Raw genomic sequence first — 72,089 nt, 5'->3', positions numbered from 1 at the left:
ATCTCAGAGCATCTCCCAAGAGGAAATTTATTATTTACAAGAGCAAATATAGCAACTTTACCGCGAAGAGACCCAGCAGGCCTTGTCTGAGCCTGGCAATCACGTCTTCCTTTCTGTGCCACAAGGCGAGCCCCAATGAGCTCACGTTCATTGTTTCAGTTTATTTCATGCCTATTGCTTCAGCATCTTAGAACAGCGTTAGGCATGTAGTAGGTGCTCAGCAAATGCTTTTTGGACTGAATGTGCATACTCATAATATCAAGTTCATTTACTATGTTATTTAGATCCTCTGTACACTTGATATGTCAAGGGCTAAGACCAGGAGAAATTCATTTGTTCTTTTTGGCTATACATGACAGTAGACTGTATTTCGACATATTATACGTACATGGAGTATAACTGCCCCGTTCTTGTGGTTGTACGTGATGTGGCGTTACACTGATGATGTGTTCATATACGAACATAGGAAAGTGATGTCCCGTTCATTCGACTGTCTTTGCTATTCCCATCCCTCTCCCTTCCCCTCATTCCATTTCTGTCTAATCCAATGAACGTCTATTCCGCCCCCACCACCGCCATGGTGTGTCAGCCTCTGAATATCAGAACATTCGGCCTTTGGTGGTTTGGGCTTGGCTTATTTCACTCAGCATGATGGCATCCAGCTCCATCCATTTGCAGCTGATGGGCTGAGAAATGAGATGAACGATGACTGCCGCTGTGTTTTTTGTCTAGTTCTCCGTGTGGTTTCTATTTTCTCTTCTCTCTCTTCCCTTCCCTCCCCCAGCCCCTTCTCCCTTCCCTCCCCCCTCTTTGTTCTCCCCGTGGCATTCTGAGGACCCGGCTTGGGTCTGGGCACACTTGTGGTGTGTCGACCCTCACGCAGGCTGGACCTGTCATCACAATCAGAACCCTCTCCTCTTTGCTTAGTTTTTCACCTTCTCTTAGCTTAACCTGACCACACAGCAATCATGCGGTGCATGCTCTGTCTTTTGATTTGTGGATATTTCTGCAAGGCGTCTCCTTGACTAAAGCTTCTGGTGTGGTGGGTTGCAGCGCCTCCTGTCCCCCATCTTCTCTGACAATTCTCCTCTTGTCCCATCTCCTGGCTTTTACACCCAGTCCTGTTATCATCACCTCCTTTAGAGTGGGGTGGGGATTACCATGACTTTTCTTGAGTGAGGGTCACATCCATCCCTCTGGTGACTTGTCAGTGTCTATACTGTTTACAAGAGAAGTCACATGCCCTGGTTCAAGGAGGTAGTGATCTCAACAAACAAACAAACAAAAAACCAAACCCAAACCAACTAGGTTAAGGGATTTGTCTCAAACCACCTCCACGTCTGTGGGACGGCACCGTTTGAACCCAGGGTCTTCAAGTTCAAGTTCTGTTTCTCTTCTTCTCCGTGGGACTACATTTTTCAGGCGACGAAACCCCCATGTTCTCTTGTCGCCTCCTTATGTTTTTACCCCTCCACCTGCCTTCTGTTTTGGATCCCGCTGGGCTGAGGGTGAGGAGGGACTCCTGGTCAACCTGAGCCGAACTTCCTCCAGGTTTTCTGGGTCCGTTCAGATTCGTCTCCATCGATTCCACCTGGGCTCTTCTCCCCTGTGTTGGGGATCCCTGTCCCTCCCGTCGTCCACCAAGAGGGCTGTGTTTATGGTTCCAAGCTGACTTCATGCCATCCCAGGCTGCTGCAGGGTCCCCTTGGATCCACGAGCCTTTCCTGGGCTCACCTGGGTTCCTTCTTGGACAAAGGGGAAGAGAAGGAGAATGTCACATGGTCCCCTGAACACACTGGGGGTCGAGAGGCCCTGGCCTTCTTGGTGTCGGTGACCACCGGCCATTTCTATTCCACTGTTGCCGTCTGAGGTTATCGGTGGTGGGTGGTGACAGGCCTGGGAGCGGGGTCACTGTGAGGCTCAGCTTCCAAAACTTCACCCACAAAGCTCAGACGCAGGTCCCACCTACCTTTGGTTTCCCAAGTTGAGCCGGTAGCTCTGTCTTCCGTCTCCCTTTCCCTTAAGACAGCCTGGGGCTGGTGGAACAGGAAGGGCAGGTGACAGGTGACGGACAAGAATAGCCACTAACCCTGGATTTCTCTTGGAATCTCTGCCCTCCTCATGATGCCTCACCCTCTAACCCTGGGGTCCGTGGCCTACACCAGAGGCCCTGGGTTTCCAGGATCTGGGCTGTTAGTATCCAGCTCGGAGGCGTTTGGAGATTCCAGACACCTTTTCTCTCACGTGATTCCCTCTGCAAGTTTCAAAAGCAGGGAAGCTCTTCCTCCTCCTCGTATTTCTGCTTTCACAGAGGGTGGTGGGGGCTAGGGAGTGCTTGCTACTTCCCAAATGGGGAAGTGGAGGGAGAGCAGGGGACACCTGCCAGGGGGTGACGAATAACTTGTGTACGTTGATGCAGCAGGAATGGAAGCCGTTTATTGTAGGACAACAGAGCTATTTATACATTTTGCACAGCTTATCTTAATTAGCATAAACTAGATACATCAGTCAACCAATAAGGAATCTCCACACTTAATGGCTGGCTTTTGTTACTTCTCAAACCACTCCCTCTGGCATTTTGCCAGGCACCATCCAGACTTGTTTACAAGTCTAACATTTCTCTGGCAAAACACCAGGTGTTATTTTGACTTGTCCACAGACCTTAACAATTCCCCCTTTTGTTTAATTTAAATAACGACCATAGTGGTTTTTACAGAAACACCATAAATAACCTGCTACAAACAGAAAGTGAGGATACAAAATGTAACAATACCAAGCCAATTAATGGCTCCATGCAAGAAGCCCTTGGAAAAATTATACCAGCAATGACACTGTTAGCAAAGATATCAAGTTACAATTTGTTGTACATTACAGTTTGTTGTCTCAGTCCAAGTAAAGCAGTGTCTCAATAGATTAACTCACAGTCCAGGTAAATCATAGTCCAGGTCTGCAGGCAGCTAGCTTAAATCACAGTCCAGGTAAGTTCTGCAGGCAGCTAGCTTAAATCACAGTCCAGGTAAGTTCTGCAGGCAGCTAGCTTGATCCGAAGTCTCGTCCGGTTTTCAGCCGAAGTCTCCTCCGGTTTTCAGGTTTTCAGCAACACTGGAAATTCTTCCTCTTTCGTTTTCACCGGCACTGGGATGAAGGCAGGAACTCTGCAACGCTGGCTAAAGAAAATCCTGTAGCATTCCACTAAGAAGACAACCTTCTGAACAATTTAGTACATTATCTCAAGGTTTTTTACATTTGAAATAAGCCTTAATAGTGCTCATTACTCATTAGCTTCCAGGAATGGGAGAACCACTGTAGTTTAGTTATTGGCATTGAAAATGATGAAACATCAGGGACACTGGTAGCGTCTTCTGCCGGCTATAGCATCCTGGGAGCCCCAGATGGCCCCGGGGAGAGTCCGGGGAGTGTCCGGACTCAAACTGCTACTGGGCACAGGGAACAAGAGCCTGCGAGACTGTACCTCCAGGTCAGGTCTAGATTTGGGCTCTTGCAATGGCGTCCCGCTCCCCCGGGAAGAGCCGGCTGCCGCTGCTTGGAAACTCCTTACTACACCATGATTCGCTCCTGCACATGGCAGCCGCTGCACCGATTCACGCACCCTCCGGTAACGAAAAGTATTTAGTAATAGCCTTTTGCTGCAACTTTTTTTCTGATAATCTTTCTTCTTCTGAACTTTCTTTTTCTTTCTGACTAGAGTTTCTGGGCTCTTATCAACACATGCCCTAATTATTCTTTGTTCCATTGGGGTGCCTCTTTCCCTTATCAATTTACTTCTCACCCCTTCCATATTTTCATCATAAAGACAATACAATACACTGAGACAAAACAAGACACAAACATACTGCATCAATCTTCTCCATTTTCTCGAAATGGCCATTTTTCCTCTCGCCCTATCTGTCTAGGGACGAGCAGATTGCTCCCGTCCTATCTATGGACGGGCAGCTTTTTTTTTTCGTCACTTACCCCCGAGTGTCCCGGGGCTCCCCGTAACGGGCCACCATCTGCGGGGGGGGGGGGTGGTGGTGGTGACGAATGACTTGTGTACGTTGATGCAGCAGGAATAGGAGCCGTTTATTGTAGGACAACAGAGCTATTTATACATTTTGCACAGCTTATCTTAATTAGCATAAACTAGATACATCAGTCAACCAATAAGGAATCTCCACACTTAATGGCTTGCTTTCGTTACTTCTCAAACCACTCCCTCTGGCATTTTGCCAGGCACCATCCAGATTTGTTTACGAACTCTAACATTTCTCTGGCAAAACACCACGTGTTATTTTGACTTGTCCACAGACCTTAACAGACACTGAGGAGAGAAAGATGAATTAAAATGAAAAAAATATATATATTACCCGACCCGTGGAGTGCCACATGCACCTGCTGTCTGGGGTCCTCCTGGCCTCTCCCCGTCTCTCCACTTCTCCACCAAAGGCCACACTGTGTCCCTTCAGATCTCAGACCCGAGGGTCACATATGGGCTGTGATGGGGAGTGATGATAAATGGGGACATAATAAACAGATGAAGAAAAGAGAGCGAGGGTCTTTTAGAAACCTATAACTTAGGGTACTTTCCAATGCTCTCGACTGATCAGATGATGGAGACCACGGCAGCCTAAGGATCCTGAGAACTTTTAGGCCACCATCGACCTTCTGTGGTCCCTGGACTGCTGTCATGGCCAATGCCTGCCTCACCAAATCTTTAAAAGAAGAGCCCGAGAACTTCAAAATGTCGCTCACTCTCGAGATGTCTTCACTTCCTAAAGAAATCTCTGGGCCTCTAACTGACACACTCTCAAATTCATTTCTGAGACATTTGTCAAGAACCCAATAATAGTCCTGGGTTGAGGGTCCTCCTCTCTGGGAACTCCTTGGACTCCTCTGGTGACAGGACTCTGAGGAAGAATCTTGATAAGGCAGATGACAATTCCTGGATTTTTTTTTTTTTTTAAATTCCTGGATTTTCCACTTAAAAATCAGTGCGACTTTGAATGAGTCATCCCTCTTCTTTGCACTTTAGTCATCCGTGAGTCGAGTCTGGAAGATCCTTACTCCTCTCCAAGTTTTACCGTGGGGCTTGACAAGGAGACCAAGGCGAGTTTTACAAAGTCTCAATTCTCATATCAGCAAAATGGGCTAACAATGCCCCTACGCCCCGCGGAGAGCCAAATGAGCAAGGGGATGGATATTTGAGACTTTTCAACAGTGCAATATGGTTGTGCCTTTTCCTGAATGTCACCGAGTTTTGGAATCATACAAAGATTCCTTTTCAGATTTCCGGGTCAAACAATGGACAGTTAAAAAAAAAAAAAAACAAAGAGTGTTTGCCAGGGATTGGGGGTGTGGGTAGGTAGATGTCAGGACAGACAGGTGGAACATAGAGGGTTTTTATGCCAGTGGAACTACCCTGTGATACTCGGAGGGTGGATATATGACGTTGTATATTTGTCCAAACCCATAGACTGTGCAACACTGCTATGGTTTAGATATGCGGTGTTCCCAGAGGCTCATGGATGAGACAATGCAAAACTATCCAGACAGAATGATTAGATTGTGAGAGTTGTACCACAATCGATGGATTAATTCCCTGGTATGGATTAACGGGGCCATAACCATGGGCACGTCGGGTGTGGTTGGAGGAAGTAGGCCACGGGGGTGTGTGCCTTTGGGGTCTGTATTTTGTCCCTGGTGCACAGAGCTCTGTCTGCTTCCTGGTCGCTATCACTGGCTTGGGATGCGGGTCGCGGGGAAGTTGTGCATGCTCTCCATTTACCGTGAACCTAAAACTGCTCTAAAACATAAAGTCTTTTACAAAATGTCAAAGGGTAATAGGCAAAGGTAAATGGGGGTGTGAAGGTTGGGGACGTGTTTTCTCCTTTTATCTTGGGCCTCCAGGGCTTCCTGAGAGAGTGAGGCTTACGGGCAAGGAAGATGTTCTCTTAATTGACCGTCTGATGGGGACCAGCTTCTTCAGTGGAGTCCGGTGGGTGCTCATCCAAAAATGGACAGCAGAGGGCAGCCTGTGCCCAGAAATGGCAGCACCCTCCTGCCGTCTCCAGCAAGCTTCTGGGGACAGCTGCCAGCGATCACCAAAAAAATGCATGTGCTGCTCATTAACATGGGGCTCCAGGCGTGCAGCTCAGGAGCGCTGTTTGTTTTTAATCTATATATTTTACTTTAAATGGTTGTTTTGAGAGAACACGCGTGTGTGCATGTGCATGTGGTTAAAAAATTAGAACTGGGGGCTGGGGCTATGGCTCAGTTGGTAGAGTGCTTACCTCGAAGGCACCAGGCCCTGGGTTCAATTCCCAGCACCACCAAAAAAAAAAAAAAAAAAAAAAAAAGAACTGTAAAAGAATCTATAAGAGACCCCTTGTAGTGGCCAGAAAACCCAGCAGAGCCCTGCCCGGATGGTCAGCTCCCAAGACCATAGGCAATAGCAGGTGCTCACCCACTGCATCCTAAGGTCAGTGCCTTTCATAAGTGGTGCTGTGACTTCATTCAACAATCATTAAGCCCCGGCGGTCACCTGGTGGGACCAGGGTGGCATCTTCACCGTGGTCAGCTGCTAGGTTGACTGAGGCTCCTTAGTTCCCCTCCACGGGCCTCTCATCCTCTAGGAGTCTGGCTTAGACTCCTTCACACAGTGGTCTCCGGCTTCCACGCACAGCAAGAGTCCCAGTGCATCGAAGCTGCCTGGGTCCCACTGGAGTAGGGAGCGGAAGAAGGAGAGGGAGAGCAGAAGTACTAGGGATGGAAATGGAGCAAATTCCATTCCATGCACGTATGAATATATCAAAATGAACCCCCCTATTATGTGTAGCTATCATGCACTCATCGAAACATTAAAAGAGAAGATAATAAAACTCCACCGAGAGCATATCAAGGTGCTGAATTTTTGTTGTGTTCCTATAACACAATGTCTGGGAGAACTAACTTATGAAGAAAAAAGGTTTATGGAGCTCGCAGGCTTGTCGGTTCAAAGCTCAAGATCGGGCCGCTGTGACCTATGACAAGAAGTGTGGGGCTGTGACAGGCTTGCTCCTTTTAAGACAACCCTCTCCTGAGAACTCAGGGGTTGCAGGAGACATACCTCAATCCCTCTGGAGGGCGAGTCCTCCAAGGACCTCCCACTCTGCCTTACCTCTTAAAGACTCCATAGCAACTCCCAACCTCCCTCCTGAGTCCAAGCCACCAACACGTGGACCCTCAGGGGACACCCAGATCATATCCAAGTCCTAGCAGGTACCTAGGCCTTCACCCTGCTACAAGCTGTTTTACTACACTAAAAACAAGAAGGCTTCACTCTCAGAGCGCTAGGTGAGAAGTGGAGAGTTTAAAAGATGTCCCTTCCCCAAAGTTGGGTACCTGCTAAAAGGCAGATCCTGACCTCAGAATGCAGGCTCTCACTTGGCTCCCTATATCTTCTCACTGTGGGCAGGGGGTTGACCCCCGTCCTGGATCTGGGGCTTTAACTAGTGGTGCATAGCAGGAGAGGTGCCGCGGGAGGCTTCAAACAGACTTGCCGTCTGGTGCCGGCTCTCTTGGGTACTTCTGCTGTCAGCGCGAGAACACGTCCTGCTTCGTGTGCTTGGAGCACAGTCTCCACACCCCAGTCACCCAGCAGAGGCCAGTCCACAGGAGTGGAGAGGCCAGCTGATGCCCAGAAAAAAATTTTTTAAAAAAGGGCAGATGGCCCAGAATCAGCAGAGCTGCCTGGCTGACCCTCGCCAACCCCAGGTGTGAGGAGTGTGCCCATCTCACTGGTCTCCCCAGTGGATCCATGGGGTCCCACAACCCTGGATGGCAGAGGAGCTTAATTCGATCCCAGGGTCCCCTGCAGCTGTGCCTAGACCCGCGTGTGGCCCTCTTCGCGGGAGACCTCTGCAGGACGTGATCCCGTGTATTCTCCCCAGCTGGAGAACTTGGCTGGATAGGAAAATCTTCATAATCGCCAACAAGCTGGCCCCGGCCAGACCCTGACAGGTGATGGAGAGGGTCAGGAATGACAGAGGAGGCGGTGGCTGCCCGGAGCCTGCCTCACATGATGGATGGGAGGCCTGGCGGCTGGGCAGGATGAAGATGTTTGTTTCCTGAAGCAGGGCATTTCCTCCCAGGGCACGGAGGTGGGAAGGCAGAAGGGCTGTGATCGCAGCGTGTCCCCAGGAGCTCATGTGATAGACCCCTGGTGGTCACTTGGGTGGTATTGTGAGGTCACGGAACCCTTAGGAGGAAGCTCTAGTGGATGGTGGCTAGGTCATCGGGGGCATCACTCTTGGAAGGGATTAATGCCACTCTCGAGGAACTAGTTGGTTTTGGTACCAGCGAATTGTCACACAGCAAGCCTGGCCTCTGAATCCCAGCCTGGTCTCCCATGTGATCTCTCCCTCTTGCGCGTGCTCCCGACATTGTGATACCATCTGCCACAAGGTGACCCCACCTGCTCTTGGGCTCTCCATCTCCAAAAGCAGAATAAACCTCTTTTCTTTATTAGGACTCAGCTTCAGGTATTTTGTTCTAGTACCAGAAAACGGACTCGCAGCGTAGGAAGAGGGGAAGACAGTGGTCAGGAGCGAGTCACAAAGTTTAGAAACAGGCATGTTGTGGAGTTTGAACCAAGATTCCTCTGATCCCAAACATGTCCCCTCTTTGCCCAAGTTCCAGAACCTAACCCTATCCTGAAACTCACCTCTCTCCAACAATGGTACCCTACTTTGTGCATCACTCTTCAAACTTGCCTTCTCCTATCAAGTCCCTCTCTTTGAGGCCTCTTCATGACGCTAAATAGTCATCGAATTACTCGCTTTAACTTCTGGACAGTCTTTTCAAAAAAAAAATCTTTATTTTGTTTATTCATTTTTATATGGTGCTGAGGATCGAACCCAGTGCCTCACATGTGCGAGGCAAGTGCTCTGCCACTGAGCCACAACCCCAGCCCCTGGGTAGTCGTGAGTAGGATGAATTTACCACATTTTGTGCATCCAATCCATGATAATGGACATTTCAGTGATTTCCTTTTTTCCCCTGGTTAGGGATGGAAAATATTCTCATGTGTGTTTCTTCATATGCAAGTGAGAGAAGTTTCTCTGTGGACTGAACTTCAAAGAGAAATTGCTAGGCTGTTGGGCGGAAGTATGTTTACTCCCCCACATATCAATTTGTTTCTTTTCTTTTTATTTCAAAAAAAATATTTAGTCCTTGGTGCCTGTTGATTGTACAGATCAGTGGGTTTCCTGGTGACGTTGGCAAGGAGGTGTGCACCTGCTCACTGCTCTTACTTTCTCCTCCCACCTCTAGTTACCATCCCTAAAATTCCCCTTTTACTTTATGTTGCCCCCTGTTTTTCTCAGTTCAGCTTATTTTGCTCAGCGTGATGAACTCGAGCTCCATCGAGGGCAGGAGGATTTTAAGCATCCTAGATGCCATCAGCTGCGCTGTGGGGCCACTGCAGCCACCCCCAGCTCCCATCCCCACAGGCTTTCTGGTGCTGATTATTTTCTGACTTTGACATTTAAAAAAAAATCTTATTTTTTTTTTTTGTTTTCTTCCTTTTTTTATTTGGTTCTGGGGACTGAACCCAGGGCCTTATGCCTGCTCGGCAAGGGCTTCACTACTGAGCTGCATCCCCAGGCCCTGACTTTTACATTAAAAAAAAAAAAATCCAGTGGATGTAAAAAATCATGTCTGTGTATTTTTAAAAGTGTGTTTTATTTTCACTTTCTTTTCGCATTGGTGGGCCTCTTCTGCCCATCCCCTATTCATATTCTTTGGCCATTTCCCCAGCCCCTAGGGTAGGGAGGGCGAAGTCTTCCTAGATCTTGTTTTTGGATGCTTTTAATTTAACCATAGCCCTACGTTTTAAAAAAAAATTAAAAAAAATTTTATAAAAAAGGCAACAAGTGTTTTAGAAGAAAGAATCTGAACCTGGAGTTAGGGACTTCAAGTTCAAGTCCCGTCCCTGGTGGTGACTGTCTGGGTGGATTTGGGCAAGTGGTTTGACCTCCCTCAGCCTCAGCTTCCCCACCCGGGGAATGGGAGAACACTCTCTGTTTCCAAAGGTCAGGGAGAGGCTTCAATGTTCAGGCGGCTGCGAGCGCTCAGTACATAAGAGTCTGTGGAACTGAAGGACCCAGGGAGGCTCCCTCTGCCCAGACGCCTTCTGAACAGCTCAGAAGCAGCCTGTGGTCGGGCTGGGGAGGTGGCTCAAGCGGTAGCGCCCTCGCCTGGCATGCGTGCGGCCCGGGTTCGATCCTCAGCACCACATACCAACAAAGATGTTGTGTCCGCCGAAAACTAAAAAAATAAATATTAAAAATTCTCTCTCTCACTCTCTCTCCTCTCTCACTCTCTCTTAAAAAAAAAAAAAAAAAAGAAGCAGCCTGTGGGTCCCAGTCTGTGTCTAGGACAGTCCTGTGTCTGCCCAGTGGCCTCGGTGCTGGCACGTGGGTCTGGAGGCCCCTGAGTGCTTGGGGGCTCCCCTTACACCCCTCCTTTGCTTCTTCCGGAGAAGATCTATGGGACCTTGTGAATCTCCTGTCAGAACGGTGGCTCTGGAGTGACCAAAAAAACGGCCCCTACACCTTCCCCAGATGCCCACGAGGGAAGCCAAACCATTTGGAATTAATGACAAAATAAACCACCGTAGTTGACCTGTCTGGAAGGCCGTTTTAGTCCCCTTGGGCATCGCTGTGACCAAAGGACCCAACAAGAACAAGAGAAGAAGAGAAGTTGGTTTTGGCTCATGGTGACAGAGGTCTCACTCCCTAGAGGGCCAACTCCATGGCTCTGGGCCCACGGTGACACAGAACATCATGGTGGAATGAGATGGTAGAGGAAAGCAGCTCAGGACTTGTGGTCAGAAAGGCGTGTGAGTGTGTGTGTGTGTGTGTGTGTGTGTGTGTGTGTGTGTGTGTGTGTGAGAGAGAGAGAGAGAGAGAGAGAGAGAGAGAGAGAGAGTTCTGTCTGCTCATCAGGGACAAAATATGAACCCCAAAGCCACACCCCCAGTGACCCATCTCCTCCAGCCACACCCTACCTGCCTGTAGTGACCACCTAATCAGTCTCTCAGTGGATTAATCCAATGATCAGGTTACAAATCTCACAACCAAGTCAGCTCTGGAGATCCTTGCATGGTCTCACACATGAGCTTTGGGGGACTCTTCATCCCTAGACCCTAACAAATGTGAATGGATACATAGACGTAAAGCCCTGAGAACTCTGGCGGGCTCCCAGGAGGCTCGAGGGGTGGTGTTCGCACCCGTGATGGTGGCGAAGGCGAGGAGGGGGAAACGGTAGGCCCTGGGCTAAGCAGAGTGGCCATGCATGGGTTTGACCCTTGAAACCAAGGATTTTTGCTTGACTCTCCCAAATGCAGGAGGTTCTGGGGCGAGACTTCCCTCCAACATCTCTCGAAGCTCCTTCCCCGTGGGCACAGCTTACCAGGGCTGTACGAGGAGGGGAGCGACTTTTCCCTTTGGAGGATGGTAGGAGTCCATCGGGTCTTTGTTCACCAACGGCCTAGAAAGTGTCTGCACCTGTGTTCGTTCTCTGGGTTCTCACGCCATCTGCACAGTAGTATCTTTTCTCCTCTTCAAGGCAACACCTTTCAGCTGTTAGGAGCCACGTCTCCTGGCCTGCTTCCTGCCTCCCTGGCCACTTGGATCATCTTTTGATGGATCCTCCTCCTTCCCCCAGTCTCCAAGTGTAAGTTCCTTAGAAGGTCTGATGCCTAGGTGGCTCCCTGAGAGAGTCTGATTCAGTGGGTTTGGAGGTCGGACCTCGGCAGCACCTCTTTTAAAAAGCTCTTTAGGTAATTCACTGAGCAGCCAGAGTCAAGAACCAGTTATCTATGTGCTAGTAATGCCCCATGTTTTTTAAAATGGTGAAACACATTTAAAAAAATTTTTTTTTCTAATTAGTTTTACATGACAGCAGAATGCGTTTTGATTCGTTGTACACAAATGGAGCACAACTTCTCATTTCTCTGGTTGTATACAATGTAGCTTCGTACCATACGTGCAGTCATACATGTACCTAGGGTAAGGACGTCCATCTCATTCCACCATCTTTCCTGTCCCCATGCCCACTCTCCTCCCTCCCCTCCCCTTTGCCCAATCAAAGTTCCTCCATTCTTCCCATGTAACACATCCTCCCTGACCCCACCATGGATCAGCATCCACTTATCAGAGAGAACATTTGGCCTTTGATTTTTTGGGGGGGGATTGTCTGACTCAGCATGATATTCTCCAACTCCATCTATTTACCTGCAAACGCCATAATTTTATTCTCTTTTAATGCTGAATAATATCCCATTGTGGATATATACCACAGTTTCTTTATCCATTCATCTGTTGAAGGGCACCTAGGTTGGTTCCATAGTTTAGCTTTTCTGAATTGAGCTGCTATGAATATTGATGTGGCTGTGTCCCTGTAGTATGCTGATTTTAAGTTCTTTGAGTATAAACTGAGGAGAGGGATAACTGGGTTAAATGGTGGTTCCATTCCAAGTTTTCTGAGAAATCTTCATACTGCTTCTCAGATTGGGTTGCAGTCCCACCAGTAAAGTATGAGTACGCCTCCCCCGCCCCCCGCCCCCCATCCTCGCCAACACCTACTGTTGTTTGTATTCTTGATAGCTGCCATTCTGACTGGAGTGAGATGAAATCTTAGGGTAGTTTTGATTTGCATTTCTCTAATTGCTAGAGAGGATGAATATTTTTTTCATATGTTTATTGATCGATTGCATTTTTTCTATTGAGAAGTGTCTTCTCAGTTCCTTAGCCCATTGATTGATTAGGTTATTTTTGTTTTTGGTGCTAAGTTTTTTTGTAACTCCCCAATTTTGACCTCTGTCCAAGTCCCCTCTGTTGAGCTTCAGAGAGACTACTTGATATTTTGTTTGGCTGTCTCTTGGGAATTTCCATCTCAGTATGTCCAACATGGAGAGCTTGACATCCCAACTCTTGTCCTCTGCTGACCCATGGTTATGGTTTGGACATGCGGTGTCATCATCCCAAAGTCCATGAGTGAGACGATGCAAGAATGTTCAGAGGTGAGATGATCAGACTCTGAGAGCTGCATTCCATCCATGGGTTAATTCACTGATGTGGACCAGCTGAGTGGTAACTGTCGGCAGGTAGGGTGTGGCTGGAGGAATCAGTGGGAGAGTGTCTTGGGGTGTAGATTTTGTTCCTGGTGAGCACAGCTCTCTCTCTCTCTCTGCTTCCTGGTTGCCGTGTCTTGAGCTGCTTTACTCTGTCACACCCTTCCACCATGATATTCTGCCTCCCCTTGGGCTAAGGACAATGGACCGAACCTCTGAAGCCACCAGAATAAACTTTCCCTCCTCTATGTCGTCTGGTTGGTTTCCTTGGTCACCACCACAAACAAGCTGCCGACAACACCCATCTCTTCCATCATCCTCATCATCTTAGCCGACAGCACGGTGATTCTTCCAGCCGCTCAAGTCCAAGACCTAGGAGTTGCCTTTGACCCTTCCCTTATCCTTGTCCCCTTCTTTTGGTCCATTTGCAGGTCCAGCTGACCCTCCTTCCAAAATTCCCCTGTGCCTTTCCATCTTCTTGCCGCTGCTTCAGCCAAAATCACCGCCTGGATCATTGATTATAACCGTGTCCCACCCAGACTGTCTCACCCGGTTTCCTTGCCTTTATCCTCCCTGCTCTCCAAGGTGTTCTCTATGCATGGCCTGAGCTTCATAAATGGCAACAGAGATAATCTCATACACCTGGGCTGTTTCTCAAGCATGAATTACCTTCTTGTGCCTTGGCGGTGGCTTGTGGGATTTGGTCCCTCTGGTCTCTTCTGTCTTGCTCAATGGCTCCAACTCCCCTGGCTTCCTCCTCCCCCACCCCTCCTCCCTCATCCTCCTCCCCCCTCCTCCCCCACCCCTCCTCCCCTCCCTCCTCCCCCACCCCTCCTCCCCTCCCTCCTCCTCCACCCCTCCTCCCCCTCTTCCCCTCCCTCATCCCCCACCCCTCATCCCCCTCCCTCCTTCTCCCCCTCCTCCCCTTCCTCCTCTCCTCCTCTTCTCCCTCCTCCCTCGTCCCCCTCCCCCTCCTCTCCTCCCTCCTCCCCCACCCCTCCTCCCCTCCCTTCTCCCCTCCCTCCTCCCCCACCCCTCCTCCCCTCCCTTCTCCCCTCCCTCCTCCCCCACCCCTCCTCCCCTCCCTTCTCCCCTCCCTCCTCCCCCTCCTCCCCCTCCTCCCCCTCCTCCCCCTCCTCCCCCTCCTCCCCCTCCTCTCCATCCTTCTTCTCCTCCCCCTTCTCCTCCTCCTCCTCCTCCTCCTTCCCCTCCTCCTCGTCTTCCTCCCTTTCCTACATAAGTTCCCTTTCATTTGATCGTTCTTACTCCAGTCTCCATAGACTGTTGACCCTTTAGGTCTCAGCAAGTCAAATGTCATCTTACTAGAGATGCATTCCCTGACTTTCCTTGGCTAACACCATCCTCCATCATCTTTAATACAGAATTTGGTACGTCCTTTATTTGTTAATTTAGTTGTTGCTTGAAAACGTTTTCCCTGTCCAATTGAGTAGATTATGAACTCCACCAGGGCAGGAACTCTGGCTGTGCTACCAGATTTAACGAAATAAACAACATAAACCCAAAGATCACCAGAAACTAAATAAACAAAACTCCAGGGCATCCAGTTAAATTTGAATTTCAGATAAACAACAAAAGAATGTTGAGTGTAAGTATGTCCCAAATATTGCATGGGATGTACTTACACATAATTTATTTATACTACCCCTGAACTACAAATTTAACTGATCATCCTTTAAAGTGCCTGGTCAGGCAGATAGTAGATGATTAAGAAATATTCATGTGCTGAATAAATGAATTCAGAGTAAGCCTCAGAGCTAGAAACAGAGCCTTTGACATCTTTTCCTGACCATCTTTACAGTCACTCACCCCTCTTCTCTCCACTATCCCTAATCGCGAGCAATCACTAATCTACTTCATTTATGATTTTTTTTATTTTTGAGAATCATAAAGTATATGATCTTATACTTGAAAATAGCTTCTCCCCCATTCAACATAATGCCCCTGAGTTCTATTAAAGTTGTGTGTATCAATAGTTCATTGATTTTTACTGTGGAGCATCCCATGGTCTGAGTGTACCACTGTTTAGCCACGTCCCTTATTGAGGAACCTTTGCATCGTTTCTGGTTTTGGGTTGTTATACATAAAGTTGCCAGGAATCGTCATATACAGTTTTTATGTGCACACGAGTTTACATTTCTTTGGGAATAAATGCCCAGGAGTACAATTGCTGGGTCACAGATTATATATTTCATTTTTAAAGAAAGTGTCAATCTACTTTTACATTCAAAAAGCATAAAAGAATCTAGTTTATCCATCATCCTCACCAGCATTTGTTATTATCACTATTTTCTATTTTAGTTGGTTTAATAGTGATATCTCATTGTGGTCTTGATTTACATCTTTCTAGTGGTTAGACCTCACTAACATACATACATAAATATATATATTTTTTCATTGACTTGTTAGTTGTTTTCCATGGTTGGGTATTAAGACTTCTTTATTCTGGCTATGATGCCTTTGTTGGCTCTATGGTTTGTGGTGACTCTCTTCTAGCTCATCTTTTCATCCTCTTAATGAGGTATTTTTTTTAGAATAAAAGTTTTCCATTCCCAAGTCCAATTTATTGATCTATTCTTTTATGAATTGTGGCTTTGGTGTCATGTTTAAGAGTTCTTCACCAAACTGTACATCCCAAAGATTTTCTTCTAAACTATTTATAGTTTTATATTTTACATTGAAATCTCTGATCCGTTTTGAGTTAGTTTTAATATTGGGTATGAGATTTTGGTCAAGATACTTTGATTTTTTTTTTGTGTGTGTGTGCTTCTGTAGCATTTGATGAGATTACATTTCCTCCATTAAATTGCTTTTGGATCTTTGTCAAAAATTAGTTGGTTGTTTTGTGAGCCACCACTTCTGGGTTTTATATTGTATTCTGTCAATCTCTTGTCTCTCCTTTAGTCATTACCACGTAGATTTGGTATTTTACACACACACACACACACACACACACACACACACACACACACGTTCCTCTTGGTTTACCAGTGTCTTCTCAATGTTTTCAGTGACCCTGGCTCCTTTGCCTTTCCATATGCATTTTAGAATAATGTTGTTTTTATCTACAAAAAGACCTGCTGGGATTCGGATAGAAATCATGTTAAAAGTCTATATATAAATTTGGGGGAGACTCAAGATCTTTACTATGCTAAGTGTTCTACTCACAAACACCATCGGTCTGGTTATTTAACTCTTTCACTTCATTGTCTTCAACATATAATTGCTGTACATATTGAGTCATATTTACACTTCAATGTTTCATTTTACTGAGAAATTATAAGGTTTTATATATTATAATATATATATATATATATATAATTTGGAAGACATTTCTCTATTAACTGCTTCTAACATAGCTTTTTTAAAAAATATTTATTTTTTTAGTTGAACACTATATCTTTATTCATTTATTTTTATGTGGTGCTGAGGATTGAACCCAGGGCCTTGCATGTGCTGGGCAAGCACTCTACCACTGAGCCACAACCCCAGCCCCTCTAATATAGCTTTTGCAACTAGTTTATCTTATATTTTATTGGTTCTTCTTAGTTATACATGACAGTAGAATTCATTTTGACAAAATTATACAAGCATGGGATATATCTTATTCTGATTAGGATCCAAATTTTTTCTTTTTAGGATCCTATTTTTGTGGGTGGGCACAATAGTGGGATGCACTTAGGTATTTTCGTATGTGTATACAGGAAAATTTTGGTAGATTTATTCTACTGTTTTTTTTATCCTCTCCCCTTTCCTTTTGTCCACCTTTGTCCAATCTACTAAGCTTCTCTTCTTCCCCTTCCTCTATTTGTTGTGGGTCAGCTTCCACACATCAGTGGAAACATTTGAACTTTTGATTTTTTTTGGATTAGTTTATTTCACTTAGTGTGATATTCTCAAACATCCATTTACTAGCAAATGTCACCAAGTCATTCTTTTTTATGGTTGAGTAATATTCCATGGTGTACATATGCTACAGTTTCTTTATTCATTCATCTCTTGAGGGGCACCTAAGTTGTTTCACAGCTTAGCTATTGTGAATTGTACTACTACAAACATTGCTGTGGCTGTGTCACTGTAGTATGCTGATTTTAAATCCTTTGGATATATGCTGAGGAGTGGGGTAACTGGGTCTAATGGTGGTTCCATTCCTAGCTTTTAAATTGCAGTTTCCATGTGCTCATGGAAGAATTATGTGTTATAATTATGTATAGGTGCTTAAAGAAACATAATAATGCAACTGATTTTTTGTATGTTTATTTTGATCTTGCTGAGCTCATTTATTAGTTCTAGTTTATTTTTTATTTTTGTAGATACCTTAGGATTTTCACGTCATCAAATCACATGTAAGTACGGACTGTTCTGTTTCTTCCTTTCTGGTTGGTGCACCTTTTATTTCCTTTTCTTACCTTATTGCACTGGCTAGAATGTTCAACATTAAGTTGAGTAGCCGATGTGTGGATGGGGACATTCTCCTCTTGATTCTCGTCAGCTCATGTTTTTAAACACAAATTTACATGATGCAGTAGGAAAATTGACAATGTGTGTCAAAATAAATCTAACCCTGGGTCAAACCAGATCCCATAACATACTGTCTTTGTGATCTTGGAAAAGATCTCCCAACATATTTGCTCAAGGTTCAAGGTTTAGATAATTGTATTTATACCTTGGCTTAAGTTATTGAGCAGAGCAGAGGTTAGGAGCACAGACTTGGGTGTCAGTTTACCTGGGTCAAGGTTCCCGTACCACCACTCTTGAGTGCACAATCTTGAGCAAGTTATTTACTCTTTGTACCTTGATTTCCTCATCTGCTAAGTGGGCAGAATAAGACCAACTACTTCATGAACTTGTGGCAGAGATTGAATGAGTTAATAAACGTCAAGTGCTTACAGTAGTAACGGGCACAGAGTGAGAACCAGAGAAGTGATTTTGTTGTCATTGCAACATCTGAACAAAACAGGATGTAGAAAAGACATAGCAGGGCTGGGGTTGTGGCTCAGTGGTAGAGTGCTCGCCTAGCATGCATGAGACCCTGGATTCGAACCTCAGCACCACATAAATGTAAAATAAAGATAATGTGTCCACCTAAAGCTAAAAAAGAAATATTAAAAAAGAAAAGAAAATACATAGCATGGTGCAGATGCTCAGTAAGACGTTGTCCAACCCTAAGTCCCATGCTAATTAAAAAAAAAAAAATTAAACAAGAGCAAAGAGCTTGTAATGAAAAGCTCCAATCATTTCTGCTCTCTGGAGACCATCATTTTTAACTCTTTGAGCATTTTTCTTTAAACATATAAAAAAACTCCTTTACCTATTCATCGATAGATCAACTTTAGATATGATCTATTTGCATCCTGTTGAGGAGTTAACTTTCTTTTGCTTCCCGTCTCCCATCCTTCCAAATAATGAAGTTTTTTTGACGATCTACCTCACTAGCAAATACTGTGATAGAAATAGACCCAAAAGGTGTATTGTGATTTTTGCTTGTTTTCTTGAAAAATTGCCTGTGCTCCACTCTGTAGGATTCCTAATGGGCTTACTATTGTCTTCTTTCTTCCTTTTTATTTGTACTACTTTTCCCCCCTCCTATAGACACCTTTTTTTTTTCCCCCGAAGGGCTTCATCATATCAGTTATTCCAATCAGATCCACTGTTTCCCCCTGGGGACGTCCAGTCGTATATTGTTTTCTGTTACACAGTTGTCAGGACAGTAGCGAAAAAATACAATAAAATAAATAAATGTGTCCTATTCTCTTTCTCATCTGGTGCCACTCCCACTGGTGATGGTCACTTGTCTGTGTTTCTTTCTCCCCCCCCCCCCCCCCCCCCGTCTCTCTCTCTCTCTCTCCTTCTGTCCTTTTGGTCACTTTGATGTTCCTTTATTGGTCCATGCACTTGGCCTCCTCCATGCTCCTCTCCCAGGATTGTTATCACTCTGTCACTCAACATCTGGCTCATTCCAGGTCAGCATTTCGAAGTGTTCTCATTTACATAGGGCACCCCAAAGATGCCTTGATCCACAGCTGGAAGGGCAATTGTTCTAATGCGGATTCGATTGAGGCAAATCTCTGGCGGAGAACAGCAAGCTAAGGGCAGCCAATAATGACAAAAAACCCCCAAATTAGGCATAAATGCTTCAGGTATGACAAGGACACAGATGGGAAGCATAGAGGGTCTATTTCAGCAGAAAAAAAAAATCTCCATCAAAAAGAGAAACCTTACCTGAAGCAGCACCCCATCAAGGTGGGGGGGGGGGCTTAGAAAACCCGGTTTCATATTTTAGGAGATAGTAGCTCACTTTTGTTGACAGGTCATAAGTCAAGAAGCAAATTGAATCAAGAGTTCATTGAAGCCCGGCGCGATGGTGCACGCCTGTCATCCCAGCAGCTTGGGAGGCTGAGGCAGGAGGATCGTGAGTTCAAAGCCAGCCTCAGCAATGGCGAGGCATTAAGCAACTCAGTGAGACCCTGTCTCTAAATAAAATACAAAACAGGGCTGTGATGTGGCTCAGTGGTTGAGTGCCCCTGAGTTCAATCCCTGGTATCCCTCTCTCCCCCAGAAAAAGAGTTCACTGAGAAACACCATTTTGGCTATAAAGTTGGCCCCAGAGCAGTAGGACTTAGGAAGCGTTTTGAACTTATTATTGGTTGATACTGGAAGTGGAACTTGGAAGGCTACATTTTTCAGATTTATGAAGCAATGCCCAAGCACGGTGCCCTGGCCTCTGAAGTCCCCTGTGTTAGCTAAGGGCATCATCTGGACCAGTTGTTCACCTACTCGGCTTCCATTGTTCATTCTCTCCTTATTAATTCCTCTTGTGTTTGAGCTTGAGTTGGCTCTGCAGTCTGAGTTTTACCCCTTCCTCCCCAAGGTCTAGCACTACGATGTATTAAAACAACCAGATTTGGACCCAGGATCCCATGTTGCTTCATGCAGGGAATTTAGCACTACTGTTTTTTTTTTTTTTTTTGACCCTTCTCTTGGTATCTAGTAAAGATTTTGGTTTAGTTAGGACATTACCAGTCATCCTAGATTCTTCCTGGGACCTGTGTGGCTTGAGCGGTATTAACTGCTCTTCTAGTTCTTGCTGTATTCAATGAGCTGCCAACACTGGTTGGGTCTGGAGTTGGGTCTAATCCTAGTTCTGTGTTGCCCCAACTCATCCCCTCCTTCCCTGCTTCAGGAGGGGACCTACCAGGTCTCCCGTGTGCAGTCTCATGATTTCTTTTTCTATTACAATACGACTTAAGGGTTTACCACTCCCATCATGAAACTATACCTTGCTTTACTTCATGCTGCTATAACAAAATGCCTTAGACGGAGTAATTTATAAAGAAAAGACATTCATTTTCTCATAGTTCTGAGGCTGGGAAGTCCAAGGTCAAGACATGAGCAGTTTCGGTGTCTGGTGAGGGCCCAGTCTCCACTTCCAAGATGGCGCCTTGAGCACAGCTTCCTCCAGGGGCCATGTGTGCTGCGTCTTCACAAAAGCCAGGGGGAAGGGCAACATGGCTTCCGAGTTCTTTCCAGCCCTTTTAGAAAGTATTCATCTCAACCATGAGTGTGGGGCTCCCATATCTTACTCAACTCCGAAAGGCCCCACCTTTTAATATGATTTGCCCTGGGAGTTAAGTTTGGATGTGAATTTTGGAGGGAACATGATCATTCAAATCACAGCATGCCTCAGTCTCAGGGAAGGATGAGCTTGATTTTCCTTTTTTACCTTCTCAATCCTTTTGCTGAATCGCCGCGGACATTGTGCAGGACAATAGTAAACAAAAAGTTCACTTACGTCTTGGGATCCTCGTTCTCTTTTCTTTATACTCTTCCCCCCAGGGATCCCTTCCAGAGTTTCCACCAAGTTAGCAGGTATGTGACCCGTGCTCCTAAGTATCCGCGATGTACTCGGGAACTGGAAGAGGACGACTCACACGTTTGAAACAGTTGTTCTTCACGTGCATAAAAATTTTAGTACACAGTTAAAAAAAAGGGTCTATAACCTACAGCTGGAATTTTGCACAAGGTAGGGTGGTAGGGAGGTTTCTGACATGATCCGCAGACCTAAAGTTTTATGAATGAAATATGCAGTTTGCTAAGGAAACGATGTTCTGTAGGTGGTGATTAGGTTCCCAGGCTAGCCCACAAGACCAAATTCAGCCATAACATTAGTGAAGACTAGTGCTCTCCTTATCACCCTATGGGATCAGTCACCCTATGGGATTCATGGGGGTAACTCATACCGAGTTCTCCCTGGGGGGGAGGGGAGATAGAGAGATCTGTCTCCCACCTACGCTCGTATCAATGGTAATACTTCCTAGCGTCTCCATATCTTCTTATCATCCACAACTGCAGGATGCCGCAGCAAGGCCGCCATTAAAATTCCAGGATTTTGGAACCCTGCAATTTTGCAAATTCATGCAATTTGGCACGGTCTCTGGCTACTGCCATAGATGTGGTGGCACCGCCCACATCTTCACTGAACATCACATCTCTACGTCCAGCTACGTCCAGACATCTTCATTGTCACACTGAACTCACCCCTCCCCGAACTGACACCTGTATCCTCTCTAATTTGATCGTCCATTGACCCAGTTGTCCTGGACAGAAACCAGGGAGTCACTCAGGGCGTCCACATCCTCTCCTCGTCCTTCGTTGTTGTCAACAAGTGTCCTGTCACTGTGTCCTGTCGGTTCTCACTCCAGCCACTGAGCGCTCTGTTCCTTTGCTCCCCTTTGCTCCAGCTCAAGGTCATGACCTTCACTGAGGCCTTATCTTCTCCTCTGGAGCGTGGCCTTCATCCCCGAAGCTGTCTGGCTGTCCCTTTCCAGGTAGCGTGGCCCATCTCAATTCCACACTTCAGCCAGAGGCTCCTCCCAGAGCGTGAGCCTGCCAAGACCTGTGGCTCCTGGAGGGGCCTAGGTTAGGTTCCATCTCCTGGTGCCGACGCTCAGGGCTCCTGGCAATTGGTCTCTTGACAGTTCCTCTTTTGCTCCCACTGTTTCATGAGGGATTATATTCGTTCATTCCCTCAGTAAAACATTCATCGGGTGGCCAGGACTGTCCTTTCTTGGCACTGGGAATGCACGAGTAGACAGAAGCAAAATTCCTGACCTCACGGAGCTTCGTTCTAGCTGGGGAGACAGACTATCTCAGAAGGCGTAAGTGCAATGGGAACAAAGAGGTTCAGGAAGGAGGAGGGAGTAAGAAGAGGGGGGTTGCAATTTAAAAGAGGGTCATACTTCACTGAGCAGGTGATATTTCAATCCAGACTCGAAGGAGGTGGAGCGGCGGGGGTGGGGGGGTGAGGGGGTGGGGGGCAAGTCGTATGAATAGCTAGAGAAGGGAACAGAATGTGCAAGGTCCCTGAGGTTTATTTCAAGGCTCAGTAATAAGGCTTAGTGTGGCTGGAGCCGAGTGGGGAGAGGAAAGGGAGTTGCTCAGGGCAGACCACACAGGGCCTTGTGGGCCATTGGAATGACTTTGGCCTTTGCCCTGGGAGAGGTGGAAGGTGACTGGATTATTCTGGACATGAGTGAAGTGCTCTCTCTGTGTGCTTTAAATGGACCACCTTATCCCTAGGGTGTGTTTGTTATAATTCTTTTTGCAAACGGGCCTTAAGCCATGTTGTCGTCTCTGCCTGTGAGGCCTACCCTCACTTCCTCTGACCTTTTTGTTTCTTTTGAGAAGGAGAGCATCTCACGGATAAAGTTTTCTTTCTGATCAAGCTGGGAAATGGCAAGTGGCGTATTCCCATTAGCTCTCTGTTTTTCTTCTAATAAATTCCACAGCATTCATCAAACAAGCATGTATTTATTGAACACCTATTAGGTGCTGGGGATGGCCATGTGATCAGGTTCTGTCAACAGTTTTATTATCTAGCTGCTCTGATAACGGAGATATATATATATATATATATATATATATATATATATATATACACACACACACATGCACAGAACCTGGTCACATGGCAATCCCCAGCACCCAATAGGTGCTGGGGATTTATATATATAATATATATATAAATTTATATATAATTTATGAATATAAATATAAATATTTTATATTTATGAATTTTTTGGAATTGGAGATTGAACCTGAGGGTGCTTAACCACTGAACCACATCCCCAGCCCTTTTTATTTATTTATTTTTATTTTGATACAGGGTCTTGCTAAGTTGCTGAGGGTCTCAATAAGTTGCTGAGGTTAGTCTCCAACTAGAGCTCCTCCTGCCTCAGCCTCCCAAGCTGCTGGGATGACAGGCATGCACCACCATGTCCAGCAATAATAGATATTCTGAAAGAACAAATCCTTTTGCAGGCTTCTAAAGTACACATTTAAAATCGCAAGGCGAGACAATGCTCCTTGACTTACAGTGTGTTGCTTCCCTGTAAACCTATCATGGGTTGAAAATGCTGTAAGTTGCTATTGCATTGAATACACCTCACCAGTCCTACACCCCAGCTTAGCCACACGGAACACTGTAGAGTGTACGCTGTCTGCTCTTGTGATTGAGTGACCGACCACCGGGAGCTGTGGCTCACGGCCACTACCTGGCCTCACGACACAACATCGTCCTGCCCAGGAAAAGTTCAAAATTCAATCCTGGAAGTGCCCTTTCTATACACTGTGTAACCCTTTCACATGATCCTAAAGTAAAAAAAAAAAAAAAATCTCAAGTTGAGCCATCAGACGTCAGGCACCATCTGTACCGTGATTTCTCCTTACCTGGGAAGTTCAAAGTCAATTGAAGAACCTGTGGGGTCCCTCAGCACCTCCAAACTCTCTTTTTAAAGCATATACCAGAACTCGTCCAGACTGTATGGTCTAAATGCAGCTGGACGGATCACACTGTTATGCATCAGGGAAAGAGGCAGAGAGTTTGTTGTGACTTGTAATCTGACCTTGAACTAAGGTAACCTTGAGCAGCCAGCCCTCCCTGTCCAGACCCCGCCAGCTGACAGGGTTAAGGGGGAGGCCCTGTGGAGGTCTGGGACCAGCCAGCTTCTCATTTGTGGGGAGCCTCTTCACCATCTGGGAAAGTTCAGGTCCCATTTGCTTCTGTTGGTGGAGAAACTTTTCCCCTTGAACTCCCCGCTCTCCTGGTTGAAAGGGGAGGGTGGTGGCGGAAATTGGCGTGTCGCCAGCTCCTCTGAAAAATGTCTGTTTACCGAGCCTCACGGAGAGACGTCAGTGATTGACTAATGATGCTTGGGTTCTTGACTGTGAGTCTGTAGGGGATGCCTCTCTCATTTGCCACCTGAAAAGCTGCAATTACCCAAATTGCTCATAATGCTTCTCCTTGAGGAGTTCGCATTAGGAAGCCCTTCAGGAGAACTCGTTCATTTCTCTCCCCGTGGCCCTTTGAGCGAGCTTGCGCTACCCAAATCCATGGGCCTGCCTACCGAGAGGGGTGACTCACACATTTTGATGTTCAAGACTTAGTTGGTGGCGGGATGGGAAATATTTAGGGGTCAACTTGCTAAAACAAAAAAAGAAAAAAAGTTAGAAAGCTCTGATGTGTAGCTCTCACTGCTTTCCCTGGCATCAATTCTATCATGGACAAATGGAAACGACCCAGACGATGTCACTGGTCCCTCTCATGAATCACAGGAGCCAGCTCCAGGGCACCAAGTATCTACCCCTGGCTCATCTCTTCACCTGTTCACAGGTGGGTCATCTGCAGCTCCCAGAGAGGAGGCAGGGTTGGGCTGATGGCAGCATCCATAACTGAGAAGCCGTCCAACGTGATTATCAAGGGCACGGACGTTGATCTGCGTCTGGTGCACATTGAAGTGCAACTTTCAGCTCTGCCGCTTAGTATCCTATTATCTTGTGCATGTTGCTTGCTGTAAATAGATGTATGTTGGGTTGGGTGTGTAGCTCAGTGGTAGAGCCCTTGCCTAGCATGCATGTAGTCCTGGGTTTGATCTCCAGTAAAACACACACACACACACACACACACACACACACACACACAGAGAGAAACTTATATTTGTGAAGTACTTAGAACAGTGTCAATCACGCAGTATGCGTGCAAATATTTATTGAATAGATAAGATCCATTCCACAAATATTTACCAAGTACCTAGTTTGGGCCAAGCATATGGAGTAGGTGTGGTAAGGATGACAGAGACTGAAACACAGATTCTCCTCCTGGGAGTTCCCAGTGGAGGATGGGGGAGGGGAGGGTGTCATGCGTTGCCTGATGTAAGAAAGTGAAGATAACTAACCACCATTGAGAACTCTGTGACAGATTCTGCGATGTCTTCCTAATAATATATATTATTTAATGTCTCTTTGTATCACTGAAGAGGTACATCCTGATTTGTAAAACCCTTATTTAAAAACTGTTAGTAAAACCCAAACATTTAAATACACTTGGTCATTTATGGTTTTCTCAAAGGTTACCAAGAGTTTCTTTTCATTATCCATTTTTTTTCCTGATGGAGTATTTATATTTTCGATTAATTTTCGTAAGTTGTGTAGTTTGGAAATTTAAAACGTATGCAAAAGAGAGACAGGGCTGTAATGTACACCTATGCGTCCATCGTCCAACTTCACCAATTATCAACCTCTAGCCAGTTTGGGTTCATTCATACCCCTGCCCATTTCCCCCACCTGGATTGTTACAAAGAAAACCATAGACATCATATAATTCCATCTACCTGAGCTCCATTTTACAGATGAGAAAAAAAATGAGGCTTAGAGAGTTTAAAATGATGGGGTCAAGGTCACAGAGGTAACAAGCGGTAAGAGTGGGACCTGAACCCTTGTCTGTTTCATTCCACAGCCTCCTCTTTTCACCAGAATGCTAAAATTTGCAGAAGGTTACAAGTATCCCAAATAAAGGAAAGAAATGGGAGCACAGGGGCTCAGAAAGGAATGCAGGAGAACTTTGCAAAATAAATGGTATTTCAGGATGGATGAACTCTGTGTTACTATAACAAAATACAGGAGGAAATTAACTTGCAAAAAGAAAAGTTTTTTTTTTTTTTTTTTTTTAAGCTTCCAGCCCAAGATTGGGTGGCTACACTTTAGGCCTCTGGTGAGAACACTGGATGTCGGTGGAAGGAAGTGGGTGGCAAAGCAAATTGCATACCTTATAAGTCAGGAAGCAGAAAGTGAGAGAGAGGATGGGCTGGGGTTCCACAATTCCCTTGAGGGCACATCTCCAATAACCAAAGGACCTTCCATTAGGCCACACCTCCTAATGGCTCTCCCACCTCCCCATAGTGCCACCCTGAAAACCAAGCCTTTGATCCATGGTTCTTTGGGGGGATTTTCAACATCCAAATGGTAGCACAGGCTATTGGAAAGGAAGTAGGGATTTTCAAGAGCAAAGGAAACCTTGCTTTGAGGCACAGAGGAGAGCAGACGTAGGATGCACCACAGGATTGAAGACTATTATTCAAGGGGTGGCGTGTGGGTTGACTAGATCAGATTCCTTGGGGGGGGGGCTTGTTTGCAATGCTGATAGCTGGGATCCCCTCTAGGCCTCCTGAGTCTGGCTCTCCCGGGATGCGTATCTTCAGATATAATTTTTAACAAGTTCCCCTTGAGTTTCTGATTGTATTTTTCCTGTCTAGTTTGAGAACCAAATCGAGCCATCTGCTGGAACCAGCTAGACTGTAGGGATAATCGTTCAGAAATTTTTCTTTTGCTTTACATTGTGCAATCAAACCTGCTCTGTGTCCCCGAGATAAATCCTGGGAAGCCCCAGGACTTTCCTGGTTACTGTGGGTCACTCAGTTCTCTATTCATCTGAGGCCACAGAAAATCTCATTTCAGCAAATATATGTAATACTTCAAATTCTATTTAAAGATCTTTGAAAGGCTTTTTTTGTACCCATGCTGGGGTGTGCTTTGGGCTGCAGGACACCATGGGACAGGTGGGCTTGAGGGGGGTCGATTCTCCCTTTCCTGATTTGCTGGCCCTGTTCCTGCCGTACTCACGAAGCTGACTACCAATTTTCCAGAGCTGCCTCAGGAGGAGGTAGGAAAATTTTTACTTTGACTTTATTTTTATTTTATTTTATTTTATTTATTTATTTTTTTTACCTATCCCTTACTCTTACTTTAGCATTGCATTCTGGACAATGTATCATTTCAATTTTCGGGATCACTAAATTTGCTCTTCATATATATTCGTCCTGTTGTTTCGCTCTTTTTTTGGATTTTGATATTGGATTTTAATTTTGGCAATTATTTCTTTAAATTTACAAGTACACAGTTCCGTTATGTTTTGGGCAGTCTCATTTTGGTTGAAGCATGTGATATCACCTCGACGATCTTGGAGTATATTAGTCTAACTTATTTGAGAGTCTTCTTCTGATTCTTGTATTAACTCTGCCTCCCGTGGTAGTTCCTCTGTGTTTATTCAGTCTCCCACCTTCTTTTATGATCAATGCCTCAGAAATTTGATGGTCTGGTCTGATTAGTGTGACTCCTTGAGCACCACTGGAAACCGCTGTTCCCAGGGAGTGAACGTGGATTTTGACGACCGGGGATTTGTTCTGGGGAATATGTTGGAATACACAAAATACTTAGCTTCTGAGAATGAGGACTCCAATGGAAGGGACTTGGGGACTGTTAGTTTAGATAGGAAGGGTCCCCCCAAAGCTCACGTGTGAGACAATGCAAGAATGTTGATGGGTGAAATGATTAGATTGTGAGAGGTATAACCTAATCCGTGGATTAATCCACATCAATATGGATTAACTGGGCAGTAACCATAGCAGGGAGAGTGTGGCTGGAGGAAGTAGGTCACTCTGGGTGTCCCTTTGGGGTTTATATTTTGTCCTGGGTGAGCAAAATTCTCTCTCTGCGTACTGGCTCCTGGGTTCTGTGCGCTTTGCTTTATCATGCTCTGCCGCCATGAGGTTTTGCCTTACCTCTGGGCCCAGAGCTATGGAGTGGCTGACCCTGGGCGAAACCTCTGAGGCTGTGAGTCAAAATAAACTTTCCCTCCCCCTATGTTGTCCATCTCAGGTATGTTGGTCACAACAATGCAAAAGCTGACTAAAATAGGGACATTGATCAGTTTCTTCTCCCTCAAGCCCCAACCCTTCTTTATGGAATTCTGTGGCAGTTCCTCTGCCTTCTTAAGAGGATTTTTAAAAATCTAGACAATCAGTAAGGTCAGGATGATTTTAACATCTGGTCATTTATATGCTATTCATGTTTATATTTATATTCACATCACAGGGCTATGGTCTGAATGTTGGAGTCACCCAACATTCATACGTTGGAACCTCATACTCCACGTGTTCATATGAAGTGGGGCTTTGGGGAAGTACATAAGTCATGGAGGCTCTTCCTTCATGAATGGAATTAGTGCTCTTATAAAAGAGACTTGGGAGTGAAGGAAGACAGGACAAGGCTGTCAATGGAGAAATACTGGATTATTGAGGAACAGCTTTGCATATTTATAGAGCCAGAGGTGGTTTGACAGTTATGATATTTTGGCACAGGGCGCTTTCTGATTGGTGGGTAAGGATCAGGAGAGTCAGCAGGGCTAGTCTGATTGGTGGGTAAGGATCAGGAGAGTCAGCAGGGCTAGTCTGATTGGTGGGTAAGGATCATGTGAGTCAGCAGGGCTAGTCTGATTGGTGGGTAAGGATCATGTGAGCCAGCAGGGCTAGTCTGATTGGTGGGTAAGGATCAGGAGAGTCAGCAGGGCTAGTCTGATTGGTGGGTAAGGATCATGTGAGTCAGCAGGGCTAGTCTGATTGGTGGGTAAGGATCATGTGAGCCAGCAAGGCTAGTCTGATTGGTGGGTAAGGATCAGGAGAGTCAGCAGGGCTAATCTGATTGGTGGGTAAGGATCATGTGAGTCAGCAGGGCTCACCATTGAACGGCTCTTCTCGGGGGATAGGGAAGTTAGTCTTTGGAGCTGGGGCAACTCCCAACAGGGAGAACTCCTCAGCCCCTCACCACCTGAGGATGCAGCAGTGGGGGGCCCCCTGTGAAGTAGAGAGAGCCCTCACCAGAGCCTCGATCCTGAATTCGCAGCCTCCAGAACTCTGAACGGGACACTTGGCTGCAGAATGTTAAGCAGAAAGGCACTTTGTAAAAAAAAATAAATAAAAAAAATAAAATAAAGAATCAGTATTTTGCTGAATGGTGAAATGCTAAAACAATTCTTCCCAAGGTGAGAAGTAAAATGAGGCCGACAATCACCACGTACTAATGTCTTTTTAAAAATTATGCAAGTCCATGCATATTATAATATAAAATTTAAATGTTATGGAAGGACATAATGAAACGTGAAAGCCCTCTCCTGTGATTCCATACTCTTAAAGTAAATAATATCAACTCAATCGTTTGATGCCTTTTTCCTCAATATTATTTTCTTAAACAAGTATGAAGATTTAGTATGTATTTTGGATGGGCACACAAGGGGACCGAAGAACTATCTAACACATGGAGACATTTAGTATGAACTAGCATAGCAATTTTAATTTTGGACACCTGTTGTTGCTATTTGTATGTTTTTCAGTGATCTGTTGATATGTAAGAAGCTACCCCACACTCCGTGGCTTAAGATAACAGCCATTCTATTTGTTTATGATTCTGTCAATCGGGCCTCTATGAGGCCTTGCCGTGTGGCCCAGCCACCAGGGAGACTTGGTGTCTTCCTTGTGGGACCAGGGCACTAACGCAGTATCTCCTGGGGTTGCAAAGGTTGAGGCACCATGTGGCTTCCATGCATTCTAGCGATTAAAAGCAAGCCACGGACCCAGCCTAGGATCAGAGGCAGGGGACTTCCCAGGGCCTGAAGTCCAGGGGTCGTGGTTTATTGGAGTCCCAACTGAACGGACGATCACCACTGACGTCTGATTTCACTTATAGACAACCCAAGGGAATCAACTGGGACATGATCAGGAATGATAAGGTTCAGCCCAGTGATGGATCACAGAGCAGACGTCAAACACTCATATACCTACAGCAGTGTCACAAAGTTTAACAGAACCAAAGATTGCATTTACAAGGTCCATAATAACCTAGCTTTCAAATATTTTTAAAAAGGTTTTTAGTTGTAGACGGACATAATACCTTTGTTTGTTTGTTTCTTTATTTATTTTTATGAGGTGCTGAGGATCAAACCCAGTGCCTCACACATGCCAGGCAAGTGCTCTACCACTGAGCTACAAGCCCAACCCCGACAAATATTTTGTTATAGTTTAGGTAGGAGGTGTTCCACCACAAAACTTGTGTGTGAGATAATGCAAGAAAGTTCAGAGATGAAATCACTGGGTTATGAGTGTTAGAGTCTGTAAACAAGTCAGTATGGCGCCTGGCATTTTGCCAGGGGGAGTGGTTTGTGAAGTAACGCCAGCGTGCCATTAAGTGTGGAGATTTTTTATTGGTTGACTGCTGTATCTAGTTTATGTTAATTAAGATAAGCTATGTGGAATGTATAAATACCCCTCCTGTCCTACAATAAACGGCTCCTACTCCTGCTGTATCAACGTACACAAGTTATTCGTCCCCCCACCCCTGGTTATTTTGCTGCAGCCGGACTGCGGCATATGAGAGCTGTCACCTAATCAGTGCATTCATGCACTTGAATGGATTAACGGGGTGGTATCTGTAGGCAGGTAGGGTGTGGCTGGAGGTGGGGGTCACCGGGAGCATGCCTTTGGGGTTTCCATTTTGTCCCCGGTGAGCAGACGATCTGCTCTCTGATTGTCATATCTTGAGCTGCTTTCCTGTGTCACCCTTTTCTCCATGAATATTCTGGGGCTATGGAGTCGGCCATCTATGGACTGAGACCTCTGAGCACCAAATAAACCTTTCCTCCTCTGTAATTGTTCTTCTCAGATCTTTTTGGTCACAGCAGAGAAAAAGCGGACTAAAATATATTTATTTAGCCACTACCACATAATATTATGCCAGGCCCTGGTATACACAAGACAGACCCAGGATTTATCCCTATGAAACTTAGAAGTCTAAAAATATGCACACGCTAAGTGAGGTCCCTGATGTAGGAAAGAATCGAGTGTGTCAGTGAGGGTGTAGCTGTGAGGAGCTGTGTAATAAATTGTAATCAATAATGCCCAATCTTATGATTTTAAAGCAACAAACATCTGTTTTTTTTTTCCTGGGCAAGGACATGCAGGTTATCTTGGGGTCATGTGCATTGGGTTATATGGGGTGCGTTCAGGTCTATTTTCCTCATTCCCTCAGACTGGACCTGCAGCTAATCCAAGTGGGTTTTCCTCTCTTCCCAGATGGTCTAAATGCAGGAGGCTGAGCCAAGCCACGGAAGCACATCTAAAGCTTCCGTTTTCATCCTATTGATGAAAAGCAAGACCCAGTCTGCAATCAAGGGCTAGTGGGGTCTCCATCTGGACCAGCAGCTAATCCAACTGTGTTCTTTTCAAAAAAAAAAAAAAAAAGAAACTCACACATCCCCAAAGGTGTTGAATGGCATCTAAGTGCAATACAGAATGGTTGGAGACTTCTAAGCAGGGGAGCAGTCTGATCAATTGCTTCCTTTGATAAAAGATGCTGCTGTATAAAGAATGACTTGGAAGAAGACAAGAGAAGACACAGAGTAGTGAAAGCCGTTGCAATAAGTTAAGATTGAAGTGGCACCCCCTTTCTCCAATGAAAAGTCTTAACTGGGCCTTTCCAGAAATCTTCACCATGGCTGCCTTTAGGACTGTCAGCAAAAGAGTCTCTGCAAAAGAGTTCAATGTAGATAAACTTCTTATTTTCATGTCTCCCTGTTTATTTGGCCACTGGCCGAGAAGATACCAGCACTCCAGGTGCTGGACACCCCCTTACTAGTTTTTCACAAACGTAACCAGTATAGTACTTTGAAGAAATGTGCAAACAAGGCCTCTGGCCTTGAGCTGGGCTTCACAGAGATGTCTACATTTTTAAGATAAGTTACAAATGGGCTCCATGGTAACAGCTGGCAGGGGGAGGAAAGAAAGGGGAGAAGAAGCTCTCCCCTTCTCAGGTGTTGTCCTTGAAGGGTTAACTTGCCCAGAACAGTGAAAGAAAAAAGCTGCTTTATGTGAACTTCTGCAGACTGTGAACTTCTGAGCCCCTCCCCTTACATGCTGAGTATAAAACTCTGAAACTCCCTGAACTCAGGGTTCAGTCGATTGATTGATTATAGCAAAAGCTGTGCCCTCTGAACTGGGCTGCAGCCAAATAAAACCATTTCCTGCTATCTTTGGTGCCTTTCCTTGTTTGTCCCTACAATTAAGATGGCGGGTTGGCTTGGATGGGAGGGTGGTGGTAGAATGGAAGAGATGTCACCAGCTTTGAGGTCTATTTTAGAGATGCTGAAGTTGATGCCGAGTTGGATGTGAGATTGAGAGAGGACTCAGGAATCATTTGGAGCTCTGATAATGACATTGGGATGAATTTGGTTAATTTAATTACAATGGAGAGGACCTGGCAAAGGATCAGTTTTGAGGAGGTAGATTAAAAATTTCGTTTGGGACGTACCGAATTCCATATGCTTGCGAGACAATAGTCATAAAATATCTGGGGATAAATTTAACAAGCAATGTGCACGATCTATATGAATAAAACTATAAACCTCTATTGTGGGCCATAAAAGAAGATTTGAATCAATGGAGTGTCAAACTTTGCACTTGGATAAGAAGACTCAGAATTGTAAAGATGTCAATTCTCACTAAATAAATCTATAAATTCAATGCAATTTCAATCAAAATTTTCAATAGTATTTTTTTTTCTCCTTGGAACTTGCAGCAATTACCAGGAGCATTCTTTAAAATAAGAATAATGAGAACCTGCTCCACCATATATTACGATATGTTATAAAACCATGAAATTTATAACAGCAGAAGATAGACACAGGAATAGACTGATAGATCAGTGGCATGGAATAAAGTCTAGAAATTGATCCAAGAATAGATGAGGATTTAGTGTGTTACAAAGAAAAAAGACAGATTACTCAGCAAGTAGTTTAAGGATAACTGGCTAGCTATGTGGAGAGAGAAAGAAATGAAGCAGCATTTGTAGATCGTTCATGGAAGTTGGCTCCCCTGTATCTGCTATATACCGTTCCATAGTTTCATTCTAGGATACTTTAGTAAGTCATATTCACATTGCTATACTTTCAAGTCCTCCCCCTTTTTGGAGGTCATAAACAATAAGTTAACAAGAAGACATTTATACAGCGTCCTTGGATAAATGAGGGAATCCTTTTCTATGATGGAGTCTAAGATGTGGATTTGCTAGGTCAGAAAGTATGCACTTAAGAAAAAATACTGCTAAATATCCTATTGAAATCCCAAAGTATTCTCCAGCGATAATAAGCAAGAAAAGTAAAACATAATAAACCCAAGTAAAATACATAGATCAAGTTAATAAAATTGAAAGCAGAAATAAAAGAAAAAAAAACAACAACATAGAGATGATCCATAAAACCCCAAACTGGTTATTTTGAGAGGATGGCAAAACATACAAACCTTCTGCAAAGAGACTCAAATGATATGAGGAGTGAGAAAGCAGATCCAGTAGGGACAGAGAAGAGATTCTCTAAATGGTGACACTGCATTGTACCACACCTTTGCTAAAGTCAGTTTAAGGCCAAAATGGCACATCAAGAAAACTCTCATTGAAATTCCTTAGAAAGGCATGCCTATGTTGGAGGTGGACATACTCTTGCCCAAAATAATGTTTTTTATTCAGCTTTGAATCTCATCATTATTTTTTTTAAGGAGTGGCCAACTTACGTGAAAAGTGCTTTCAAATTGCGTGAGTGCCTGGAGTGGAAAGATGCTCTCCTGAGACTGTTGAGATTGAATGTAGGAACATCAGACTCAATTGCTCACCTAAGGGACAGCCTCTTTAATTGGAATCCCAAGAGTGATTGTTCACATGTTTTAAAATGTTAGTCTCCCTCTCTTCTTCTCCCCCTTAAAAATATATAAAATTTTTTTTTAATGGAGCATGGATACTGGAATCCACATATAATAAATGTATGGATGATATGATTCAACTGTATAACTTTATACCCATCCATTTGAAAAACCTTAGATGGAATGGATACAAACAAGAGGGAAAATATAAATTACCAAAATTGGTCCAAGAAAACCAATAGAAAACACTCATAAAAAATAGAAAGGGCAGAAAAAGGCCCATCTACCAATCTGCTCCTTCCTATCAGCCGGAACACAAACCTTTGTAACCGTGTAGGCAAGTTCTGTCCCAATCCATCTTATACTTCAGAGTATAGAAAGAAACAGGGACCCACCAATCTTATTTAGTAAGGCTGGTTTATTCTTAAGATGATAGGCTCGTTTCACTTTTGAATAGAGAGGGGGAAAAAAAATCTCTAAAAAAAGTGCTAGCTAATTGGAAAAAATACATCTTGATCTAGTAGGTCTTGAATAACTCAAGTATGGGTGTCAATGCCATTCATTACATTTACAGATTAAACGCAAGAAGGCTTCGGTGGATACTGGGAAGACATTTGCAAAAGTGCAACATGATTTCCCAACAAAAAGGACTAGAAATAGGTGTCAAATATGTTCCATAAAATGTACAGCAAGAACAAATGTTACACTTGTTGAATATTTTAGAAAGATTATCACCAAGTAAGAAGCAACACATGGGTATCTGCTTTGACTGCTGATAATTGCAATTCTATTGAGGGTTTAGTCAATGTGATAAGACGGAACAAGAGAGAGATAAGTATTGGGCAGGAAGAGAGAATTTCCAGGATGGTATTAACTGAGAGATGAAAACATTTTTCTCTGCTTTCCTTCTGCCATTCACACCTTTTCTATTAAATACAAAAGTAGCTTGCTATATTTATTTTTCTACAGTTATATGCATAAAATGTTGGACATGAATCTCACGTAAAATATAACATATTGTTATGGTTTAGATCAGGTGTCCCCCAAAAGCTCACGTGTGAGACAATGCAAGAAGGTTCAGAGGAGAAATGATTGGGTAGTGAGAGTCTTAACCCAATCGGTGATTTAATCCCTTTGATAGGGATTAACTGAGTGGTAACTAAAGTGGTAGGGTGTGGCTGGAGGTGGTGGGAATTGGGGCATGATCTGGGGTGTATATTTATATCTGGAGAGTGGAGTCTCTCTCTGCTTCCTGATCATGATGGGAGCTACTTCCCTCCACCACATTCTCCCGCCATGATGCTGAGCCGTGGGGAATGGAGCCAGCCTACTATGGACTAAGACCTCTGAAACCGTGAGCTCTCCAATAAACTTTCCCTCATTTACAATGGTTCTGGTCAGATCTTTTAGTCATAGCAGTGAAATAGGTGATTAAACATATATATCATTATACAAAAGCATCTTCATATATGTACATATATATTATGTGAATTAATGCAATTGGTTTGACCAGATCCCCACTGATGAACTTTGGTTTCCTTTAATTTCTCTCCTCTTGTGAACACCTTTCTGCCGCCATCATTGTATTTGAAGAATACATTTCTAGCTCTTGAATGGCGACATTAAAAACAGTGCTGGTGTAATCCAGGTAAACAGGTAAGAAAACTGTGGAATATATCTCGGCAATAAAAAGGGACCGAATCTTTGTACACACTGCAACTTGGATAAAATTATATTAAATGAAAAAAAATATAATCCAAAAAGGGTTTAGAATGTCTCATTCTGTTTATATTTCATTATAAGTGACAATTTCATTCTTTTTTCTACCCTCAATTTTTTTTGAGGTGTAATTGACAAATAAAAACTAAATATATTTAAGGTGTACCATGTGGTACTTTGATATAAGTAAATATTGGAAGACGATTACCACCGTTAAGCTTTTTAACATATTGATCACCTCACATAGTTACCTTTTGGGTATGGATGAGAACATTTAAGATTTGCTCCTTTTAGTGAATTTCAAGTCTACAATAATATTAACTATAGTCACTAGGATGTATGTTAGATCCCCAGAACTTGTTCATGTGCATAACTGAAACTTTATATTCCTTGACCAAAACATCTCCATTTCCCACCCACCCCCCAGCTGTCAATCATCATTCTACTCTGTTTCAGTGAGTTCAGCTTTTTTGGATTCTGATGAAATCATGCAGTGTTTGTCTTTCTGTTTCTGGTTTATTTCACTTAGCAGGATGTCTTCCAGGTTTCTCCACGGTGTTGCCAAAGATAGGATCTCTATCCTTTTTAGAGGCTGAAAGTATTCCAGTATCTGTCTGTGTACGCACATATGATCTATCTAGTTGTTTTATTTTCTTTATCCATCTACCATTGTACACTTAGGTTGACTCCCTATCTTGGCTACCGTGAATAATGCTTCACTGAACACCAGGGTGCAGTGATCTTTTTTAAAAAGATATTTATTTTTTAGTTGTAGTTAGACACAATACCGTTGCTTTATTTATTTATTTTTATGTGGTGCTGAGGATCGAACCCAGGGCCTCACACACACCAGGTGAGTGCTTTACCACTGAGCCACAACCCCAGCCCCAGTGCAGTGATCTTTCTCAGAAACGGATTCCAGTTCCCTGGCACCTGGACCTGCAAGAGTGGGTCCTGAGTCCTGGGTGTGTGGGAGCTCACCTGGAGCCTGCAGCCACTGGTGCGGGTGTGACTTGGATTGGAATGCTGCCTTCTCTACTCCATTTCCTAATGAGTGTGGTAAATAATTCATACTGATCTTTGCATTTCTGAAAAAAAAATCTACTTATGATTTATTTTTTTAAACTGTTTTGTTGGATTTGTTCTACTAAAATGTTATCCAGGAATTTTGCATCTTTTTTCAACAAATCTCAATTTTACTTTATGTTAGTATGAAGGTTTTTTTTTTTTAAATTTTAATAGCAAAAAGGAGTTGGGATCCCTGATTCCAACCTGTGTTCCTAGGATAAAACAAACTGCTGTGTATGTGTGTGTGTTTACTAGGAGGAAGCTCTTTATGAGGGCTTTGGGGACATAGAAATGGCAATACACCCAAGAAGGTAAGGGATCCCTATGTTCAGGGGATGAATAGGCTTTATTAGTTGTTAGAGTCTGTGAACAAGTCAGGATGGTGCCTGGCATTTTGGTTTGTGAGGTGGCGCCAGCGAGCCATTAAGTGTGGAGATTTCTTGTTGGTTGACTGCTGTATCTAGTTTATGTTAATTAAGATAAGCTGTGTGGAATGTATAAATACCCCTCCTGTCCTACAATAAAGGGCTCCCACTCCTGCTGTATCAATGTACACAAGTTCCTCTTCACCCCCCCTCCCCCGTTAGTTTGCTGCAGCCAGACTGCGGCAATTAGTTATCTATTGCTGTGTCAAAAATACTGCAAAGTTAGCAGCTTAACCCATTTTTCTCATTGTCCCAGAAGTGGAACACCTATAAAAACTTAAATTGAGCAAAAAACATGCCACTTACAATCACCCTGAAATAAATAGTATATTTGTAGGGTTCTATTTTTTTTGGGGGGGGGAGGTACTGAAGACTGAACTCAGGGGCACTCAACCACTGAGCCCCATCCCCAGCCCTATTTTGCATTTTATTTAGAGACAGGCTCTCATTGAGTTGCTTAGCGCCCTCACCTTTGCTGAGACTGGCTTTGAACTCACGATCCTGCCCCAGCCTCCCGAGCTGCTGGGATGACAGATGTCACCACTGCACCTTCCAGGGTTCTATTCTTTTGAGAAAATGGATAGGTGAATGATTAGAGTGTTGGAAAAAAAAATCCACATATATGAAAAAGACATAAAGGGTCTAGGAACTCTAGATTATGATTTCCAATCCATTCTGAGGCATGGATAGCCATGGCATTGCAATAGTCACAGAATTGAAAACTTGGGACTTAATGGGTTGAGACGGCTCAGGCTTATCTTCTCAGTCTTTGTAGGTCGAGAGTCTTGGCATAACTCGACTGGGCCTTCTTCAATATAGATGTCTGCTAGGGTTTGGTTGTTACTAAAGGCTCAACTGTGGAAGGGTCTGTTGCCAAGCTCCCTGAGGTGGCTGCCAGAATTAGCTTCCTGGTACCTTGGTCACGTTCTACTGGGAGAAGTAAGTCCCACGTCCCACTATTCTCAATGAGAGGGGACCACAACGTAGCCTGGGCCTTAGGAAACAAGGATCACGAGAAAGACCCTGCAGTCTACCTGCCACCCAGGCCATGCTTGAGGGAGACCCCACGCCCTGCCTCATACATTCACTTGAGAAAGAGCTTCTGCCGTCCCCAAACCCGAATCTGCATCCAGGTAAATAAAGATCTTATCTGAGCTGGAGAAATCCAGCCCACCTGCCAAATGTTTTCCTTCTAAACTCGTATTTACAAAATAAGAGGTGGGGGAGGGATTTACCCAACATGGTCCAAGGTGCCAGACACACTCATCAGCAAAAGGAACTCCTGAGAAAGTAGCATTAAAGAGGGAAGGAAGAAAGTGTCAGCCATGTTATTAGTTCCTCAGAGAGACTCAAAAGACGGCAAAGAAGAACAGGAACTCAGGGAGCCTGAGATGTTAAAGTAGGATCCCAGAACAAGACAGTGAGTGGAATGAATCGCTGAAGACCGAGTTGGAAACCTGGGAGGGAAGGACTTTTCTAGAATGTAGAGTACCAGGACAAAGAGAGGTAAAGTTTATCAAATATAATAAAAGTTGGAAGAACAGACCTTTGTGTTACAAAATCGATCCAACCGCTTTTCCAAAAGGAGATAACAGAAGGAAGGGTAACAGTCAGAAACAGCAGAAGAACCGTTGCTAAAGCTAATGACAGAGAACACAGAATGCTGAGCAGCGTTAAAACTCAAAAAGACACATTACACTCTAGTACCTCAAGGATAATGAGAACATTGTTCATAAGTCTTCCACAGGGAAGAATCGGGGTCTCAAGAAATAAAAAAAAAGTTAGGTTGGTATTGAACTTCCAAGTAGCAACTAGTAGATGCTAGGAGAAAACAGAGTTTGAAAAAAAAAGTTTTTTTTTTTTTTTTTTTTTTTTTGGTGCTGGGGATTTGAACCCAGGGATCCTTTTCCACTGAGCTACATTCCAAGCCCTTTTTATCTTTTGTTTGGAGACAGGGTCTTGCTAAATTACTTAGGGCCTTGCTGAGGCTAACTTCAAACTTGTGATCCTCCTGCCTCAGCCTCCTGAGTCACTGGGATGACAGGTGTGTGCTGTGCCCATCTAGAGTTTGAAATTATATAAGAGAAAAATTTATATTTCTGTTGAGATTCTCTATTTTGTGAAACTGTTAGTTAACTGGGAAAAAATGAGACATTTTCCTATATACAAATGTTTAAGAATTTTGTCACTATGAGCCAGTCTCTGAGAGCATTACTTAAGGATATACTCCAGCAAAATGAAAATGATAAATCAAATAAAAAGGACAATCTAAGACATTAAAAAATACCCATAAGTAATGATGCAATAAACCCATAAATTGTGCAAAAGAGGGAACAATTTGAAATAAATCCCCTAGCTGTTTTCAATGCAAGAAATGGGGAAAGAGGTAAAACTATGCTAAGGGTTGTATAGGGTTTGAAGGAGGACACAGACTTTGAATGAACTACCAGCGTGGAGGGAAGAATAGAATATAAATCTGTGTCAACCTAAGGATAACCATGACAAGAAGAAATTGACATACATATATGTAGATGTATATTTATGTCTTATATATGTATGTCCAAAACAACTAGAAAAATTGGACAAAGAAAATGTCATCAATCTCACAGTTAGAGGAAGGATAAGAAAAAAATATCAAGAAACCATAACAATAAGATACTTGTAATATAGTGGCAAAAAATTGTGTATATAAGCATTCCGATGAAATGTGAATGAGACGACCCTCTTCATTAAAAGAAAGAAACTATAGCTCCCCTGTGGTGAGTGTGAACTATGATTTAGACATGGTGCTAAGCACTTTAAGTAGATAATTATACTTAAAGTCACCAGTAAACCCTGCAAGGTAAATTCTATTTTTACTCTCATGCTAACGCAGAGAAGTGAAGCTTAAGGTGGATTAAGCCATTTGCTTAAGGTGTAGACGCTGGGTTCACATTCAGGCTTTGTGATTCTCAAGTCTATGCTCACGATCTTTCTGTTCACCTGCCACTCAGCTCGGTCAGGAAGAAATGCCTGCATGTTGTGGGTGTGATATAAACGAAGGCAAAACACTGTACGAATTCTGAAAATAAAGGGTTAGAAAAAGACACCCTGGACAAAGGATAATAATAAAAGCAAGTGGGGACACTTGCCTTTTGAATCTTATTTCTTGGCAGCGGTGGAGACTGAGCCCAGGCCCTTGTGCATGCACGGGAAGCGCTCTACCGTGGTGGAGCTACCTCCCAGCCCGAGTGTCTGTGTCATGGGAGGTGATCCACGCAGTCCTGGGAACAGAGTAGAAAACACAATCCTGCTCATGCTACACGGGAGGTGTGTGTACGCGTGTGCACGCAGTGGGGTCGGCAGTGGCCTGAGCGAGGTCTGCCGATAGATTATCCGAGCAACTATATAAAGTCATTTTCCTTGGGTCATGCAAAGAAGGGTTTAAGAGGGAGGAGCGAGCACTCTCCTGGATCTTTTGGAGTTTGTCAGGGGTGCCGGGGAACAGGTGGGTGTCCACCTGGAATGCAAAACCCAGAGAGAAACTGGGAGGAGAGACTGTGTACTGTGAATTCAAAGCTGGGTCTTCAGAGTGATGGTTTTCAAAAGAGGTGTCACCAAGCACCTCCCGGCTGCAGACTTGGAGGAGGAGGAGGGGGAAGAGGGGGAGAATCAGGAGGCGGTGAGTGAGGGTGACCATGGGAGCCCCGCGTCTTCTCCTGCTCAGAGAGGCGAAATGCTTTTCCACTAGAAAGAGAGGGGAAGAAAAGAAAATCCTCAACTTTTTTCATTTCATCCAAACTGGGTTGTCAGTCCCTTCGCAGTTGCTATGACAACCGTGGCTCTCCTCCTTCTTCATTTGGATCTATTTCCAAACTGAGAACAAAGAATGTAAAAGATCAGAAAACGGGGGAAGCAAGTAGGCATTAAGGGCATTAGAATTATTTACCCTGGAAAAGAGAATGCTAAGAGGTGGCAATTATATTGTTCTGGGCCATTAAAGGTTACTACTACCTAAGTAGTTCTCTGCTTGGGCCCAAGATAAAATCAGATTTATTTAAACTGGAGGGAAAGAGCATTAGGGAGAGAGAGACAGAGAGAGAGAGAGAGAGAGAGAGAGAGAGAGAGAGAGAGAGAGAGAGAGAGAATATTAAAAAAAAAAACCTGATAGAAAGTTCTATGGGATGGCTTTGGCTCTGTCCACGGGGGGAGATGGGGTGAAGCTGAAGCCACATCTCCTGCCCAGGTTGTGATTTCCCCCTAAAAAGTCTATGATCAGTAAAACAGACAATAACCACAAACAAACACATGGTGCTTACTCTTTGCAAGCATCACTTGAAGTGTGCCATATTTCAGATCTCACTTCATCTTGGCAACAGCCCTGAAAGGTTGATAGCCACGATCGTTCCCATTTTACGGACGAGAAAACGGAGGGTCAGAGCATTCAGGAGCTTGTCGGAGATCCCACAGCCGATGAAAAGCAGAGCTGGGATCTGAACCGAGGGGTTTTTGCATTTTTAACAGCTGGTAACAGCTTCTCAATAGAGTCCCTCTCTTGGAATGGTTCCAATTGCACTGAGGTCTTGGGGGACTCCTGTACACAGAAGCCTTGGCCAAGTTCTGATCTTCTATAGCCCCATTTTTTAAAAAATACTTTTTTAGATGTTGATGGGCTTTAATTTTATTAATGTATTTATATGCAGTGCTGAGACTCGAACTCAGTGCCTCACACATGCTGGACAAGCCACAACCTCAGCCCAATAGCCCCATTTTTAAAACAACTATTTATTTATTTATTTATTTATTCGAGCCACTGACTTGATACATATAAAGGCATGAGCAACACGATGTCCTTGTGCTCACAGAACTCTGACACCAGGGAGGCAAATGATGCCCTTAGAAATCATTAAAAAGCATCACGTTGGTTGAGACTTTAGGTCAAAGCATAGGGTGAGCCGCATGAGCTGTGCCACAACGGAAGGGTGGCTTAACCTCTCTGTGTCTCAGTGTCCTCATGCGTGAAATGGCTGTGATGAGGGTTGCAACGAGGACTAAATGACTCAGTAGATGAAGATACCTGAAGAAATGCCTGGCTTATGGTCAGTGCTAAGTGATGGAAGAATTAGTAACCCGGGAGTAACGAATGTGGACGGAACGCCTCTTCTCTGGGAGCCCTAGCTGGGCACTGGGGAAAGCGCAGAGGCAAGATGGAAAGGTCTCGCAGGGCTGCAGTCCTACCTAGGACCCTGGGCGTAAATGAGCAAGTGGGCAATTTCAGGTTCTAATAGGTGCTGTAAGGAAATGAAACGAGGCAATAAATAGAGCAGAAGCGGTGAGTGGGTGGGTGAAGGGGGGGCTGCTTCCAGAGGGAGGTGGGGGAAGAGCTTTCCCAGGTGGAGGCCATTTGAACTGAGCCCTAGGGATGGGAAGGGGAGGCCACGGGCGGGTCTGGAGGAAAGGACCTTTCAGGCAGAGGAGCAGCTGATGTAAATTTGGAACGAGCTTGAACATGGGACTGTGGGGGGTGGGGGGACTGAGAGTGTGGAGAATCCTGGCCGGGTCAGGGGGGGGTGGTCAGGGGGAGGCGGTCAGGGGGAGGCGGTCAGGGGGGGCGGTCAGGGGGAGGCGGTCAGGGGGAGGCAGTCAGGGGGGGCGGTCAGGGGGAGGAGGTCAGGGGGAGGAGGTCAGTGGGAGGTGGTCAGGGGGAGGAGGTCAGTGGGAGGTGGTCAGGGGGAGGAGGTCAGTGGGAGGTGGTCAGGGGGAGGTGGTCAGTGGGAGGCGGTCAGGGGGAGGCGGTCAGGGGGAGGAGGTCAGTGGGAGGTGGTCAGTGGGAGGTGGTCAGGGGGAGGAGGTCAGTGGGAGGTGGTCAGTGGGAGGTGGTCAGGGGGAGGAGGTCAGTGGGAGGTGGTCAGGGGGAGGAGGTCAGTGGGAGGCGGTCAGGGGGAGGCTGAGTCCAGGGAGTTGGGATTGAGAGGCGGAGTCACCACTAGGGGGCGCGCCCCTGCCACCTAGTGCGCCAAGGTCATGGATCCTGCCAGGCACAGGACGGCCCAACCCCAAGGTGCAGGGCGCCACGGTTGAGAAGTCCCGGCTGCTGTATGTGAGACTAGAGCTTATGGGACAGGGTAAAAGGGGTGGAATTTATTGGAAGCGGAAAGGTCCATCGGACGACTTGAAGCCGTCCTGGTGTCTATCTGGATGAACGGAGATGGTGGCTTGGTTCAGAGTAGGCACCATGGAGATGAGGACAAATGACAGGACGAGGGCGGCAGAGGTGACCAGTCTCTCCAGAGGACGGGAGGGATGGGCTTGGGTGGAAGAGGGGAAATCAAGGAGGACCTTCAGGTTGTCCTTGCTGGAGCAGGTGGACACTGAGGCCATCAACCTAGGCAGAGAGAAGGGGGGTGGGGGGGATCATGGGCAGACACCAAAGAGTTTTTTAAAATTGATTTTTAGAAAATAAATGACATCAGAATGCATCACAATTCTTATTACACATCTAGAGCGCAGTTTTTCCTATCTCTGGTTGTATAGAAAGTATGCTCACACTAATTCGCGTCTTCCTACATGTACTTTGGATAACGATGACCATCCCATTCCACCATCCTTGCTCACCCCCTGCCCCCTCCCTTCCCTCCCACCCCTCTGCCCGATCTAGAGTTCAGACACCAAGAGTTTGCTCCCGGTCATTTAGATGTGACAAAAAATATTAGGCGTCCAAGAAGAGATGTCATCCAGGCTGCTGGAGACCCAGCTGCCCACGTGACTTTGGGGAATGAGCAGTGGCCCTAAAAAGCTACCATCCTAGAGCAATACGGGATGAGGGTTCCGCCTTGGATGAGTTTGGACAGTTTCACCCGCTTCTGAGAGAGCACTGCCAGGAACCGCCAGGAAATGAGGAAAGGGGTCTGATTTTCGAGGATCCAACTCATTCGGGGGCAGATCTGATCGTTCCTGGGGAAACCGAGTGAGTCCACTGTCCGCTCCCTGGGTCTGGCATGGCCCCGGCCACTGAGGGAGATGAATAGAAATAAAATCCACCAGGCGATGAAAAGGGCAGTTGGCACTTCCAAGGAGCAGACAGAACCTGAGAAGACGATGGCTCCTCACTTCACTGGTTTCTTTCCCGGTGGCCCCAAAGGCTGTTTCCTGCATCTCTTCCTAAACTCCCTGTAGTCTTGCATTTCCTGACCAAGTCTGGGAAGACCCGAAGCCGGTAGGATATCTTTTAAATTTGCGAGCTGTTTCCTTGGTCTTCATCCACAGGCTGAAGAAAGGGCTCCGTCTTTGAGGTTATGGAGCCCAGACTTTTTTTTTTTTTTGCAAAAGTGGATGGCATGGGAGGGAAAAGAGAGAGCGCAGTACCTTGGATCTCGATTTTTTTTTATTTTTATTTTTGAGGGTAAAGAAGAACAGCGGCGGTAGCAGGAAGACACCCCATCCTCTGCTTATGTGAGTGACTGAGGAGGGGGGGAGCCCAGGGGAAATAATCCGACTCTGCCTCTGGTAATTAAAGGGAGAATGCCAAGTCTCCCCGAGGACCCCGGCTTATTGGAGAAGCAGAGAGCGATCCTTGCTCGCAGCCACTTACTGGAGGAGAAGTAAAAGGAGCCTCGTTTGGCTGGGGTGTCCTGAAGCAGGGGAGACGCTTCACAAAGAGCACAGACTCTCAGGTTGGCGGAATGTATTCGATTGAACCCTAAAGTGAAGCCAAGTAGGATCTTGGCAATTAGTTTGCAGTAGAGGGAGAGAGAGAGAGAGAGAGAGAGAGAGAGAGAGAGAGAGGGGGAGAGAGAGGGAGAGAGAAGGAGGGAGGGAGGGAGGGAGAGAGAAAGAGAGAGAGAGAGAGAGAGAGAGAGAGAGAGAGAGAGAGAGAACAATGAATATTTTTTTCCAGGGCTTCTCACTAGCCAAGCTCTGTTATATGGATGCTGTGGTGAAATCAGGGCTCGGGGCAATGGCTTTAGGCTTTGATCCATGCACAACAGTGTCACCCTGCCACGGTGGCCTGGAAACAGTCACGGGTGGACATATGCCACTGTGTGACAGTGGCTGTGTTCCGGATAAAACCTCCTTTGTCAAAGCAGATGTTGAGCTGTGTCGGGCCAGGGGTGATGCTTGGCAATCCCTGGTTGCAACGTGGTGAGAGTTTTATCCTAAGGGCGGTGCCAGCCCCGCTCCAGAAATCCTGACTGTGATCCGGATGGGGCTTGGGCAGGAGTACAGACTCTTCTGGTGATTCGAGGTGCAGCCAGGAGTCGGAGTCAAGGAGATTAGAGTTGTGGTTTTTGCTTGGTTTCACAAAAGGATTTGTGTGTGTGTGTGTGTGTGTGTGTGTGTGTGTTAAGAATATGCTGGGATGGTGGCCTGCACCTGCAATCCCAGCAGGTTGAGAGGCTGAGGAAGGAGGATCGCAAGTTCTAGGCCAGCCTCAGCAATTTGGTGAGGCCCCAAATAATTTAGTGGGACTCTGTCTCCAAATAGAAAATAAAGAGAAATGCAAATCAAAACTACACTGAGAGTCCATCTCACTCCAGTCAGAATGGCAATTATCAAGAATACAAGTGACAATAAGTGTTGGCAAGGATGTGGGGAAAAGGCACAATCATACATTGCTGGTGGGACTCCAGATTAGTGCAACTATATGGAAAGCACTATGGAGATTCCTCAGAAAACTTGGAATGGAACCACCATTTGACCCAGCTATCCTACTTCTAGGTTTATACCCAAAGGACTTAAAATCAGCATACTACAGTGACACAGCCACATCAATGTTCATAGCAGCTCAATTCACAATAGCTAAGCTATGGAACCAACCTTGGTGCCCTCCAACAGATGAATGGATAAAGAAAATGTGATATATATATATATATATATATATATATATATATGATGGAATATTACTTAGCCCTAAAGAAGAATGAAATTATGGCATTTACTGGTAAATAGATGGAGCTGGAGAATATTATGCTAAGCAAAATAAGCCAATTCCCCAAACCAAACACCAAATGTTTTCTCTGATATGTGGATGCTAAACCGCAATAAGGGGGGCAGCTACAGAAGAATAGATAGACTTTGGGTTAGGCAGAGGGGAATGAAGGGAGGGGAGGGGTATGGGGGTAGGAAGGATAATAGAATGAATCAGACACTCTTACCCTATGTGCATATATGATTACATGACTGGTGTGATTCTACATCATGCACAACTAGAAGAATGAGAAGTTATACTCCATTTGTATATGATGTGTCAGAGTGCATTCTACTGCCCTATATAACTAATTAGAACAAAGAAATTATTAAAAAAAGGGCTGGGAATGTGGCTTAGTGGTAAAGTACCCCTGGGTTCAATCCCTAGTACAAAAAGCAAAACAAAAATACCCAAACACAAACAAACAACAACAACAACAACAAACAAACAAACAAAGCTTCACTGGATTCCCCCTTAGAGGTGCTGACCTGTTGGGCCTGGATACAGTCTAGGATGGGAATTTTTTAAAGCTCCCCACGTGCGTCTTGTAAAGTCAGAGCTGAGAACCACAGATCCAGAGGGCGAGATGGAGGAGCCATGTCAATCCATCAGATACTTGTAGGACAAGGGCAATTTTAGGGGGTTTATTTATTTCTTCACTGAGCAGACATCCGTGTGGTCCTTGCTCTGTGCTTGATGTCCACAGACGTGACTCATTAGATTCTCAGAACAGTCTCTGAGGAGGGGACTGTGAATGTTCCCAGTCTATAGCCGGGGACGCCGAGGCCCGGAGAGCTTGGGAACAAAGGAGACAAGGTGTCTAGGAGAAGATGAATCAGGTCCTGAAGGAGCTGGGTAAGAGAGCCAGGTGCAGGCAGGCGGAGGTGGGAGGGTGAGCCGATGCTCAGGCACAGCCTGCTCCCAGCCCTGGAGCTGGGAGAGCGCATCCCTCATGGGTGGCGAGTGAGGGGCTGTCTGGGTGGCGAGTGCACTGTGTTCTTGGGGACCTCAAGAAGAGCCCCCCCACCCCCCGCAACCGGTGGAGCTTTGGGATGAAATGATTTAAGAAGTGAATGGAAGGGGATGAAATGGAAGTTGAGAATGAAGGTTATGTCCAGATGGAACTTTCTAGAAGAAGAGAATCTTCTAGAAGGAGAGCTGGAAGGAAGGGCAGCCGGCACGTTAAGTGGGAGAGACTTGAGCAGGCGGAAATGGTGACCGGCAGGGGTCAGAGCCCAGGAGAGGTGAAGGATCAGGGAAAAGTGGGTGAACGGAAGGCACTGGACCTGGAGGGGCCCTGCGGGGGCAGGACCTTGTCCTGGGGAGGGAAGGACGCGATGGCTGCGGGTGTTCCAGGTAAGTGGGAAGAGAGAGGCCGCTCCATCTGGAGATGTCCCCAGCGGTGGCGATTTTGCTTGAAAGGAACAGATGCCTGCTTAAACTCGTGTGAGAGAGTTGATCCACGAGGATCGCAGGCAGAGACCCAGGGACAGCAGCTTTGTTCAAAGAGCAGCTTCCCTTTCTCAAATCCCGAGAGTCTAAAGGTAGGAAGTTGAGGGGTGCCGTCAGCTACTCAGGGAGATGGTCAGAATGGAAGCTCTTCCTGGTGGACTGAGCTCAGTGTGTCGCTGTGAGTTCTAGGACGTGGTCCCGAGAAGGGCTAGAGAGGCATGGAGGTCAAGGCCGTGGGGATGCAAAGGTTAAAGATCTGAGAAGCACAGGGAGGAGGTAGGTTGCTCTAATGGATACCAAAGTCCCTTGGGATGGTCACAGTGTTTGGGAAGAGGGGAAGATGCTGGATCAGAATATAGAAGAGTGGCTGGGAGTGAGTGGGTTGACTCTGATGTTAAGGTGCAGAGGGTTTAATCTGTGCATGATTTTAAATTCTTTTCTCACTATTCATCTCCAACAAATCCCTAGTGTCTTTTTTTTTTTTTTTGGGTACTGGAGATTGAACTCAGGGCCACTCGACCACTGAGCCCCATCCCCAGCCCTATTTGGTATTTTATTTAGAGACAGGGTCTCACGGAGTTGCTTAGCACCTTGCCTTTGCCGAGGCTGGCTTTGAACTCGTGATCCTCCTGCCTCAGCCTCTGGAGCTGCTGGGATGACAGGCAAGAGCCACCACGCCCGGCTCCTGGTGTCTTAGTCTATCTTCTGGCGCTGGAACAGAATGCCACAGAGCAGGTAACTTATAACTGGTAGGCTTACAGTTCCGGGAGGTGGGGAAGTCCAAGCACGAGGAGCCGTCCTCTGGCCGGGGCCTCCATACTGCCTCCCAACATGGCGGCAGGGCGAGTGGGCACAAGCAAGAGGCAGAGGGAGGAAGCTGGCCTGAGATCTTCCTTGTTATCAGAACCCATTCCTAAGACAACTAGCCCATTTGCAAGGCAACTAAACCACTGGCGACATCACTGACCACGTGAGATATACAGCACAGGGAGGTGGAAGTATCCCCCCTCTCCCGACTGTTAATGGCTGTTAAATTCCAACACAAGCCTGGGGGGCCTTCAGACCATAGCACAGGTCTTGTAGCCCCCCCCCCCATACAATTCTACCTACCTCATCCGCTTCTCTCCATTTCTGCCGCCGTCATCTAGTCTAACCCACCATCTCCTCTCACCTCTTTATTATGACAAGCTAACCAACTTTCGACTCTCTTCAAACCATCATTCTCCACTCTGTAGCCAGAGGGAGGCTTTGAAAACCACGAATCTGGTCATTTCTAAATACTCCTCAGTGACTTCTCATTGCTCTTAGGTTAAAAATCTGTGTAGGAAATTGCATCAGTGTTCAAAAATATTTGGTGCCCCTCTTGGAAGAGAGTTCTACTCCTCTGCTTTGCTAGTGTCAGGCATGGTCCTGTGACTTGCAGGGACTCTCCACGCGGGGAAGGGGGATTTTATACTCCTTCTCTGTCGAACACCACAGGGCCATGGACCTGCGGTGGCTCATGCAACGGGGGCCCAAGCACTGCGGGTTACTTCAAAGTAGAAGCTTCAAGAGCCAGATATATGGCTCCCTGTTTTTCTGTTTTGCCTCTTTTCTAAGACTGGCATTGGCTCAGATAAAGGCGGATCCGTCGTCGGGCATGAATGTGGAGACAAATCCCACATGGACGTACACCACAAGTGGGAAACAGATGGCGATTGTGAGCCATTGGTATTTGTCACTGCAGCCAAACTTAATATGTTGTCTGTAAGGCTCCGGGTGACTTAATGATTTGGTCAGACTTTCCCGGCTTTATCTCTCCACCATCACCCCTTTTACTTGACTAACTCCTCTGTTTTTCTTCAGGATCTCAACTTAGATGGCACTTTTCCAGCAAACCCTTTTTAAACGTGCCTTTCTCCCACCCAGACCCCAGCACTGGATCCATTTGATCTGATCCCCTTCCTTTCTATCGCTCAAACACAAGTCTGAAATGTTTCTGTGACTGTGATTATCTGCTTCCCAGGAGAATGTGAGTTAAGCAAGGACCAGAATGATGTCGGTATAGTTCTTCATTATGTCTCAGAGCCTGGCGCCCCAATAAGCCCTCAGTTAGCAGAGTTTTGATAAGAACAGATCAGAACCCAGGTTACAGGTGAGTCCAGAAGCCAGGGACAACCTGATCCATCGAATATGAAGAAATAGAAGCTGGGTGCAGTGGTGCAGGCCTGTAATCCCAGAGGCCCGGGAGGCCGAGGCAGGAGGATCATGAGTTCAAAGCCAGCCTCAGCAACTTAGTGAGGCTCCAAGCAACTTGGGGAGACCTTGTCTCAAAATAAAATATAAAAAAAGAGCAAAGGAGGTGGCTCAGTGGTTAAGTATCCCTGGGTTCCATCCCTGGTACCAAACAAAAAAGAATAAGAAGAAGGAGAAGGAGAGGAAATAGAAGTGGGTAGAAAGCAAGAAATGGATCAAACACAAACAGAAACAGGATGTGGACAGAGGGGGGTGGTATGTGGATTACAGTTCCCAGAGGAGGGGCCTCTGATAAGATGCCGGACCCCATTTCTACAGGTAGGGAGACAGCGGTTGTGGATACAACACGAAGATGGATATACTAAGCTAACCCTCCGTCTCCCTCTCTCCTTCTTCTGATTCTCATTTCACCAGCTTGTTGAGTATTTTCTAGATATTGGGCGTCTCTAGGAAGGAATACCACGTCACTCGAGCTAATTCCTAGTTCCATGACATTACCAGATACAAACCCAATGATGATGAGGGGGTAGATGAAGTTTTCAAAAGAGAAATCCAGGGGCCATGGAAAGTTCCCAAGACAAACACACCTGTGTTCACCTTCCCAGGACAAACACACCTGTGTTCACCTTCCCTGTCTCCATTCCTTCTGCTCTTTCTGATTGCACAAATTTTACCCATTTGTTAAGATTGCAACTCGGGGGGGGGGTTGCTTTATTTAAAATGACGACAACCCTGTGATCACAGTGACTTTGTCTATACCTCTCCTGTGTCCGTGAGTTGCTGTGGTCCAGGATTGCTCCCCAGTGTGTCTGTCTGGGTCCTCCTCACCTCTAGGTGAGGGGTCACAGGTGTTCTCCGCGGGATGTTGCAGGGAAGCTGGTGGCTCACCCTTCCTCCACCCCCTGGCTGTGTACAGATGGAGCCGCCTGCTATTAGCTTGTTCCACCTTATCTTGCCGGTTCACGGTCCCCTCTTCCTTTCCCATAAGCTCCTGGGGGGCAGGAGCTGCGTCTGCTTCATCTTTTTATCCTTCCATGGCTTAGCAGAGGTCTTGTCACAGACAATCTATTTACTCCATAAATGTTTACAGAATTGAATTGTGGGGGATACCATCGCTCCCCAGGGCGCCATTAAGTCTGGCCCATTCTGTCACTTTAACACCATCAAAGAATATTGTCAAGACGTTGTCATCGATTGAGAGAATCTGTTTCCAGAATTTTATCTACTAAAATTAAACATTTGGATCAAGGCAGGAGACAGATGCCGTAACAAGTCACGCCATGAGGAAGCACCATTTGGGGATGAGCAACTGGCCTGTCTCTCTACCTGCAGTCTCTGCTCCAGAGGAAGCTTCTTTGTAACCATCTCTCTTATTTAGAGGTTCTGTTTTTGCCACCGAAGCTCCAAACAATATACTCCCATCTCTTATTTGTTTTTTAGTGTTATGTACTGCAGGCACTTTTTATTTCTTGTTTTCTAGGAAAGATGAGGATTGAGTTCAGCCCCAATAACCCTTTCCCTTTTGCCCATCTCCTCCCAATATTGGGGACATTTGTTTTCACTTCTCCTGAAATTAACTCTGTAACTTCTGACAAAAGAGTTGTGCATGGTTTCCGGTTTTTGTCTTCCCATTTTCTTTTCTTTTCTTTCTTTCTTTTTTTTTTTTTGGTACTGGGGATTGCATCCAGGGGTGCTTCACCACTGAATTACATCCCCAGTCCCACCCCTCCCTTTAAAAAATTATTTTTGTAGTTGTGTATGGACAGAATGCCTTTATTTTATTTGTTTATTTTTACATGGTGCTGAGGATCGAACCCAGGGCCTCACGCACGCTAGGCAAGTGCTCTGCCTCTGAGCCACAGCTTCAGCCCCCAGCCCTTTTTTTATATTTAATTTAGAGATAAGATTTTGCCAAGTTGCTTAAGACCTCGATAGATTGCTTAGGACCTCGATAAATTGCTGAGGCTGGCTTTGAACTTGCCATCCTCCTGCCTCAGCCTCCTGAGCTGCTGGGATGACAGGCATCATCACACCCGGCCGCTTCTTATTTTTAAATCACTGTTGTTTTTCTGCTTTCTTTGTAAGACGAAGGCACCTTTTTTTTTCCCTTCTGCCTCTACTCCTCTCTCTCTCTCCTTTGATCTCTCTGTTACTTTCTTTCTTTTTTTTTCTTAACACATGGACATAGTTAACAGCCACTTTGTGTTCTTCAACCGGGGTCAAGTTGTTTGTTGCCAACGGGGTTGACTCTAAAAACTGAATGCAAACTGATTCTTTGGTTACCACAACTGTGTAACTGTCTTGCGCTCCTGACCCCAGGGCTGAGCAAGGATGTCACTTTCATCTCGGCTGTTCTAAAGTCACAGCCCTCGTGTCCCTCAAAGAATTTCATAAGCTTCAAAGTTAAAAAAAAGATTTTTATAGGCTTGTGTCAATGGCTTGAGAGCCTGCCATATTTAATTAGCTCCGCATTGAAACCACGACTCTCACATCTATATTGATATCTGTGTCTATTTCTGCCTTTGGGTCCTGGGCATGCTAAGCTTGCTAGACCCCTGAGATGCACGCCCAGCCCTCTCTGACCATTTTTTTAAGCCTGCTGATTAAATGTTCCTTTACTTACTGCCCAAAGCAAAAAGCTCTTCTATGATGTTATGGTTTGGATGCAAGGTGTCCCCGCAAAACTCACGTGTGAGACACTGCAGGAAGGTTCAGAGCAGAAGTGATTGGGTTGTGAGAGCCTTAAACCCAAACAGTGAATGACTCCGTTAATCAGGGATTCGCCTGATAGGGATTAACTGAGTGGTAGCTGAAGGCGGGTGGGTGTGGCTATAGGAGCTGGGGCATGGGGGCGTGGCTTTAGGGTCATTATTGGTATCTGGCAAGTGGAGTCTCTCTCTGCTCTCTGGTCACCATGTGAGCTGCTTCCCTCTGCCACACTCTCCTGCCATGATGTCCCGCCTCACCTGGAGCCCCAAGGACTGAGACCTCTGAAACCATGAGCCTCCAAATAAACTTTTCCTCCTCCACAATTGTTCTGGTTGGGTCCTGTATTCACAGCAGCAAAGAAAACGGACTAAAATGTGTGATAATGTTCAGCTTTCCCACTCTCTCATGCCGTTTCTGAGTGTAATTCTTCAGTCAGTGCTTTCCTGAAAGACCCTTTCTCAAGAATGGGGGAGTCGGGGCACCTGGGGTACTTGGGCCGCCATGTGGAACCATAAGCACTGCTCCATTCTGCAAGTTTCTTTAAAATTTTTGTTTGTTAATTGTGGCTTAAGAATTATTCCAGATTAGGAAGGATCTTCATGGAAGGCCAGATAATGGTCTAGCTCAATGGATCGGCCTTTTTCATATATTCAATTTTGTATTTTTTTGTGACTTCCTCTTGCCAGTAAAATGCAGGTAAGAAATTAAAGCTTTATCACAGGAAAAATGACTAGGAAGTATAATTCTTGGCATTTTTTTTTTGAAAAAAAAAAAGACTTATACAAAGTATATGTAACAGCCACATCATGAAGTTATTAAGCTCTTTAAGACACTATAGGGCTATAGTTAAGAAACTGTTACTTCAGTGATTTTAATTTTTCTATAGTATGTGGAAAACATTATGGCAGAAATAATGGAAGGGAATTATTAATGTAATATGATGCTTAGAAAAACTATTTGTTGGCAAAAAAAAAAAAAAAAGAAAGAAATTGTTACTTCCATTTCTGGGTTGGGGTGGTTAGTTGATGACCTTGTGTGATGTTCCCGGGATCGAAGCACAGTTGAAGGCAGATTTAGAACCGAGACTTCCCAGTGCCCAGCAAACGTAGACCCCAAGATGAACCCTCAGCCTGATCCCCGAGGGCACAGGCACTGCTACGTCTCAGGTCCAAGTACAAGTTCCCAGCAGGCTTCACACAGGGAGAAAGGAAACTCCTGACTACAGACGTTGTTCTTCGTCTCACATGGAGTAGGGCAGCTTTGGCTTCTCCACTCTGGGAAGCCCACCAGGTAGCTCTGGGTCACTCACAGTTCAAATGCTTCGGAGGCCACTTCCCACCGCCCCTTAGTCTTGCCCAAGGGTCAGCTCCTTAGGCACATCCCTCCGGACTCCATGGATGGGTTAAACCTTTTGCTGCGTAATGGCTGAATTGGTCAAGAGCCTGTCTTTTGCAAGTGGCAGGTCCTCAAATCAAACTTGCTGAAGCAGAGAGGGAGTGGCTGGGGTCGTGAGGTGGACAAGTCCCCGCAGAGGTCACGGAGAGCTGCTTTTCATGGGCTCCCTCCAAACCACGTGGAAGGATGTGTCATTGTCTGGAAAGAGGGGCTCTGTTGTTTAAAAAAAAAATGTAAGTGGGGTAGAGACAGGGAGGGTACCGGGCAGTGACAACAGAGCGCGTTTCAATCAGACCTTGTCCTGATTATTTTATTCCTATTTCTTAAAGCTAATGTCACTTAAGCTTCAAGTTTCTTACTTGCAGGGTCCTTTGTGAAATTTATAAGTGTTTTAAAGAATGGATGTCTCTCTTCCTCTTGTCTTTTCTAATATATTTCCTTTGAGTTAATAACATTGGAGAAAATGTAAAAATTATTGATTTTTTTTTAATACAGGGAATAGAGATTGAACCTAGTGATACTTAACCACTGAGCCCCATCCTCAGCCCTTTTTTATTTTTTTTTTTAAATTTTGAGACAGGGTCTCACTAAGTTGCCGGCCTTGAACTTGTGATCCTCCTGTCTCAGCCTCCTGAGCTGCTGGGATTACAGGTGTGTATCACCACATCTGGTTCACTTTTTTTTTTTTTAACTAAGTAGAATGAAGTTGTGGGTACATGTTAGTCTGGGGTTCATGAGGTATGTTTATGTGGCTTGCAGTCACTTGTGAGCATAGTTAAATGGTTGCCAGCCATTCCATATGGCTTTCCTATGTCCTTCTCCTGTGACAACCTGTGTGGTGATGTGACAGGGCAGTGCAGGTGGAGGGTAGGATCAGTATATTTGGAAGGTCCTTTCCAGAAGCATGGGGCAGTGGATGGGCTGTAAAGTTTGAAGGGTACAGAGCCAAAAGCTGGTTTTTGGAAGAGTCTTTCAAATCTTATAACTCATATATAAAAGCAAATTAACAGTGGTTTTCTGATCTTGGGACAAACATTTAAAATATTTTACTTGATGCTACCAATAAGAAGTAATGAAGCTTAAAGAACCAATTAATTAAAAATAAAATCAAATTAACCACACTCGAGGAAAACGTGAATTGCCTTTCTATTGTCTCCATAGAAAGTTACGTTTTTAAAATTGACACCCCATGAGGAGATGGTCAGGCATATACAGCCAATAAAATGGGAAAAAGTATAAATATGATCATAGTTTTCTAAGCTTTGTGGTTTATGGTATTTCTATCTTTTTAAAAAAATTTTAATTTGTTGTGAATATTTTTGCTCATATTTTTTTATTGTGGTGAGAAGAACATTTAACATGAGATCTATTCTCCTAACAAAAATTTAAGTGTGCAATTCAGCATCAGTTAACTATGGACCCCATATTGTAGGGAGGAGCTCTTCATTTTTCCTAACTGAAACTTCACATTTGTGGAATAGCAGGGCTGAGGATCGGATACCTTTTTTCTTTTTAAGTTGATGATCTCAGGTATTTGTTACAGTCACAGAGAGCTGACTGGTACAGTGGCTTTCCATTTCCCCCACCCCTGGAACCAACATTCTGGTCTCTGTTTCTATGTGTTTGACTATCTTAGATAATGCTTGCAAGTGGTTTATTTCGACTAGCAAGATGTTCTTCAGGTTTATCTATGTTGTTGCATATGGAAGGATTTCCCCTCTGAAAGGTTGAATAAGATTCTACCATATGTGTAAGTCGCATCTCTGTCCATTCATCCGCTGATGACCATTTAGGTTGTTTCCATATCTTGTCTGTTATGAGTAATGCTGCGATCAACACCCGAGTGCAAATATTTCCCTTTGAGATCCTGATTAAAATTCTTTTGGATATATATGCTCACAAGTGGAATTGTTGATCAAATAGATAGCAATACCATAGTAGTAGGAGACTTCAATATTCTGCCTTCAATAATAAATAGAAAATCCAGACAGAAAATCATTAAGAAATCAGCAGACCTGAACAACATGATAGACCAGGGGGCGTGACGGATACATGCAGAACGTCCCACCCCGGGGTGCTGTTTAGTCATTCTTAACACATATTTACCTCTTGCTCTTCAGAGAAAAATGCAGTATATTATTACTAAGTGATGACTTCTGTGCCAGGCACTTACTTCTGCTTTTTTAAAAAGAATTTATTTTTAAAAATCTACTTGTGCTTTTTGGATAGATGGTTCTGGGGGGTTTGATGAATCCATAGTATTTATTATTTATTTATTTTTGGTATTGGGGATTGAACTTGGGGCACTTGACCCCTAAGCCACATCCCCAGCCCTGTTTTGTATTTTTTTTTTTAAATTTAGAGATACAGTCTCACTGAATTGCTTAGCACCTCGCTTTTGCTGAGGCTGGCTTTGAACTTGCAATCCTCCTGCCTCAGCCTCCAGAGCCATTGGGGTTGCAGGCATGCACCACCACACTGGGATTCCATAGCATCTATTTAGGAATCTTATTTTGCGTTTGTACCTTTTCTTTCGTTTAGTATTTTTTAATTTGTTCTTTTTAGGCACACATGTCAGTAGAGTGTACTTTGGCATATTATACATACATGGAGTAAAACTTGTTCTAATCAGGATCCCATTCTTGTGGTTGTCCATGATGTGGAGTTTTGCTGGTCGTGTATTCATGTATGCATATAGGAAAGTGATGTCCACTCTTTTAAAAGATGTAATCCTCTCCCCCAGTTATGTAAGCCTTGTGCACTGTAGAGCTTGACTTTGCTTGACCCAATTTCCTTGTGTTTGGACTGCTATCTGTTGGACCTGAAGCTTGGCTTTTGTTTTCTCCTCTCTCTCTCTCTCTCTCTCTCTCTCTCTCTCTCTCTCTCTCTCTCTCTTTAATATTTATTTTTTAGTTGTAATTGGACCAGTATCTTTATTTATTTTTATGTGGTGCTGAGGATTTAACCCAGTGCCTCGCAGGTGCTAGGCCAGCACTTTACCGCTGAGCCACAACCCCAGCCCCTTTCTCCTCTGTCTTAACCCACCATCTAGCACAGTTCCTGTGCACATGGTGGTGCTCCATGAACATATATGGGAAAACTCTGTGGGAATAAGAATTCCTAGTGAAACCCTGACTCCAGACCAGCCATGGGTCACATGCTCCCTATTTGGAGGAGGTAGCATCGCTCCGGCCACCGTGACACATGTTCCCAGGAATTCAATGCCTGGGGACTTCTAGGTGTCTATGATTCCTTATTCTGCTTTGTGATTTTTATCACTATCTTTTTTTTTTTTTAATACTGGGGATTGAACTCAGGGCACTTGACCACTGAGCCCCAGCCCCAGCCCTATTTTGTATTTTATTTAGAGACAGGGTCTCACTGAGTTGCTTAGCACCTTGCTTTTGCTGAGGTTGGCTTTGATCTTCCTGCCTTAGCCTCCTGAGCTGTTGGGATGACAGGCATGTGCCACCGTGTCTGGCATGGCTAGGCTTTTAATATCCAAAACATCAAGGCTTATTTTTCTCATCCCTGATTTGCAGAATAAGAATTTCATGTTAGTTCTTTTTCTCAATTTCTGCTCGGTCTATTGAAGGTCCCTGTTTCCATGTCTTGGGGTCTGTTTCTGAATCCTAGTCCCATGGAAGGGGATCGTCACCTTGAATGGGTCTCTTTGGTGCTAATTGCCTTGCTGCCTTAATTCTGACAAGTATCCACTGTGTAGGCTCAGACTCAGAGGACTTGTTTGGACTTATCATTTTTTGAACCTGTTTTTGTTCTTTTAAAAGTAACTTTTGTAATTTTGTGGTTTACAACATGATGTTATGAGATGCATATAGATAACAAAATGCAGCAGTTACTTTTTTGTGGCTTCTGCAGCTAAACTCTACTTATTTAATAGAAATCCTGAATACAGTGCAATTTTGTTAACTTTAGTTTTCTTAAGTTGTTCATCCTGCATATCAGCTCTTTTGTATTTTTTTTTTGAGTTACGTCGCCCAACTTCCTCTTCCTGCTTGCAGAAATCCCTGTTTCTTTCTCTATATACATGTATTTGAGGTCTTTTTTTTTTAAAAAAAAATTCATGTGTCAGTGAGATTATGCATTACGCAATATTTTTCTTTCTGTGTCTGGCTTATTTCACTTAGCATACTACCCTCCGGATCCATCCAAGGTGTGGCAAATCTTTTTAAGGCTGATTAATACTCCAGGGTATATGCACTTTGCATATTTTCTTGATTCATTCATCCACTGGGGGACATCTCAGCTGTTCCTCTGTTTCACTCTTCTGGATACTGTTGCCATGAACGTGGGAATGCAAACCTCTTTAGCAGGTGCTGTGATTCTATTTCCTTTGGGTATCTATCCACAAGAGGGATTTATGGGTTGCATGGTAGTTCCATTTCTAATTTCTGTTTTTTCATTGGTGCATTATAATTACCCATAATACTGAAATTCGTCATGCTGTGTTTGTGCATGCCCGTAACATAGTTAGATCAGTCTCATTCCCATGTACTTCCCTTTCCCTCTCCTTCTCCTTCTTCTTGATCTGCTTGCTGTATTCTCCTAATCCTCCTGTCATTATTATTTTAGTTAGTGCATTATAATTACATTTAGGAGCAGGATTCATTGTAGTCAACTTGTACCTGAACACAGCACGATCTGGTAGATTTCATTCCCCAGTACTTCCCTACGCTGTCTTCTCCTTCCTCCCTCTTCATCTCCTTCTACTCTAGTGATCTCCCTTTTATTTTGGAGATTTCTTTTCTTAAAAAAAAATTCCTTGATTCCCTCTCTCTAGCCTTTGCATATGAGAGAAAATGTTCCTGATTTTGTGAGTCTGGCTTAGCTCACTTGTTAGAGTCTGTAAACAAGTCTGGATGGCGCCTGGCAAAATGCCAGAGGGAGTGGTTTGTGAAGTAACGCCAGCGAGCCATTAAGTGTGGAGATTCCTTATTGGTTGACTGATGTATCTAGTTTGTTAATTAAGATAAGCTGTGTGGAATGTATATATACCCCTCCTGTCCTACAATAAATGGCTCCCACTCCTGCTGTATCAACGTACACAAGTTGTTCGTCACCCCCCGGTTATTTTGCTGCAGCTGGACTGCGGCACTCACTTAGTGTGATGTCCTCCATTTCTAGCCATTGGCCAACGAATGACATGATTTCTTCAGAAGCCTCCATGCTGTTTTCCACAATAGCTAAACCAATCTGCATTCCCAGTTCCTGTGCACTAGGGTCCCCCTCTCTCCACATCCTCACCAACATTTGTTATTTTGGGTCTCTTTGATAACATTGGATCCATGATTAATTAACACCCTCCACACATTTCTATTGTATAATATGGAAAACCCAAACATTAGTGATTCTACAGAGGTTTTAATCTAGACTAGATTAGGAGCAGGAAGAGAGAAGGAGGGGGGAGAGAGAGAGAGAGAGAGAAAAGAAGAGGAGAGGAGAGGGAGAGAGGGAGGAGGAGGAGGAGGAGGAGGGAAGAGAGGAAGTATACAAACAAGGGTGGTACCACTTTGGATAGTGTGGTCAGGAGGTGCTAAAGAGGTGACTGGAGCTGTGACCCAGGGGACAAGAAGATGTCAATCGGGTGACAAGTCGAGAAAGTAGATTCTGGAGGGAGAGAAAATTGCATGAGTCCCCAGGGTGGGAAAGGGCTTTGTGGGTCTGGGGAACTGAATGAAGGCCATTTTGAGGGATAGATGGTGATGGAGGGGAGGTCAGGTATTAGGTAGGGGTCAGGTGATACAGGACATTCAGGCTTTGGTCTCCACAAAAGCCCACATTGATTTGCTTTGCCGTTGTAACAGGATATAGAGGTGGGCTCTCATGGGTTCATGCCGTCATCACGGCAGTGGGCCGCTGATTAGGAATGAGTTGGGCCTCCTTTCCTCTCTCTGTCTCCAATGTGCTTCTCGTCCTTCCACCACACCAGGTGACCTCCCAGCCTCCCAGCCTCCAGAACTACAAGAAAGAAAATTTTAAATAAATTTCAGTGTGTGGTATTCTGTTAAGGCAAGAGAAGGTGGACGGGAGGTGCTCCTAGTTCTTTATGATATTGAAGGGTTGAAGTAGGGGAAAACCGGATAGGATTTATGTTTAAGGAAGATTCTTCCTCCTGTTCTGTGAAAAATGGGTGCTGGGGCAGGGCTAGACCCCAGGGACCTTCAGGGGGCATCAGTTGGGTAAGGCACAGAGGGAATGGCACATACTTTGGAGCAGTAGCCTTTCTGCAAAGGCAGGAGGGGAAGGAGAAGCCTGTGTCAGACAGCGATTCTCTCCTGGGCTGCCCATTTCTCTCCCTGGTGGAGGTTCTGAACACCTCTGATATTCAGTTTCATTTTCACCCCGAGGTTATTTAAAATCTGAACCTCTGAGAGCAGGGTCAGGCGTCAGTGTGCTTCTCAAGATGTTGTCCTGCCACGATGGTAAATTGGAATGGAATGTCTCTCCTGGCATTAGACCGTGGTATTACCTCCTAATGTGGCATTACCTCCTCGGGGGCTTCTGAAGCTGTGGGTGGGGACGGATCCTGAATCTCATGGATGGTGTTAGTAACGAGATTTCCGATGATTGGGGGAAAAACTTCTTGCAAACCCGACAGTCACAATTCTTTGCAGGTCCAAATGTTCCAGAACCTTTCTCTTAGCATTAAATTGACATTTCATTAGAGCATCTCTTGCCCGCCAGAACTGCACCAACGCGAAGGCAATACAATCTAATTCTCTCTGCAAAACTGGCCGGATTGCACAAAGGAAATCCTTCTGGAGGGAGGATTTAGTTTGGGTATCATTAGTCAATCTGGCCTCGACAAGCGTTCACTGGGCGTCCATTTGGCATCAGATGCTGAGAAATCCAAGAAAGATCTTCTAGAGACTCATTTTTAATGCGGGAAAATAACAGCAAACTTTTATAATAGGAGGTGATAAAATATGGATAAAAGGCTCTGGGAACTTAGCAGAAGAGCCAATAGAAAATTCATAAAGGAAATGACATGAATCGGGGCTGTGAAGGACACAAAAATATTTTCCGGGTAGCAATGAGGGAGAGGATGTTCTAGGAAGAGAAAGAGCCAGAGTAAAAGTACAAAGGTGGAATTTTGCAAACTTTCTAGTTGTGTGTGTGTGTGTGTGTGTGTGTGTGTGTGTGTGTGTGAGAGAGAGAGAGAGAGAGAGAGAGAGAGAGAGAGAGAGAGAGAGAGGTGTGTGTGTGTGTGTGTGTGTGTACCAGAGCTTGTTGGACATGGTTTTGGAGAAAGGACCACAGGAACCATAAGAAGTTTCTCTTAAGTCTAACCCAGTTTGTTTTATGGCTTACATATAAATCTTTTGTTAGCTTCTCAGGTACGACTGCTACTTCTCGACCGCTACAACACAACTAACATTTGCGGGGCTCTTGCTATTTCCAGAGCTGAGTGTATTTTAGGCTTATTTCATTTGATCTTCACAGTGTCCTTATGAGTATGTTCTGTGACCATTTTACAAACGCTGTCCGCGGTCTCGTGTGTGATTCTCTGTGCTTGCTAATATTCTGGGTCCTTCGGGGACTCAGACAATCCCTGTGCAACTGGTTTATTTCTACAGAGTTGTTCTTTTTTCCTTTTTTATTTTATTTTTCTGAGATGATTAAAAAGCTCTGCTCTGAGGCAAACCGATAGGACCCAGCACGGTGTCCACTTAAACCTGAGGCCATACCCACGGACATTTTGACCTTACCGTTTTGACCCCTCTGTTGTGACTTTCCGGACAATGTCTCCTGCTCTCTTGACTCTGAGAACACTTTGAATTCAAGACTTTTAATTAGAAAATTGTATCAACCGAGATGGATTTTTCCATCCAGAAGATGTTTTCCGGAGTGAATTCCATTAAGCCAATTTAATCTCTTGATCAATTTTCTACATTGCACAGTTAGACCATTTCCCCCAAAATGTGAACTCTACGGAAATTATTTTTCATTTGGATACATTGTTTTCTATTTAAAGTCTGAAACAAAAATTGATCAAGTATTGTGCATATCAATTTGTACTAACCCAGTCTTTTTCTTTGCGTGATGATCATTATTTCTACAAAGTCTACTTGTCTTTTTTTTTTTTTTTTTCTGGGTCCAAATTTGCAGACCTATGTGTTTAGAAATAAAGTTTGATTCTTTGGTCAATTTTTAGTGAATAACCAAGGTTTGTTGTGTGTAGTGTTGGCTGTTGATTTTATAGGCTGGTAAGTTGAAAATCGTGGATGTTATTGACTTAAAGTAAGGATGTTTGTAAATTTTTTTGATCGTGAGAAAGTCGTGAACAAATTTCTGTGCATGTTCCTGAAAGACAAAGAAAGAAGGAAAGAAAGGAGGTAGGAGGGAGAGAGGGAGGGAAGCTAAGAGGGAGAAAAAGAGAGAGATTTAGAGAAAGAAATACTATACTGTAGAACTTCCGTGTCCACCCAGAATGATGCTTGCCATGGGGCTGATGTAGGTTGTCCTGAGCAGAAGCAGGAGCGGAGATCCCTATTACTCCTAGGAAGGAGCCCTGGAGGAAGGAGCTGAAACCAAAATGTGTATCTAGCATCCAAGACATGGCCTGATAACTCCGGTGGCTGGATTTGGTGCAAAACTGGAGATTACTAGGCAGCACCCGCCATATGCATTTCCATTCACACCATAACCAAGAGAATTCTAAGTAATCTGCAAACGAGGGTCTTAGATTTGCAACATCTTCAGGGTTTTCTAGCCATTGGTAAGGATTTCCATGGTACCTTATAAATCCATTAGAGAAGCAGGTTGGGGCCTTCCAGGAACTTCCTTTTCAATGAATGTCCTTTACCTGTTGGGTTAAGTCCAGCTTCTCTTAGTGTCGTCTGTTGGATCCTTCACATTTCGGCTGCTGTCCTTCTCTCCAGCCTACACACCCATCACCCCAAGCCAGTGTGCATGACCCTGAACCCCAGGAGATCTTTACTATTTGCAGAGCACCCCGATTCCTCCTGGATCTCCCCATGGCAGTGGTGCCTGGGAGTCCACACACACACTTCCCAGAGAGGCTCTCTCTGGGGCGATTTATGAAGTGGGATGGAAAAGACGTGAATGAGCTGTGGGGAACGTGGAGACAGGATGGGCGGGGCCAACTGTGTAGGTGAGACAGGTGGACGGGAGCTTGAGGTGATCAGGGACTAGAAGGAGGACTTGGGAAACTGGAGGAGCTAAGTGAGGCTTCCGATGGACGTGGCGGGTGCTGGGGATGGAGCACGGGGTGGGTCTAGAAGTAAGTGGAAGGCAGCCGAGGTGAGGTTAGCCAGTGGAGAGGGTTGGACGTGCTCTAAATGCTCAGGTGCTGGAATCCTGTTACCTGCTTCATGTGTCAACAAGCATCTTCATTAACCCTCCCTTGGCCTTTTCTCAGGATGCCGAGGACAGGTGGGGCTATGGCTGCTGTGTGGAGGGCATCCCCCGAGGTCTACCTGACTGTAGACTTTCAGTCCCCCCAAACTATGAGCTAAATAAAGCTCTTTAAAAAAAAAAAAAACCAAAAACTACCCAGCCCTGTCTGGGCGTGGTAGCACACACCTGTCATCCCAGCAGCGTGGGAGGTTGAGGCAGGAGGATCACAAATTGGAGGCCAGCCTAGTCACATAGCAAGGCCCTAAGCAACGTTGCAAGACTCTGTATAATAAAATAAAATAAAATAAAATAAAATAGATTAAAATATAAAGCTCTGGAGATATAGCTGAGTGTTGAACTGCCCCTGGGTTCAGCTCCTCATTTTTCCTCAGGACAATCTGTCCCCTGTCACCAAGCCAGCATATATGAAAGCACCGGAAGTTTCCTTATTTGGATTCATGGGTTTTCTCCATGACGTTTGTTCGGGGACTAGATGCCCACATGGGGGTGGGCTCAGGGGGTGGGACTGGAGGTCTCTTTCTAATTTTATTTTTGAACTTCAGGCTTTATCAGCTTCTTGGTCTGGGTTCTTCTCTAAACGGGAAGTAGCGATCCTTCATTCAGTTATCAGTGGGCTTGAGGGGAGATAGGAAGTTCATTGGCCTCATGGAGACATTTGGAGAAGGGTGTCCACGATTGTCTCAATAACTCCTCGCGTTTGACTTTGGGTGACCTCGGGTAAGCCTCTGGGTCTCTTCGAGTCTCAGTGTCTGTATCTTGAAAATGGCGATCAAACAGATTTCAATTAAGCTTCCATTGATTTTTGTGTCTGGAGTAAGATTGGAATTTAACCTTTTCCTGAATGAATAGGCTACTGCGACTGGACATCATTGGTTGAGTGATCCTCTCTTCCCTTCCACCGGTGAGAATTTCCATTCTTATGGGACACTCCGTTCTGATCTGTCCATTTCTGGACTTTCAAATGGTGCTCCATTCATTGATCGCCTGGTCCAGGGCCAGTGCCACACTCTCTTCTGGGTGGTACTTTTATCACACGTTGTGATGCACGATCGCTTATTACCCTTCTTCCACTTCAAGATTTTCTTGGCCATTCTTAGGCATACATTTTTTTTTTCCCTCGGGTGAAAATTTTTATTAAATGATTAAGTTCCCCAAATAACAGGTCTCAATTCTAACCACGTATCATCTACTCATCTATGGATTCCAGGAGAAATGATGTCTCTTTAGTGACTTTTCCTAAATTAGAACAATGGCATGTACTTCGATTTATTTGATTTTTTAAAAAATTTAAAAAAAATATAAAAATTCACTCACATTTTAAAGTAAACATCTCCCTGGGTAACAAATACTATGAATGGTATCTGGTGTATTTTGCTGCCATCTAGACACCAAACACGTTCTGCATCTGAGTAGAGAGTCTCCCCTGCTCTGCTTTCTTTTTCCTCTCCCACACTGAGGTCCCATGGTTATAGCAGGGACAGCCCTTTGAGAACAACAAGACCCTGCTCCCTGGGAACATTTAATTAGGTCAAGGGGGCATGTCCTTGGGTGTCCAGATGCCCCCTGAACTGGCAGGATGATGTAGACAGCTGGGCCCTTCCGACCTCATCCAGGTCTCAGAAGCAAGGATCCGCTGTGGAAATGGAATCCAGGGAGCACGAGGCTCTTCCTCCTACATAAAGGATGCATGAGAACCGAGGGGTGGATCTTGCTGAAGATCTGAAGTGTCTGCAACACGGGTCGAGCACACCAAAGCAGCCAGGTGTGGCACGGGACACAGGAAGACTGTGACAGTGCCTTAGAGAGGTCAGAGCCTGCAGGTGTTCAGTGCACAGTGCTGCAAACAGTCTTGACGCCGTGGGGGTGAGGAAGCCACGCAGGGGAGGTCAGAAGTGACATTTGTCTAGCTTGGAACACTGGGTCCTTTCTCCTATCTCTGGATGCTTCCCGGTTACAACTGTCTACTCAATGCATTTACCCACCGTTTCTTTTCCTTGGCTCAGCCTTAGTCTTCTTTCCACCCTTCATTCAACTCTGCATTCTCTGCCATGCTTTATTTTGGTGACAATGGCTGACCGCGAGGCTACTGGGTTTCATAAGACTGTGGAGAAACGACTTCTTCCTCCTGTATCTCACTCCCTCTCCTCGCAGCAGAACATTTGGCACAAAAGTTTCAAGCCACCTGTAATATCGGATTGCTGCCCAAAATGACACGTAACACGAAAATAGCCATCGTCCCCTGGAGTCACGAAGGAGCTGCTCCTTTACGTCTCACGCAAGTGGCTGCACCAGCCGAGCCTTTCCATCTGCATCCCGTGGATGCTGCAATTTTCTTGTCCTTTCTCCTGCCCGCGGCTCAGCCATGGGGACCAGGGCGCTGTCATTTCAACCATGCTCTTTGCTTCAAGTCGTAGTTGTCTAGGTTACACAGACACTTGATGGAACATCTGTAATTAACGCATCACCCATGGCACCAGGTCCCGGAGACAAGGAGGGACCTCTTTGTTTATTGAGATAGAAAGTCAACAGCTCGATTCCAGCATCCTTTGAGCACTGACTATGCACACATTCTTAGTTGGCATTGGGGCCTGAGAGCCGGGCAGATGCTCTCACCTTCAGGAACACAGCCGTTAGCAGAGACAGGAGTCGTTAAAGAAGACCCGTGCGACACGGTACGTGTGATAGGGAAAATGTTCCCCCAATGCTCCGGTGATTGGTTGAAGTCAGGCAGAGAAGCTACAACAAAAAAGCTACAACGAGCTGTCACAAACTGAGGAGCACTATGCTGACACCCAACAGAGAACTGGAAAAAGGTATGAGTGAGAACATCCAAGCAGCCAGTTCATATATATTGATTAAAAATGAGGTACAACTGGGCTGGGGTTGTGGCTCAGCGGTACAGTGCATGCCTAGCACAGGCGAGGCCCTGGGTTCAATCCTCAGCACCACAGAAAAATAAATAAATAAATAAATTAAATATATGTGTCCAACTACAAATAAAAATAAATAAATATTAAAAAAAATGAGATACAACTTGACTTTTCAAAGACTGGCAAACATTGAAAATGAAGGAAAATTCTTAGAGCTGGCCAGGATGCGAGAAGAAATTCTCACACATCCTTGGTGGAAATATGGGTTGTCAGAGCCTTTTTAGGATCAGAACTCTGCCATAGTTATTCAGCTTAAAAATGCATATTTGTCTTAATCTGTCCCACTTTTATTCATTTATTTTTGTGGTGCTGGAGATCGAACCTAGGCCTTGTGCATGCGAGGCAAACATTCTACTAACTGAGCTGTATCTCCAGCCCTGTCCCCCTTTTATGAATCTATCATATATAAATAAATAAAATTGTCGAGGTGATAAAATAAGACAACTTAAATAAGCATGGATTTCCATGTTACGGAAGACTAAGTAGTTAATAAAAAAGGCCAAGTTGGATCAATGACCATTGACCTCAAGGGATGCACATTCTATATTATTAAAGAGCAAAACAAGCTGCAAAAGGAATCTATGTAGTGTAATTTTGGTAACAACAATGACAAAACCGTGTGTGTGTGTGTGTGTGTGTGTGTTTGTAAATGTTTAAATGAGTGTGGAGAAAGAATGAAAGGATATACTCCAGGCTGTGAGCACAAATAACTAAAGTTATTGTGGAAACATTCATGAAACAGATGTAGGGAGAAGGGAGGATAAGAGAGACTATTTTTTCTTAAACATTTGTTTTCTAAAAAGTGGTTGGGGTCTTGTGCCTCTGAGAATTTGGAATAGATATAATTTTTCCTATTCTTCCTCAAAAGCACAACAGGAGGAGGAGGGGGAGGAGGAGGGGGAGGGGGAGGGGGAGGGGGAGGAGAGGAGGTGGGAGGGAGAGGGAGGGGGAGGAAAAGGGAGGGAGGGGGAGGAGGAGGGAGGGAGGGGGAGGGGGAGGAGGAGGGAGGAGGGAAGGAATGGTGGTTCCATTCCAAGTTTTCTGAGGAATCTTTATACTGCTTTTCAGAGTGGTTGCACCAATTACAGCCCCAATAGCAATGTTCAAGTGGAATCACCATTCCACCCAGCTATCTCACTCTTTGGTTTATATCCAGAGGACTTAAAATCAGCATACTACAGGGACGCAGCCACATCAATTCACATAGCTAAACTGTGGAACAAAGCTACTCTTACCAACACATGGGTGGGGTCTATGTGGGAAGCAGGAATTCCCACTCTCAATAGTAATAAGGAAACCTGTTCCAGGGTGTCAATGAAGACTGAGAGGGAGGGAACCTGCATTGCCAGCTCCACCTGGCAAGAATGAGGTGGCATGCCCTCTTTCACCTCCAGAAATACGTTTGAAAAATTCCAATAAAGCAGCAGATTTAAATAAGATCTGAAGTCTCATAACTACGAATGTGTCTAGGTTTCAACTGAAAATCACTCATCATGCCAAGACCTGGGTACAATTCAAACTGTATGGAAAAGACAACCAATTGATGCCAACCCCGAGGGGACAGAGATGTTGGAATTATCTGACAAGGACTTCAAGGTGGCTGTGGAAAAAAAGATTCAACAGCAACTAAAACATATTTGTGATGAATGGAGAATTGGAAAGCCAAGGTAAAGATATCGAAGCCACAAAGAAGAACCCAGTGGATATAATAGAAATGAAAAATAACAACCGAAATGAAAAGCTCAGTGAACACACTATCAGCAGAATAGAGGCAATCGAAGAAAGAATCAGTGAACTAGAAGATAGAGCAGTGAAAATTGCCTAATTTGAACAGAGACAAAATAGATGGAGAGAGATGAACAGATCCTCAGGGATCTGCAGAAGTATTAAAACTAACATTTATGTGATTAGTCACAGAATGAGAACAGTGCCAAAATGTGCAGTAAAAGAGAGAAATAATGACTGAGAATACCCCCCATTTCTCAAAAGAATAAAACATACAGATTGAAGATACAATGAAGATACAATGAAACTGTATGGAAAAGACAACCAATTGATGCCAACCCCGAGGGGACAGAGATGTTGGAATTATCTGACAAGGACTTCAAGGTGGCCGTGGAAAAAAAGATTCAACAGCAACTAAAACATATTTGTGATGAATGGAGAATTGGAAAGCCAAGGTAAAGATATCGAAGCCACAAAGAAGAACCCAGTGGATATAATAGAAATGAAAGGATAAACCCAAAGAAATCCATGCAATGACACCTCTTAGTAAAATTAAACAACAACAACAACAACAACAACAACAACAAAGAAACAAATTTGAAAGTGATCAGAGAAAAACGACGTCCTACACATAAGTTAAAATAATTTAATAATAGTGTATTTCCAATCAGAAACCATGGAGGCCAGAAAGAGGTCACCCAGTTTTTTGAACTGATAAAATAAAATAATTGGCCTCTTCCCCGACAGTTTCTACCACCTCCCAACAATATCATCCTATTATAAATCCATCAATAGATGGAGGAGGTCAGTACCCTCATGATCAAATCACTCCCCAGAAGCTGACCTTGAAACATTGCTGCCACAGGGTTAAAGCTCATAACAGGTGGATATTTTGTGAAATATAATAAAAATAAATGTTTAGAAGATGATTTTTTTTAAAAAAAGCAAAGGCATATGAGAGAACGTATTTAAAAATTATCAGGTTCTGCTGATATTAATAACGACTCTGTCAAAATTTCTCTAACAGTGTCCAACTGCTCACTCTCAATCTCTGCATTTCATTATGGATTATGGACTGGCTCTAGTTTCTGGAGCAACTTTGAGCAGGAACATAAAAGTAGGCTGGGCCAGAGGTTCTGAGAGTATGGAGACCCTTTAAGTGCATCTGCAAGGTAAAAAACAAATTATAAATGAAACTAAAATCATTTTATAATGAAACTGGCTCAGCATGAATGGAGGCAGTGGCACCAGACTGTTTTGCTTATGAATGTCCTTGATATAGCAGTGAAAATTAATAATTTTTGCAAGTCTAAGCCTCAAGTATGGTCTTTTTTATTATGCCGTGTGATAAAATGAATGTGTGCAGCACTTTGGCTACCGAGCAAGGTACGAGAGCTGTCTTGAGAAAAAAAACATCCAAACACTTGCAAAGCCCAGCATTACTAAGATGTTCCAAAATGTGCCTCCCAATGGAACTTTATTTTACTTATTTATTTATATGTGGAACTGAGAATCGAACCCAGTGCCTCACACATGCTAAGCAAGCACTCTACCACTGAGCTACAACCCCATAGGCTAGTTGCTTTTAAAAAAAAAAGTAATATTAAGGCTGGGGTTGTGGCTCAGTGGTGGAGCACTCGCTTACCACGTGTGAGGCCCTGGGTTCGATCCTCAGCACCACATTAAAATAAATAAATAAATAAAATAAAAGTATTGTGCTCAACTACAACTAAAAAATTAAAAAAAGGTAACATTATTTTAATATGAAAGAAGGAGGCTGAAGTTGTCAAACTGGCTATTCAGACATGGGTATTTGGAGGACTTTTTTTTTAAGAATGAATAGAAAAGGCTATCACTTTAAGAAAAGGGCAGTCTTTGTTACAGATGATAAAGTTTGTCTTCTAGGGAAAAATTTGAAAAAGCTCTCTCTGCTGCTGTGAACTTACAGTGTCCCAAATTTCAGAGTCATTTTTGATGAAATTGGGGATATTAGTTGCTGTGATTTTTTAAAATGTTATATGAATAAATGTGTCATATTTAGAAAATGGACCTTAACTCAGTGACCCAGTATTTTCCAAGTGACTCATGAATGGTGTTGCAAATCATGCAGGAAAAACATCCATCAACCCTTAAGATAAACCCTTGTATTTTAAGCTATCAGAGTATGAAAATTTCACAGACAGGATTTCATCCTCTACATTGCAAATAACCTTTAGGAACATAAGCGAGTGTCAAGGTCTGGTATAGCTTCAAAGAAGAATATTCACAATCACCTGAACACATTATTATAATACTCTCCCCTTTTAATAACCCATTTGTGTGAGGTTGAATTTTCTTCCTTTACTTCAACCAAAGCAACACATCAGAGCAAATTGAGTGTAGAAGGGATGAGAGAATCCAAATCTTTTCTATTAAGTCATGTGTTAAAAAACATTTGCAGAAATATGTAAGATAACGCTCTTTTCCTCCCTAAATGCTTTCTGGCTTGGATGGAAATATTCTATTTTCAATCCATTTTCTTAGTCATAAAGATTTTTATCTGTATTATCATGTAATGAGTTAGTTATTATTTTTTAAATGAACAAATAAATATTTAAAAAATTTCTAACATGGTTACATTTGCCCGTTATATCCCATACAGACTCTTTTTGTTAAAAAAAGATAATTTAATAAAGATAACTTCATTTCTTTTTTGTTTTTCCCCACGTTTTTATTGGTGCATTATAGTTGTACATAATGGTGGAATTTGTTGTTATATATTTGTACTTGCATACGATGCAGGGCGACTTTGTTTAAGAATGTGAAGGGTCAGGTATGGTGTGCATATCTATAATCCCAGGGGCTCCGGAGGCTAAGGCAGGAGGATACCAAGTTCAAAAGCCACCCTCAGCAACTTAGCAACTCCCCAAGCAACTTAGTGAGACCCTGTCTTCAAAAGAAAAGATTGTAAAAGGATCCTGAGATCAAAGGTTGGGGAACAACTGATCTAGGGTATACTATTGTCTAAAAGGCCAGGGGTTGTAGCTGGTATAACTGAAAATATGGGGTCACTGAGTTAGAGGAGAGCAACAAAGAAGAGCTGCCCAACCCCAGGGGATTGTTATATAAGTGAGAAATGAAACTTCACTGTGTCAAGCACCTGAGGTTTGGGGTATGTTTGTTATGTAGCTCAGCCTCACCTAAACTGACTAACAGCTCTGTATTTTAGGGAGGTGATTTCTGGCACTCATGTGAAGGGTTGGGCTGGGATAGAGATGGGGATTGAGAAAGAAAGACAGGGAAATGAATTCTCAAGTTTTTTCAATGATCCAGTTCAAGATTTGAACTGAGGCTGTAGTAGAGGGGTACGAGGAGGAAAGAAGAGGTACAGATGCTTCAAAGACAGAATGATCTGGATTTGGTTACTAGTGGGGGGAGGCGGGAATAGGAGAGGGAGCAGTCGTACAAGCTGGGGTTTTAGTTCAATTTACAAGATCAGTAACTTGTCAACGCCCGGCAGAAATTTGGTGTGTGTCGCCGGAAGTGATATGTTCCATTCTGACCCTTTGAGAGTAAGTACCCTGTGGGTAAAGGAGATCAGAACAATAGTAACAAGTACTGACATGGCTTTTATTATGATGCGTTCTTCGTAGTTTTAGTCGCCACACAAACGAATTTATTTATGTACAAAAGAAATCATAAGAAGGCGTTGTTATCATTTCTACTCTAGATGGGGAAACTGAGGCACGGGAGTGGAATGACCTGTCTAGAGATCATCCAGGTGGTAAGTGACAGAGCCACTGTCCCACAGCCCACGCTCTTAGTCCCTATTTTATCTCTGGGTGCTCAATAGCTAGTTCGTAGTCTTGAGTCCAGGGATCCATGAGGGCTCTGGGGACGTCCCACACACTCCATCTGTCTATTTGTAAGTTCCATCAGAAAGTCACCGTAAGGATAAGAATTTCCCTTCTGTCTGGACACATCGGGAGCCACAGGGTTTAGAATCTTCCCTCGAGGGTCCCCTGGAGTTGAGCCCCTGGAGCACGGGCTGGGATCCTGCACCTGAGAGCAGGAGAATCTGACCCATCACAAGCCTGGCTCAGGTAGCCATGACCTTGG

Source organism: Ictidomys tridecemlineatus, chromosome 10, assembly GCF_052094955.1.
Source record: "Ictidomys tridecemlineatus isolate mIctTri1 chromosome 10, mIctTri1.hap1, whole genome shotgun sequence".
NCBI lineage: Eukaryota > Metazoa > Chordata > Mammalia > Rodentia > Sciuridae > Ictidomys > Ictidomys tridecemlineatus.
The sequence above is the reverse complement of the archived record's forward strand: the minus strand, read 5'-3'. Positions refer to the sequence as shown.